The 72,089-nt window shown below is 46.2% G+C and overlaps 2 protein-coding genes, 1 long non-coding RNA gene, 1 other non-coding gene and 1 pseudogene across 4 annotated transcripts; 1 reads left to right on the top strand and 4 right to left on the bottom strand.

Moving 5' to 3' along the window:
- Nucleotides 1-27,822: 27,822 nt before the first annotated feature.
- On the bottom strand, nt 27,823-27,916 carry LOC123081162 (uncharacterized; annotated as a pseudogene).
- Nucleotides 27,917-30,300: 2,384 nt separating this feature from the next.
- On the bottom strand, nt 30,301-32,713 carry LOC123073720 (uncharacterized). The gene is made up of 3 exons (XR_006435729.1): nt 32,623-32,713; nt 32,434-32,517; nt 30,301-30,534 (listed from the first exon to the last, which is right to left on the bottom strand). It is a non-coding gene; the product is annotated as an uncharacterized lncRNA (long non-coding RNA).
- Nucleotides 30,856-30,955, bottom strand: LOC123081161 (small nucleolar RNA Z103). The gene has a single exon (XR_006438669.1). It is a non-coding gene; the product is annotated as a small nucleolar RNA Z103 (small nucleolar RNA).
- Nucleotides 32,714-33,431: 718 nt separating the features above from the next.
- LOC123073719 (F-box protein At1g11270-like) lies at nt 33,432-35,315 on the bottom strand. The gene has a single exon (XM_044496769.1). It carries the CDS (start codon nt 35,251-35,253, stop codon nt 34,849-34,851), a length of 405 nt encoding a protein of 134 aa, XP_044352704.1. The 5' UTR covers nt 35,254-35,315; the 3' UTR covers nt 33,432-34,848.
- Nucleotides 35,316-43,803: 8,488 nt separating this feature from the next.
- On the top strand, nt 43,804-45,537 carry LOC123073717 (E3 ubiquitin-protein ligase SINA-like 10). Its single transcript, XM_044496768.1, has 2 exons — nt 43,804-44,409; nt 44,515-45,537. The coding sequence occupies exons 1-2, from the start codon at nt 44,167-44,169 to the stop codon at nt 45,244-45,246; spliced, it is 975 nt and encodes a 324-aa protein (XP_044352703.1). The 5' UTR covers nt 43,804-44,166; the 3' UTR covers nt 45,247-45,537.
- Nucleotides 45,538-72,089: the final 26,552 nt, after the last annotated feature.

The following is a 72,089-nucleotide window of genomic DNA, read 5'->3' as shown; positions in this document are numbered from 1 at the left end:
GCGACGACACATTCATGCACCATTTCCCTGGTGAAGGCGTCACTGTTGGGGAACCTTCTCATTGTCTGGGTGTTGTCAGTGACAAGGATAGTAGATGATGCCTTGTTACGGTGGGCACTCGCCTCTCCTTGACCCCTATGGGTCTTTTATTTTGTTATTTTTCTTGTTGGCTATGTGCATACTAGTTATGGTTTTGTTACTTTTCTTGTTGGCTATGTGCATACTAGTTATGGTGTATACTCTTTGTGTGTTTGTTCACTTAGTGCAACATTATGAGTCAATAAAGAATACCCTTTCTAAAAAAAACCTTAACTTTCTATAGCATCATCAAGGCTTCTGATCGGCCGTAGGATTTAAGTGACTCGGGTGATGGTCCACGTAGACCAGACGCTCCCAGACACGTCCTTCACGTCAGCCCAAATCCCACCAAATTCACCTTGGATCCACGTACAACCACACTTATTTATTTTCTTTCTCTCCTATCTCTCATTCTGGCCCGACCGAGAGCACCTCATGCCGTTGCCGCCTCGAAGTACACCGCTGCCACCTTGCCCACCGCTCCATCGGCAGGCCCGTCCCCGCAGGCCAGTGAGCCATCGGATCGCTCACCCAGCGTGCTAGCTAGCTGGAACATGCGTGCGTGTGTGCTAGCTAGCCTGTGGCCGTCATGTTCGTTGTGTGTGCGCATGCTAGCTAGCTGCCGCGTGAGTGAGGGCCACCGAACTCATGCAACTTCGCGTGTATGTTGTCCGTATGGTCATGGTGCTCGGGTGTACTACGACACTGTTACACACAACTTGTTTGTTGAAATGTTTAAAAGGTGGGGAGGATAATTTGAGGGGTCCAAAGGAGATACCCCCAGATGCTGAGGCATCTGCGGACGTTTCGGGGGCAGATTTGACAATTGTAGTTGGAGATGCTCTAATCCACTCCCTTAAATCCGTATGTTATTACACTACTTCCAATGCGTCTGATACTAAATGATAGTATTTTTTCGTGAGTTATTTAGTCAGAATTCGGTTGCTGGTCAACAAACAAATGGAACTTGATTACCAGATTGTTTACAGTGATTCTGAAATTGGAAAATTACAATTTGAGATTGAAAAATCTGGAAAATTAGAATGGAATCAAGTACAAATAGTAGCCCAATTGCCTAAGAAAACAAATCGGTGCATTTTCTACAATATGTGTTGCCTTTCATACATATGAGTTGTAAATATCTAGAGTCTTGAAGTCCATTATTGTATGCATGGAAAACCCAGTCAGAGAGAGCTATGCTATATATATATGTTTGGTATCATTGACTACTTTGTAAAATAATCAAAGGGGATGTGAAATTTTAGCATGAGGCTTATCAATGAAGTAGCATGGATTTAGATGGTAACTAAAATTGAACATACACACAGTCTAAAAGAAGTTTGACGTGTTCTCTTCAATGTTCTCTACTCCCTTCCCACACTCTACATCATTGCCACAAGGCAAAACATATCCTTGAATCACGAAATCGGTTGCAATTCTTGAGTGGACCAATCGCGATACTCTTGGAGCATTTTCCAGGCAAGCACAAGAGGCGCAACTTCTTCAACTTTAGTTTGATTTAGTGACTGAATTCGGATTCCATGCCTTTTCTGAAAAGTGAGAATTAGAGTCTTAACCATACATGAATTATCAACATGTAAGAATTACAAGCATTAGCGACATCTAAGAATATTAGTATGTATGAAGACATCATCTCAATGAACATGATATACACAAATAGTATGTACCTTAATAATTGCTTAGAAAGTAAATCATTTGGAGTTTAAGTTGAGCTATTACTTGTTTGCTAATATCAGTTTATGTTTACCCAGTACTTTGACTTTGCTTGCATTATATTTTCAATAAGTTGGCAAATTTTTGACATGTAAACTGATTTTAGTTGCACTACACACAAAAAAGGGTTAGATGTGTGCTTTGAAAAAAAAAATGCCGCCAACTATTGACTCTTGTTTGTTTGTGTGCTACCATCCCAAGCCCTGATACTCTGGAATGACCTTCTCAAATACAAACATTCAATAAACCAATCAATATGTTACATTGATTTCCTTAACCTATTGATTGGCAGCGATCAGTAAGGCGGGATGGGTAGGCTACTTAAGATCATGAGGGGTATATGTACATATATTGGTTATGAACGTATTATATGAGAGATTGTGGACTTGGGCGAATGATTAATAATGTGTATCATTGTGTATATGTGTAGGTGAGTGCTTTATATGATATAAATTTGTAGGGTTGGGTGCCTAATGAAAATAAACTTTCACGATCGAATATCAAATGGAAGCCGTTCTGAACTATAAACCTCTTTGAATGACATAGTATTCCATGCAGTCCAATATGGAAAACCGCTCGGATTGTAAAGCACTAGAAGCGGTTCTTCTTAGTAACCGCCGGGGCTGAAAGCATTTTAAGCACTTTGGGAACCGCCTTTCCATGGTTTGAGAGAGAATGGCAAAGCACCTCAGCTCATGTATCAATAGCGCCACCAAAACCCACTTATGTTGTAGTGGGGCCAATCTTGAAATGGGCGTCACGAGTCTCTTCATATGTAAAAGGCTTTGTTAATTCTTCATTTATGTTTGCAGTGACCTTTATGACGCTCGGGTTCAGATCATTATATCACTTATATAGCTCCTTAAAAACCTTCTCGCTTTGCCTACCATCTCTTCTAGACATACCATACAACTGACATCATCCCTTTTAGTATGTTTTTTTAACTTCATTCTATTCTCTTGCACGCGCCTTTTGGTGAAAGTAGAGAGTATTATGACCATGTTCTTTTTGTCATGTGATTCTCGACCTTTGCATCCAAAAACTTTCCTCCCAATGGGATAGGTCCTCAAGTTTGCTCTTACCATCTTTACTTCCTGAATGGAATCAAGTAGCCCATGCATGACCTATCTATTTCTTTCTTCACATACAAATGCTAACAACACTCCTTTCAAATGTTTCTTCACTGTGTCCTTCAACTTCACATAGAAGTCTCCTAAATTGTTCTCAGTGGGTCCTTGATCCCACGTCTCCTGAATCACTCTTTCCAGGGTTGCCTACCTCACCTAGTGTGCCTCATATGTTGTCCTTGGCCCCTTTTTATATCTTCTTTCGATGCCTCTAGCTCTAGTAGCACTGACACAATCTGAGCTAGGAGTAACTAAGTATGTCACGTAGCTTTCTGGAAACAATGTGACCATTCTGGGTTGGCCACCTCTCATTTGACGCAAACTCTCACATTATTTTCCTTGACTTGCTTATTATCATATTTTTCTTTTCGACAAAGCAGTGCAATGCCTTGAATCCAAATGGCGGAGATACAATGTGAGAGCAGTTCTCTAAATTTCATCATTAGTCTTTTTTATCTCCTAGAGCATGAGCGGCATTCTGACTATCACATGGACTCCATCATGTTTGGCTTGTTTTGTCTCAACAAAGTCCACATTTCATGCCTTTCTTGCACTCTCAGTTCTTGCATACACCAATGTCCCACGCCGTTTCACACTCGAATGTCTTGAGTTGCACTTTAGTGCTTTCGTCCCACAGGGAAATACCCCTCTCATTTCTCCCTTCGATTCATCACAAAGTAATGGAAAAGCCCTAGCATTCACCTTAGATTTCATACCCACTCCTTCTCCTTCCTCTTCTTTGAGAGAGAATACATGTTTCAGGTGATGCAACTGCACCATGCAGACCAAATCTTTAACTGTTCGGTGTCTCCTGAGCTCATGACAGTTCCAACATAAGATACACATTTGGCCTAGTTGTGCTCCAGAGGGGAGCCCACCAATTTGGCCAAGTCATATTCAATTGGTTTCTCATCTCTTTTCTTCAATCTCTTTGACTCTTGCAAGGAAGTATCCTCTCCATCTCCATGATCGGTCACCTACAGGTCTAATTCTACATCCTTGGCTTATCCATGAGCATCTATACCTCATTATTCCTCACATTCCTCTCATACAACTCTAATATCATCACACGCTCCAAATCAGAAAGGTATCATAATCTTACTGAGAATAGATTATCCTCCATAGCCCTAAACTCTACTACCTGTGCCTAGTTCCAAGTGTATATGATCTCTCCGGAGAACACGCCATGGCAGAACGTTCTGGTAGGAACCTTATCAAGCGCCATAATTCAACATCTTTCTATAACTCCTCTAGATCTTCCTCAAGGATGGCGTCCTCATCTTCATCTTCCCTCATATTCACAAACCGGAAATTCTCCGTAATCTTACCCGGAAGAGAGGTGTTTCATCCTTCCCATGACTCTGATCTCCCACTGCTGTGCAAATCCTCTAGAATTCCTTCCTTACCCAGTCCCTCGACCACCGCCACCCGTCGAGTTTCATTACCACCATATATCAAAGCTTGGTTGCATGACTTCTTTTCGTGTATACAATCCTAAATATTGATATCTTCATGAGACAATATCAGTTGAATAGCTATTGTAGGTGTTTCTACCTTAACCTCCAAAAGAAGTATTATTCTCACAAAAGTTACAAATTAAGTATTTAGCATGTTTTCTTTAAGGAGAAGTATTTAGCAGGTGTTATGTCTTTTTTGTTTGTTGAGAAAACAGCAGTTTTTTTTTCAAGAAATAACAGCAGGTGTTATGTGCGCGTAGACATGTAGTAGTGTGTACGCATCTTCTAATTGGGCCATTGCTCGGCCCAGCTTCTCACCTATTTCCCCTTTCCTTCTTCTTTCGGCTCCCACCTACAACGCCAGGCAGAAGACCGAATAAAGGGGGACAAGATCCCAAGACAGAGAGAGGCGGCTCGCTTCCAGCAAGAGCAACCATAAATCTGCGGTCCGGCGGCTGGCCTCGCCCCCGCCACTGCTTTCAGCGGAAGGAAGGGAGGAAGCGATGGGAAAGCGGGAGGAGAGGGAGAAAGATGAGGGCGGTGTCAGACAGTCAGCCAGAGGATGAAGGTCGGGGCGGCGCCCCCGTCTTCACCATAGACGACCTCGACGTCCTTGACTGCTCCGTCTGCTGCCACCCCCTGCGCCCTCCCATTTTCCAGGTAATATCCCTTGTGTTTGATTCGATCTCTGCTGATACAACTCAAGCCCTAGGAGCTTCTCAGAGGCGATAGCATATCAATAGATCTGGGGAACTATCTGGCTGTCTTATAATATTTCGAATTTCGTTAATTATTAGATTCGATTACTATTATATTACTTCCAGTTCGTCTGACTTTGTCCGCAAACTGCAAGATTTTCCCGAAATTATTTAGTTAGTTAGAATCGGATAGGCTGATTACAAGATTGTATGTTTTTGGATTGTAGTTGCAAAATTGCAAGTTAAGGTTGAAAATTCTGAATAATCAGAACAACATCACATCCGATGCACACATTATTAGTCCAAATGGCTAACAAAACAGATCGTTGCATTTTTGTCATTAGCATAATTACTGACCCATATCATATGCACTGATTTGTTGTTTCTGTTTCATCAGTGTCAGTACACTGTGGGTCGTAGCATATGTTCGTCTTGCCATGACAAGCTCCCAGGCAAATGCTGGTTCTGCTCCCTTCCCACAGTCTACAACCGCTGCAACAGGCTAGAATATGTGGTAGAATCCCTCAAAGTTGCTTGCCCCAATGGATGCACTGCGAGTATAAAATACTACAAAAAAGAAGAGCATGAGAAAGAATGTCCGCAAGCACCATGCTTCTGTCCCATAGCCAACTGTGGTTAAGCGGACCAACTGCAATGCTCCTGGAGCATTTCTCAGCCAAGCATAACTTGCGCGCCTTGGAAGTTCCATACAGCGAGTTGTTCGGGATATATATGCACGTCAATGCTGATCCTCCGACATCAGAAAACCGCTCTTGTGGGTCAGGATGGACACCTTTCCTGGTCTACATGAAGCTGGAGTCCTTCGGTGGTGTCGTCAAGGTCTGCTGTGTCCAGCCTCACAATACTGGGATTAAGTTCAAGTGCGGGCTGGCATTGTCATGTACTAAAACGGGCTACTCCTTGGCTACGGAGTTCCAAACGAGGAACACTAATCTGTATGATGGGCTTCCCGATGATGGCTTCCCGTTCCTTGTGCCGAAGGTGTTACTTCCAGCTGCCGGTACAAGTGCCACAATCGTAGTGCATATGGAACTCACGCCACAATAGGCCCCATTTGCGGGTGATGGGGCACTTGGGGATCATTGGGTTTGACTAGTGACTATATCTGAATCTTTCAGCTTTGGAGAGGGCAATATTGTTCTTTTGGTCTTTATTAGACATCCATCATATCGCATGCTGTCGGTGTCAAAACTGGCGGATCTCGGGTAGGGGGTCCCGAACTGTGCGTCTAAGGTCGATGGTTACAGGAGACGGAGGACACGATGTTTACCCAGGTTCAGGCCCTCTCTATGGAGGTAATACCCTACTTCCTGCTTGATTGATCTTGATGAATATGAGTGTTACAAGAGTTGATCTATCACGAGATCGTAATGGCTAAACCCTAGAAGCCTAGCCTGTATGACTATGGCAATGAGTATATCCTTTCCGGACTACACCCTTCGGTTTATATAGACACCGGAGGATCTAGGGTTACATCGAGTCGGTTACATAAGAAGGAATCTTCATAGTTGGTCGCCAAGCTTGCCTTCCACGCCAAGGAGAGTCTAATCCGGACACGGGTACAGTCTTCGGCCTTCATGTCTTCACAGCCCACCAGTCCGGCCCATGGATAACAGGCCGGACGCCCGAGGACCCCTTAGTCCAGGACTCCCTCAGTAGCCCCTGAACCTGGCTTCAATGACGAGGAGTCCGGCGCGTAGATTGTCTTCGACATTGCAAGCCCTTTTTTCCGAACTCCAAGATAGTCTTCGGACGCGATGATAGTATCCGGACCTGTCACACACACCATACACAACCACAGAGAGAATATAATTTTACACGAGTCTAATCCGCTAACAAACTATTGCAGCAGGACATCACGCCCGACCGGTCATAATTCCGAACCGTTTTGTGCCCGACGCTCCACGTCCCGAGACGCGGTTGCCATTGGCACGTCTTGTCAAAGCAGAGATCGTGTCCCTTTATCGTGGGATTCTCATCAATGCGGACATGGGAAACCCAACCGTGCCATTTATACAGGCCTTGGGAAGAGGCGAGCCTTTAGGGCGAGTGGGGAGGCGCTTGATATTTGCAGCCTTTATAAGGGGATAAGGATTTCTTTCTTCACCCACACCCTTTCTCTTCTTCAGCCCTTCCGTCCTTGAGCTCCAGCGCCCAAGCTTTTCCTCGTTCGAGAAAGTACTCCAAACATGTCCGGATCCGGAGCTGGAGGCAAGTGGATGGCCTCCTCCGTGAAGAAGAAGGACATCAAGGAGCTCCGGGAGGCCAGATACCTGGCCAAGGAGATCGCTCACCGACTCCCGGCCAAAGGACAGATCGTCCCTACTCCAGAGCCCCATGAGAAGGTTGTGTTTCTCACACATTTTGTCCGCGGGCTGGGATTCCTTCTCCACCCGTTCGTCCGCAGACTAATGTTTTACTACGGGCTAGACTTCCATGACCTAGCCCCTAACTTCATTCTCAACATCGCGGCATTCATTGTCGTGTGCGAGGCCTTTCTCCGCATCCCACCTCATTTCGGTCTATGGCTGAAGACCTTCAATGTGAAGACGAAGGTGGTGAGTGGTCAACAAGCAGAGTGCGGAGGCGCCATGGTGGGCAAGATGCCCAATGTTACCTGGCCCGAAGGCTCCTTCGCGGAGACGGTGAAGGGGTGGCAATCGGGGTGGTTCTACATCACCGAGCCGCGCGACACTGACTAGGCGGCGGCCCCCGAATTCCGATCCGGAATCCCGATGCGGCTCACCTCCTGGCAAGAGAGGGGCCTAAGCTGGGGTCCCTCAGACGAGCTGACTGGGCTCCAAACGTGCGTCCAGAACATGATAGACAGGAAAATCAAGCTTGTCAATGTGATCCAGGTCATGCTCGTTCGTCGGGTCCTTCCGTGCCAATGCCGGACTTGCTGTCTATGGGAGTACGATCCGGCCAAGCACCAGACGCTACAAGAGCTCTTCGGCACGACGCACGAAGACATCTTGAAAGTGCCCTTCAAGGCCGGTGAGACACCACCGCCCACGACCGAGGATCGCGGGCTCAGCTTAAAACGCCAGGCTAATTCGGTAAGTTCTTTCATGTTTTCAAGGTATGCCCTTTACTAGCGTATTTTGAGGAAAAAGTCTAAGCCTCCCTATCCATGTTTTCAGGCCTGGATCGAGGTAGCAGAGGGGATTAACTGTCCGGCTCCGCTGCCCGAAGACCTAGAATTCCCCTTACTGACGAAAATGTTGTTTCCAGCACCTTATGAGGTGCCGGAGAAGATGGCCAAGAAAGCGGCCAGAGGGGCCTGGGGGGGCCCTCGCCGAAAAGGCGCTTCGGACGTGATGTCCGAAGACGAGACTCACTCTTCGTCCGCCGAAGACGATGACGAGGAGGAGGAAGAAGAAGATGACTCCCCACCTGAGGCGGGGAGGAAGAAGAGAGCGGCCTCCACTAACCTGGAGGCGAAGGCGTCCAAGAGGGGGAAAGGCTCCCTCGCGGATAACTCCGCGTGGGACATCAATAGCAATCCGGAGCGACCTCCTCGGACCAAGCCTCGGGCCGCATTGTAAGTATCAAAATCTTTATGCACGCCCAAACGTCTGGCCTTTCCGCCTTGTAATATTGATATGTTTGAATCATGTTATTGCAGTCCGGCCCGGGACAGTTCTCCGCGATCTTCATCGGAATATTCGCTAGACCCAAAAGAGAGGGCCAGCCCATCGCCGCCGCCTGCTTACTCTCCCACGGCCAAGGGTGATGATGAGGAGGTGCCTCGAAGGACCTCCTCAGACCGGGGGAAAGTTCCGGAGATCATCAGGGTGGCGCCCCAGGATGACTCCCGGGCCGCCGGACATATGGAGGAAAAGCCAATGTAGAGACGGATGACGCGGGTCGAGTTCTATTCGACCCTCAGCCGAACTCTATTCCGGAGACCTATACGGCTCCAGAGTCAGGCGAATGGCCTTCCCTGAAAAGAGGGGGTGTGCCACCAGTGACCTCTGTCCAACCAGAGGTGCCGGATTATCTACTAGAAGCGCTGCAAGGTGCCTCCATTGTGGATGAGCACCGTGCCCATATGGGTATGGTGATCAAAAAGGTTCAGTCTGCCAAAAACGGCTGACCGAAGCCTGCGCTAGCCTTCTAACAGGCTTTGAGGTGAGTAGTGTAATTGTAGGAAGAATATCACAGTATAGACAGTAGCCCCTGATGCTCTGTTCGGTGTCCGGAAAGAAAAAGCCGAACAGAGGATCAAAAATAATTTCCGCAGGAATCTAACATAAGGTGTCTATGTGAATAAGCAGGCCTCGTTGTGGGCTGCTACCGCTCAAACCGCGGAGGTCTCCGGACTGAAGCAGAAACTGGAGCGGGCCGAGGAAGATCTCGGCCTCGTGAAGAAGCAGCTGGAGGATAACCAAGGTATGCAGTAACCTGCGTGTATATTGAAGAATAAATGGTTCAAGCTGACTAAAGTGTCATGAACTTTAATAGGGGCCACGACCGAGGTGGCGGCCCTAAAAAAGGTGTTAGCCGAGGCCGAAGAAAAAGCGGCCAGGGAACATGCCGCACGCGAGAAGCACGAGGCTAGGGTCAGCAAGATTCAGCAAGAGCTCCAGGACGCCGTCAAGAAGTATGAGTCCTTGGAGCGTGATTCTAGGACACAAGAATCCGAACTTGCTAAGGCCCGCAAGAGCGCGCAAGATGCCCAAGCCGAAGCCTAGAGCGCCATCCAGGAAATCCAACGGCCAAGAAGATTGCGGCGGGTAAGGCTTTTCACTATGCAAGGCAAGTATGCAAAGGAAGCGGTCCTTGTACTTACCCGAACTTGTGTTTTCCAAGGATGTTTACCGATCTGCCGCGCAGCGTATCAGATGCTGCCGAGTTCTAACGGGCCGAAGAAGGGATGTCTACAGAGAAGCTGTTCTGGTCCCAATATCTTGGACCAGAACATCCGGTGCCTTTAGCGACCACTTGAAACAATTGGTCGAGCTGCACAAGTTGGCCGAGTTAGCCATGAAGGACCTGATAGTCTGGCTGTGGCCTGCCGAGCCCGTGCCCGGCAGCTACTTTGGACTTGTGAATCGGCTTGTGAGTGCCTGCCCACGGCTTGAAGTCGTGAAGCGGTCGGTCTGCATTGAGGGTGCATGGATGGCGTTCGCGCGCGTCAAGACGCACTGGGCGAAGATGGATGCCAAGAAGTTGATGACCGAGGGGCCACCTGAGGGCAAGGAGCATCGTCGACCCGAGCTGTATTTCGACGATGTCCTTGAGGGATCCCGCCTTGTGGCGGAGCAATGTGCGAAGGACGTGATATTCCCATGAAAACATTCGGGTTGTCCTGTAATCTGAAACAAGATCAGTATGTAATATGATGCTTGTGATTAAATTTTACCTCCTGTGCGGCCGTTTATGAAAATCTGAGGCTTGACCAGTCATCGGCTTCTGCCCCACGTAGATAGTACGGGGGTGTTCGGGATAAATCTAAACACTCTTTACTCCACATTCTGGTCCTTAAAGGAGGTGTTTAGCGCAACGAACAAGGCAATCAGACTATACGGCCTTTATTACCCTCACTTAGCCATAGGAGTTTGACCATGAAAATTTCGGTGAACCCCCTGGTGTTTGGAAGGCCGAACTAGGGGCGTTATACACGCCTAATCGGAAAAACCCGATTCCTCGCATAAAGCGGAAAAAATCTCTAGGGATTTGCGACCTCTCGAACAGCTGACCAGCTCTCGCCACATCATGACAGTCAGTTTTCGGCTTTCTCTACTGAGGTGCTCATCCGGAAGAACTGGGACACAATCGCAGTAGTTCTCCCTTTACTACCCTAGCCGATATAGCGGAACGTAAGGTAGCAAACACAGGAGCCGGGCAACCCAACTATTGACCAAAGACAATTCAGAGCCGATGCATATAATGCTATAAGTTCAGGGTGCCGAACTGTACTGCAAAAGTGTTCGGACTTTTGTTGCCGTAATGCGGGGCATGATGAAGCCCCTGGCGCAGTAATACGTACCAGAATGTACGCGTGCAACGAGTAATAAATACAAAGGAAAAAAGGGGAAGATTAAGTAATAAACTGACGCTGCCCTTTATTTTTGTAATGTGATTAATACGTCGAGGCATGTTTGTACATGTAATATGATAAGCAAGAAAGGTTATTTAACATGCCAAGACCAAGTGCAAGCTGCGTGTAGGTATGTAAAACAGGTATAGCAATCGTTAACGGAGGCCACCTGGGGTTCCCTTGTGCGCCAAAGTTCCTTGCCTCCTTGGTGTGTCCGACAAACGGGTTGTCAGAAGAAATCTCGAAGAGAGAGCAAGGACCTGAAATTGAAAAGAAAAGGTACGCGAATCCTGGGGTCGGTCGAGCCGCACTGTGGATCGCGAGCTAGCTATGCCTCCATCCATATCCATGGGTTTTTGGGCGTGTAGTTATGTACGCGTGGTGCGAGTGCCACTCCCTTATCGGGGCTGGGGCGGAGGCCGAATTGCTAATCAAGCTCTTGACGAGCCGAGCTGTCCTGCTGCAATGTAGTCCGGACCCTCTTAACGATGTCCAGGGGCTCGGCAGCCGGATTATAGTTCTGCTTGAGAAGGCCGTTCTGTACCTCTGCTGCTAGGGTGGCTGTGTGCTCCTCAGTACGGAGGGAGCGTTCCGTGTTTCCATTGACTGTTATGACGCCGCGTGGACCGGGCATCTTGAGCTTGAGATAAGCATAGTGTGGTACCGCGTTGAATCTAGCAAACGCGGTTCGTCCGAGCAGTGCGTGGTAGCCGCTGCGAAAGGGGACGATATCGAAGATTAGCTCTTCGCTTCGGAAGTTGTCCGGGGAACCGAAGACCACCTCCAGCGTGATTGAGCCCGTACAACGGGCCTCTACGCCTCGTATGACTCCTTTAAAGGTAGTCTTCGTGGGCTTGATTCATGAGAGATTAATGCCCATTTTGCGCATTGTATCCTGATAGAGCAGGTTGAGGCTGCTACCACCGTCCATTAGGACTCGTGTTAGGTGAAATCCGTCAATGGTTGGGTCGAGGACCAGTGCAGCCGAACCGCCATGACGGATACTAGTTGGGTGATCTCGACGATCAAAGGTGATCGGGAATGACGACTACGGATTGAATTTTGGGGCGGTTGGCTCTACCGCATAGATGTCCCTGAGTGCGCGCTTGCGCTCCCTTTTGGGGATGTGTGTAGCATATATCATGTTCACCATTTTGACTTGAGGGGGAAATTTCTTCTTCCCCCTGGTGTTCGGCTGCCGGGGCTCTGCATCGTCGTCCTCACTTTGCGATCCCATTTCCTTGCTCTCGGTATTTGACTTGCTGGCGTGCTTGAAAACCCGGCAATCTCTGTTGGTATGATTGGCTTGTTTGTCTGGGGTGCCGTGTATCTGGAACGGACGATTGAGTATGCGGTCCAAGCTGGATGGTCCCTCGCTGTTCCTTTTATAAGGTTTCTTTCGCAGGCCGAACTTGGAGTCACTGAATCCGGCGTGAACTGCAGTGTCATCGGTGTTATTGCCATTTCTTCGGCGTTTGTGTCTATTGCGCCGGGTCTTGTCGGTGCTGTTTTTGGCCTCGGAGGGGCCTGCCTCGTTGGCTGTGTTTTTACTATGAGCCAGCCAACTATCTTCACCCGCGCAAAAGCGGGTCATGAGTGCCGTGAGGACTGCCATAGACTTCGGCTTTTCTTGGCCGAGGTGGCGAGCGAGCCATTCGTCACGGATGCTATGTTTAAAGGACGCTAGTGCCTCGGCATCCGGACAGTCAACTATTTGGTTCTTCTTGGTTAGGAACCTAGTCCAGAATTTTCTGGCTGATTCTCCAGGCTGTTGGACTATGTGACTTAGGTCATCGGGGTCTGGTGGCCGGACATAGGTACCTTGGAAATTGTCAAGAAAAGCTTCTTCTAAGTCCTCCCAGCTGCCGATGGAACTTTCAGGCGGGCTGTTTAACCAGTGTCTAGCTGGCCCTTTGAGTTTTAGTGGGAGGTATTTGATGGCGTGGAGATCGTCTCCTCGGGCCATATGGATGTGGAGAACAAAATCCTCGATCCATACTACGGGATCGGTTGTTCCGTCGTATGATTCAATATTGACGGGCTTGAACCCCTCGGGGAATTCATGATCCAATACTTCATCTGTGAAGCAGAGAGGGTGTGCGGCGCCTCTATATCGGGTCGCGTCACGGCGCACCTCGGATGAAGTCCGCCTGCGGTTATCGGCCCGGACGTGACTAGGTTTGTCACGTCCGAATAGGTAGCCATTGTCGCAAGTCGAAAGGCGTCCTCGCGATCCGTAGATTGATCTCGTGTGTCCTACTCTACTATCCAGGTCCTGCCGAAGGTCGTGTGTATAGTCCCGAACTGTTTTGTCTCCGTTTTTACGAGGCGGTGGGGCGGCTGCTGTTCGTCCTGAGTTGCCGTTTTATCCCGATCGCGGGGTGGTCGGTCCGCCGCACTATCCCGACCACGTGGTGGTCGTTCCGCATTGCGCGAGGGAGGTACGGGCTCCGGCGCCTCCTCATCGAACTGAGGTACCAGTCTGCGTTTCGGGTAACTCTTGGCTGGACGCTTGAGGCCGTATTCTTCGGCTGCCAGGACATCAGTCCATCTGTCAATGAGTAGGTCTTGATCAGCTTGAAGCTGCTGCTGCTTTTTCTTCAGGCTTCTTGCAGTAGCTATTAGTTGGCGATTGAGGCGCTCCTGCTCGAGGGGTGCCTCAGGCACGATGAAATCCTCGTTGCCGAGGCTCTCCTCATCCTCGGAGGGTGGACGGTAACTATCATCATCCGGGTCGTTGGGCATGGCCTATTTATCAGGATTAACTTGCCAGTTGTCTCGTTCCTCCTGTTCAGATGTTGCTCCCAGGGTCTTCATTGTTTTTGGCGTCGTCCGGAGTACTATTTTCTCCGGTGCCAGTGTTGCTATCTTTTGAGCGACGTGACTTAGAACGGCGTTTAGGGCGCCGGCGCTTGGACTGTGTCTCGGAAGGTTTATTCGCAGCTGGGTCTTCTTTGTCATCGCCGCTAGCTTTTTTAGGTGTGTCAACCATGTACACATCGTACGAAGAGGTGGTCGTCCAACGTCCAGTGAATGGCGGGTCTTGGCCTTGCTCCTTGTCGGCATTGTCATCCATACCGTCGATGTCTTCGGAGCCATAATCAAGCACGTCGGTTAAGTCCTCGACAGTGGCTATGAAGTGGGTGGCGGGTGGGAAGCGAAATTCTCCATCATCAGCCTCTAGTTCGAACCAGACATAGTTCGCTGTGAGTCCCCCTCCAAGGACAAGTTTTTTTAATGAATCTAGAACATCGCCCAAGGGCGAGTGTTGGAAGACGTCTGTGGCACTGAACTCGAAGATCGATGACTGATCCAGGTCGGTGTCCGCAGGCGTACGAGGTTCGGAACCTATAGCCGGAAACGAGTCCGGAATTCCGTTGACGCAAATATTCCCAGGTGTTGAGTCTGTGTGCGGCTCCAACGTCGCGGACACCGTGGCTTCGGATGGCGCTATCTGCTCCGGATCTAAGGCCGTGGCAGTTACAGGAACCATCTCCTGAATATGGTTCGATGACAGATTTAAGTCATGTTCATCAGAGCGAGGGGGAGCGATCGTCGTGGTCTCAAATTCGTTGAAGATCAACTCTCCATGGATACCCGCGATGTAGTTCAAGCTTCCTAATCTGACCTGGTGGCCAGGGGCGTAGCTATCGATCTGCTCCAGATGGCCAAGCGAGTTGGCCCGCAGTACGAAGCCGCCGAATACGAAAATTTGTCCGGGGAGGAAGGTTTCTCCTTGGACAGCGTCACTATCGACGATTGAAGGGGCCATCGAACCTTTCGTTGACGGCACAGCGGAACTCTCAATGAAAGCACCAATGCCGGTGTCAAAACCGGCGGATCTCGGGTAGGGGGTCCCGAACTGTGCGTCTAAGGTCGATGGTTACAGGAGACGGGGGACACGATGTTTACCCAGGTTCGGGCCCTCTCTATGGAGGTAATACCCTACTTCCTGCTTGATTGATCTTGATGAATATGAGTGTTACAAGAGTTGATCTACCACGAGATCGTAATGGCTAAACCCTAGAAGCCTAGCCTGTATGACTATGATAATGAGTATATCCTTTCCGGACTACACCCTCCGGTTTATATAGACACCGGGGAGATCTAGGGTTACATAGAGTCGGTTACATAAGAAGGAATCTTCATAGTTGGTCGCCAAGCTTGCCTTCCACGCCAAGGAGAGTCCAATCCGGACATGGGTACAGTCTTCGGCCTTCATGTCTTCACAGCCCACCAGTCCGGCCCATGGATAACATGCCGGACGCCCGAGGACCCCTTAGTCCAGGACTCCCTCACATGCTTAGCACTATGTTTGTAATTTTGGCTAATTTTTGCTTCAAATCATCGAGAATCAGCACAAACATACATTGCTGAACTCGATTTTTCAGCAACATGCATGATATGTGCACCATGTTTTGTTTTATCAGCACTTGAACTTGTATCGAACCATCATTATGAATGATCTACAAAAAGATTTGATAGCGAAAATTGCCTAAGGCTTCCAACAGTAATTACATGGCCATGTTGCAAAAGCCTAAACACTGCATCACTAGTAGGAAAAGGGCCATTTATCCCGGTTCGTAAGGCCCATCTGTCCCTGTTGGGGAATCGGGACTAAAGGGTCGGTACTAAAGCCCTATACCTTTAGTCCCGGTTCTTACACCAACCGGGACAGATGGGCCTCCACGTGGCCGCTGCGGCGAGCCCATGCAGGGGGGCCTTTTGTCCCGGTTGGTAGCACCAACCGGGACCAATAAGCGTCCACGCGTTAGCATTTCAGGGGCTGGGGGTTTTGTTTTTTTAGGGGGGGGGGGGTTGGGGGTTTTGGGGGTTTTGTAGGGTTAATTTAGGGTTTCATATATTGTGTTAGCTAGCTAATAGAGAGAAGTGTCCTCTCATATCTCCGTGCTTGGTCGACGCTACGTACTATACGTATAGAGAGGACTCAATCGACACGCTAGCTAGTAAGCAAATGAAGGGAACCATTAAGTACAAAAGATCATCATGAACATATATATACAGAGAGAAGTGATCGACCTCTCCTTCTCCGAGAGATTGGTCGAACAACAAGTTTCCGTGGTCAAGATACAATATTAAGATCTCTTACAATATAATCCCCTAATTATATATGAACTCAGCTTCCACATGGTATTCTCCGGCTTTACTGATGACGTGGTCAAGAAAGAATCCCGCCGATTCCTCTTGAATTGCTTTCATGCGATCTTGTGGTAGGAGTTCATTCCGCATCTGCCACCTCTAATTTGAAGAAGGGGGGTTAATACATATATATATGAATGAAACTCAACAGAAATGATGGTGTAATAAAAATAAATTGTGAATATTATTTCTTACGCACATCATATTGTCTTTTAGAGTAGCCCCGCTTATTCTTGGTCGTCGCGTTGTAGATGAACTCGCAGACGTAGTATCCACAGTAATCATTCCCTTGTTCCTGCCACAAGCACTTTACGAGAAATAGAGGTCAATCAAACTGAAAATGAAGCATTATAAATGGCATTGATGAAAGTAGCTAGAATCAACGGGAGATGCACGGAACTAGCTAGCTAGTAGTGCTTACTTTCGGGTATGTAAATTGCAGCTCCCCCGGCAGTCCTGGAGCTTGTGCAGTGAATACTTTCCAAACCCTGCGAGACAAAGAAAACAATTACTTGATATCAGGAAATGAACAAAAAGTTGCCAATATGGTGCGATAATGATCGATTGAACTTACTTCTTGAGAATTTTAGTCATGTCCGCATAGGTCTCAGGATCTTTTCGTCTCGAGTCTAAGACGGTTACTAGTCCCTGCTCAAGCTTAATCTCCAGGAGAATATAGTGGAAGCTGCGCACGCATGCATAACTCATCAATTACATTACTATATATAACCTCGAGTAATAAGGGAAACCGAATATGCACAAGACAGTAACACCCACTCGAAGTTGTAAGGAAAGAGTATTTTATCTTTGTTTTGATTTATTACCAACGATTTGAGCAAGATGGCCTCGGTTTCTTTGGCTTGAAATTTAACCGAAAATTCATCTATGAGATTTGTGTTAATGAACCCAATATCATAGATTTTTGCTTTTCTACATTCGACGATCTTCAATCTGCATAATATAGTGAGGATAAATATAAATACGTGCACTGAAAGAGCTGAGCTATATATAGAGACTTAATGACAGAAGTAGTACTTACAGGCAGTAGCAAGTGACCATTAATTTATCGAGGGCCTTTTGATTGAAAAACTGGAAGAACTCCTCAAATGGAATAGATAACAGATCAATTCCAACGAGGTCGTGCTCCTCTTTAACTCTCAGTGTCAAAGTATCCGTCCCCCAGACTCTCTGCAGGTTTTCATGACCCAATCATGGAATCTTCGCATCATCGTTCTTAGAGTTTTTTCATCATTGACGAGAGGCTTTCCGTAATGGTATTTGTGTTCGTCCACCTCCAAGAAATCATAATGTACATCGTTGGGCAGGTAATCTCCAAGATTGGTATTGCGCACAATCTTCGGATGATTAGCGACGATATCACTAGACACCTTGAGCGGGGGGCACGATTGATTCGCTTGTTCGCCGAGCTGGGCAATTTTTTTCCCAGCTCGTCGTTCTGCTAACCTTCGATCACTGATAGTACTTCCTGACCGCTCCGCTTCGATATATACCTTTTCAGTAATGCGCTCATAGTTGTTTTTCGGCGGAGACTTTGGTGGTTTCTTCAGGGCATCGATAGTGCGCTTTGCTTTCACCGGATCTATCTTCTCCTCCGGAGGTGGATGTTTCTTTGCTTTCACCCCTTCAAAGAAGTCCCTCACTTCGTCTTCCACGATCTTCGCGTTTTCCTCCACGCTCCTCTCGTATGGTAACTTCTCTAGAGGCTTGAGAGATGGACCAAATCTGTATTGCCTCCCGCCTCAGGCTGTACTGCTAGACGCCGGAGCAGACGGAGCGGCTGCAGCTGTCTTCTTTCCTTGCTTACGAGGCGGAGGAGAAGGACTACGACGCGCCGGAGCAGCCGGATCGGCGGCGGGTCTCTTCCGCCCTTGCTGACGAGGCGGAGAAGGAGGAGGCTGGCTGCTCGGGCGCGCCAGTGCAGCCGGAGAAGGAGGCGGAGTGCCGCCACATGCCGGAGAAGGAGGCTGAGTGCCCTGATCACTTGCCGTAGGAGGAGGCGGAGGAGGAGGCGGAGTGCCCTGACTCGCCGGAGGATGAGGAGGAGGCGGAGGCGTCCAGTTCGGAAGGTTGATGAGCTCCTTCCGCCATAGGCATGGAGTCTTCAGAGCAGAACCCAGCCGAGTCTCCCCTTCAACGGTAGGGTGGTCAAGCTCGAGGTCCTCAAATCCCTCCGTTATTTCGTCCACCGTCACCCTAGCATATCCTTCTGGAATTGGACGACAGTGAAAAGTTGCGCCGGGTTCAGGAGGTCAAACAGAGCCGACAGCCGCCTTGACTTTGAAGTTCTGCCATTGCGTCATAAGGTGGCAATGTTGAGACTCCGTGATAGCATCCACGGGTTAGCTAGCAGGAGCCGCGAAGACAGGCTCCAGCTGAAGCAGCTCGGTGGAAGCCACGCTGCTTCTCCGCTGAGATGGTGGGGTAGCTTCGGCAGGTCGCTTGCTGTGAACTGCTTCTCGTTCCTCTAGCGCTTGTACCCTTGCGCGCAGCTTCTGCGTTTTGTTATGATCCACTTTCCTCCTCCTCTCCTGGCATTTGTAACCGCCTGCGTCCGGAAACCCAGCCCTCCACGGAACGGAGCCTGGCGTTCATCGTGTCCGTCCAGGGTGCTCAGGATTCCCGAGTGCCATTGTGAGCTCATCGTTCTCTCTGTCTGGAATGAACGTCCCTTGCTGCGCTGCGGCGATATAGTCCTGAAGCTTCATGACGGGTATTCGCAGTTGCTCGTTCGTCCAAACGCACTTCCCTGATACAGGGTCCAAGGTCCCGCCAACCCCGGAGAACCAAGTCCAGCAACGGTCTGACCAGTTCAATGTCTCTGGTTCGACCCCTTTATCAAGCAGGTCATTCTCAGCCATGGCCCACAATGGCCGGGCTTTGAGGTAGCCACCTGACCCCGTGCGATGGTGATGCTCCTTCTTCGCAGCATTTATCTTGTTTGTCGCTGAAAACTTCTTACTCTTGTCCGATGTCTTGTGGGCCACAAATGCGTCCCAGTGATCTCTGATCTTCTCATACCAGCCGGTGAATTCTGGTGTCTTTTCTTTGTCGACAAACGTTGTTTTCAGCTCATTCTTCCACCTCCTGAATAGATCCGCCATCTTCTTAAGCGCATGAGACTTGATCAATTGCTCTTTAACTGGCTTCTCCGGATCCTCCTCTGGCGGTAGGGTGAAATTTATCTTCAGCGTGGTCCAAACATCATCTTTCTGCATATCGTTGACATAAGACACCTCAGGGTCTTCCTTCTTAGGCTTAAACCATTGGTGGATGCTGATCGGGATCTTGTCCCTAACAATAACCCCGCACTGAGCAGAAAATGCTTCCTTGGTCCAGATGGGTTCAATCGGTTGGCCATCGCGCGCGATTGCTGTGATCGTGAACCTTTCATCCGAGCACAACTTTTTCTTCGGGCCTCGTTTCTTTACCGAAGTTGTGCTCGATCCGGAGGGCTAGAAAAAAGAAGAAAGACGAGAGTTAATATGTGTACATAACAAAACAATGAATGCATCAATTAGCTAGTCAGCACAGGCTTAATTAATATATATACCTGGCCGGACTCTGTTCGGTCACCGGAGCCGTCATCACGGTGTCCTTCTTCCACCAGGATTCGGTCACCGGAGCCATCATAATCATGTCCTTCCTCCTCCATTGTTCGATCACCGTAGCCTGCTTCTTCACCCTGTCCTTCCAGACCATCGGTGTCATTGAGATACGATAAGACATCAGCTCCGGCTGCGATTATGTCCCCCAACACCTGTTCTGCTTCCTCGTCTCGGCCGTGCTCCATAGTTTCTGCAAATATTACAACATGGCAATTATTATACAAACATGACAGATGGATATATTAGTGGCAACCGTAGACCTAGCTAGGTATTTAGAATAAGGAATCATATTAGTGGCCTCGACGCTTCTCTAGGGTTTGGGGTGGCCTCGGCAACGCTTCAAGGGTTCGGGGTGGCCTCGACGACAACGCTCTTTTAACATGGTAAATTTGGGTGGCCTTGGCAGCGCTTCTAGAGTTTGGGCCGGACCGCCTCTCTCATGATTGTCCGACGTCCGGACCAACAAGGGATTTAACAAAATGGCGCCATTCTGGATGTGCAGAAAATTGTCTAGTGTCAAAGGATTCAACAAAACCATGTCTTCATCATTAGGTGAAAGTAACAGGCGCATGATGGTACGAAGCTCTCCAAAGTTATTTTGGAACGGAGTCCCAGATAGGATAATTCGCTTCTTGGTACAAAGTTCAGCAAGAGCCTTCCGAATACCGCTATTTGGAAGGCCTTTGCTGAAATTCGTACCAAAAAACGAATTATCCCATCCGGGACTCCCTTCCAAAATAACTTTGGACAACTTCGTACCATCATGCCCCGGTTACTTCCGGCTAATGATGAAGCCATGGATTTCTTCAATACTTTGACACTAGGCAACCTCTCGACCCTAAACCCTGGACGACCCTCGAACCCTCGGCCCCTCGACGACCCTCGAACCCTCGACCCTAGACCCTCGACCCTAGACCGCTCGGCGATCCTCGACCCTCGACCCCTCGACGACCCTCGAACCCTCGTCTACTTGACGACCCTCGACCCCTCGAACCCTCGACGACCCTCGACCCTTGGTGACCTCTACCCTAGTTCCTGACCCTCGCCCCTCGAACCCGCGGCGACCCTCGACCCCCCCTCATGTCGAAGTTATCGGGGAGGGGGTATATCGACTCCCCCCTCATGTCGAAGTTATCGGGGAGGGGGTATATCGACAACGACATACCCGATAAAAAATAAGAAGAGGAAGAAGAAGAAAAAAAAGAAGAGAAGAAGAAAGGAATAGAGGAGGAGATCGAAGAAGAAAAAGAAGAAGAAAAAGAGGAGAAGAAGAAATGAATAGAGGAGGAGAAGAAAAAATAGAATCTTTTTTTCTTCTTTTTTCCTCTTCTTATTTTTTTCTCCTCTTCTTCCTCTCCTCTTCTTCTCCTTCTTCTTCTCTTTCTTCCTCTTCTAGTTTTCCTTTTTCCTCTAGTCTTCTTTTTCTTCTTCTTCCTTCTTCCTTCTTCCTACATAAAACTTTTCTAAAAATGTAACATTTGCATATATAAAAGTTTTTCTTTTTCTTCCTTCTTCCTTCTTCCTAGCTAGATATATAAAAGTTTTTCTAAAAATTTAACTTTTGAATTTATAAAACTTTTTCTTCTTCTTCCTTCCTTCTCTTCCTTCTTCCTAAATATATATAACTTTTCTAAAAATGAAACTAACCTAAAATGCACTAAATCAGAGGACATACATAGATAAAACTTTTCTAAAAATCTATCTTTTGCATACATGAATATATATACACAGAGAACATACATACATATATACATTTTATAAAAATGCAAAAAACAAATCATCATATATATGAACAAAAAATCTAGAAAAAAGGACATATAATCAGATATACACACATACATATACTCACACATATACATATAATCTGGAAATAAAACATCATATATATGTAAAAAAAACAGGGAGAGGACAGGGGAAGGGGGCGGCGCCGGCCTGACCAAGGAGAGGTGCGGCATGGTCGGGGCAGGGGCAGAGGCACGGCGTCGGTGTAGAGGGCGGCGACGGCGGCGTGGTCGTGGCAGGGGCGACGGCGGCGTGGTCGATCGGGCCAGGCAGGGCGAGGCAGAGGCATGGCGAGGCAGAGGCACGACGAGGGCGCGCGGAGTGGTCAGGGCAGGGGCGGCGGCGGCGTGGTCGGGGCGGGGGGCGGCGGCGTGGTCGGGGCGGGGCAACGGCGGCATGGTCGGGGCGGGCCGACGGCGGCGTGGTCGGGGCAGGGGCGGCGGCGTCGACGGGGCAGAGGGCGGCGACGGCGTCGACGGGGCGAGCTCGGGCAGCCTGGCGGCGTCGTCGGAGGGATCGAAGAATTGAAACGAATTTTTCACAAGTGCTGGCTTATATAACAAAGGTTTTAGTCCCGGTTCATGGCAGCAACCGAGACCAATGCTCCCCTTTAGTCCCGGTTGGTGCCACCAACCGGGACCAAAGGTCTCTTTTCAGCAGCCCAAAGGGTGGGAAGCAGAGGCCTTTGGTCCCGGTTGGTGGCACCAACCGGGACTAAAGGGGGGCGTTGGTCCCGGTTTGTGCCACGAACGGGGACCAAAGGTATGCATTGGTCCCGGTTCGTGGCACCAACCGGGTCCAATGTCCTGCGCCTGCCAAAGCCGCGGTGCGGTGGGATGTTTAGTCCCACCTCGCTAGCTGAGGAGCGACCGCACCTGTTTATAAGCGATGCCCCGCCATCTCCATTGAACTCCTCAGAACTGCAGGCCTATGGGCCTAATCTCACACCGCTATGCCTGTGGGCCTGCTGGGCCTTCTGCAGGCCTGAATCCTGGCCCATGGATAGGTTTCTAGTCGTATTCAGGCCGTGGTGTCCCAGTAGGTGGCATTTTTTATATTTTTTATATTTTTTCCCAGTTTTTTTGTTTTCTTTTTTTCTTTATTTATTTTATTTTGTTTCTACTTACAACAAAATACTCACTGTTGCTATTTTATTTATTTGATGAAAATTCTTTTTGCTTATAATGTTTTGAACAGAAAATACTTTAATAATATTAGTTCCATAAATTTTATTTATTTTATTAAAGTTTAGTTTATTTTATTTTATTTTATTTTATTAAAGTTTATTTTATTTTATTTATTTTGTTTGTCCTTATATATGTTATTAAAGTTTATATTATTTTATTTTGTTTCTACTTACTTATTTTATTAAACTTTATTTTATTTTATTTTGTTTCTACTTATTTATTAAAGTTTTTTTTTGTTTCTACTTATTTATTTTATTTTGTTTCTACTTATTTATTTTATTTTATGATAATTATTTTTGCTATTAAAGTTTCTAACAAAAAAAGTTATTTTCTAAAATTCTTTTTGCTTTTCATGTTTTGAACAGAAAATATTTTGATAATTATTTTATGATAATGAACTCTGAAAAGGTTGAAAGTTGGCATGGTATCATCATTTCACCCACATAGCATGTGCAAAAAAGTTGAGAGGATTACGAAAAAAACTATATGCACTTCATGTAGAAAACGGACAATCTCTTTCGAAGTATCAGGGTTTCATACGGAAACTCATCTGTTACAAAGGGATTTCATTTTTTGAACTTATTTCAACTACAGACTTTTTGTGTGTTCAAAATGCACCATTCAAAGCTACATCATCAATTTTCAACCCTTTCTGACTTCATTTGTTATTTTCCATGCATTTACTGATTTTTTTAGCTATAAGACCCTGAAATTCAAAAGCATTTCAAATGAACTCTGAAAAGGTTGAAAGTTGGCATGGTATCATCATTTCACCCACATAGCATGTGCAAAAAAGTTGAGAGGGTTACGGCAAAAACTAGATGCACTTCGTGTACAAAACGGACAATCTCTTTCGAAGTATCAGGGTTTCATATGGAAACTCATCTGTTACAAAGGGATTTCATTTTTTTGAACTTATTTGAACTCAGACTTTTTGTGTGTTCAAAATGCACCATTCAAAGCCACATCATCAATTTTCAACCCTTTCTGACTTCATTTGTTATTTTTCATGCATTTACTGATTTTTTGAGCTATAAGACCCTGAAATTCAAAAGCATTTCAAATGAACTCTGAAAAGGTTGAAAGTTGGCATGGTATCATCATTTCACCCACATAGCATGTGCAAAAAAGTTGAGAGGGTTACGGCAAAAACTAGATGCACTTCATGCACAAAACAGATAATATCTTTCGAAGTATTAGGGTTGCATACGGAAACTCATATGTTACAAAGGGATTTCATTTTTTTGAACTTATTTGAACTCCAGACTTTTTGTGTGTTCAAAATGCACCATTCAAAGCCGCATCATCAATTTTCAACCCTTTCTGATTTCATTTGTTATTTTTCATGCATTTACTGATTTTTTGAGCTAAATGACCCTGAAATTGAAAAACGCTACAAATGAACTCTGAAAAGGTTGAAAGTTGGCATGGTATCATCATTTCACCCACATAGCATGTGGTAAAAAGTTGAGAGGGTTAGGGAAAAACTGGATGCACTTCGTGTACAAAATGGACAATCTCTTTCGAAGTATCAGGGTTTCGGACGAAAACTCATCATCATCGGGCACATCGTCTGGTTCCTCTTGATCTTCAGCAGCTTCCCCCATTGCAGCATCACCGTATTCAGGGGACACATAGTTGTCATCGTCCTCTTCTTCTTTGTTGTCTTCCATCATAACCCCTATTTCTCCGTGCTTCGTCCAAACATTATAGTGTGGCATGAAACCCTTATAAAGCAGCTGGGTGTGAAGGATTTTCCGGTCAGAGTCAGACTTCGTATTCCCACAATTAAGGCATGGACAACACATAAAACCATTCTGCTTGTTTGCCTCAGCCACTTCGAGAAAATTATGCAGGCCCTTAATGTACTCGGAGGTGTGTCTGTCACCGTACATTCATTGCCGGTTCATCTACGTGCATTATATATAATTATGTGTGCCAAAACCATTACAGATTCACATGGATAGATAAGTGACCAAATTAATAGAAGTTCGTCATCACATTAAAAATAAAGTACATACATAGTTCTCATTGAACAACATATAGCTCTCCAGAGCATCTAGTTAAACCATACATTGAAACTATGTAAAACCTTTCAATGCAACAACAAATGCGATCATAATCACAACCAAGGTAACAATTGATCCAACAGCATAATAATACCAAGCCTCGGTATGAATGGCATATTTTCTAATCTTTCTAATCTTCAACCGCATTGCATCCATCTTGATCTGATTATCGACGACATCCGCAACATCCAACTCCAATATCATCTTCTCCTCCTCAATTTTTTTTATTTTTTCCTTCAAGTAATTGTTTTCTTCTTCAACTAAATTTAATCTCTCGACAATAGGGTCGGTTGGAATTTCCGGTTCAACTACCTCCTACATAAATAAAATCTATGTCAAATGGTCGGTATAATTGTCATAAACAATAAATGAACCAAATAGTTATAAAAAGATAATATATACCACATCCGAATCATAGACAGGACGAGGGCCGACGGGGGCGGATACCAAAACCATCGCACTATATAATAACAAGCAATAATAAAAGTAAGAAAATTAGACAAGTATCTATCTAAAGTAAGAATATTTTTTCTTTCAGAAAGAAGATAAGAACAAGAGGCTCACCACGGTGGTGCCGGCGACGAGATCGGCGCGGGCGATCGACGGCGGTGAAGACGGGGACGGGACATGACGGACCGCTAAACCTAGACAAATCTCGGGAAAAATGGAGCTCGGAGGTCGAGTTTCGAGATGAGAGAGCTTAACTAGTGGCTCGGGCATTTCGTCGAACGCCTCATGTGCATAGGAGGTGAGCTAGAGCACCACAAAGCTCTCCCCTCGCCGGCCATAAAAAACAAAGCAGTGTGGAGTGTTCTGCTCGCCGGCGAGGGGGTATATATAGCCACCTCATTGGTCCCAGTTCGTGGCTCGAACCAGGTCTATAGGCTACCCTTCTGTCCCGGTTCTTGGCACGAACCGGGACCAATGGCTGTGGGCCAGGAGCGAGGACCATTGGTCCCGGTTCATACCTAGAACAATGAGCGCTAGCAACTCACCGTTGGCCGCGGATTGGCCATGTTGTAGGGCTCCACAACCACCTGTAAGTGGAACTCATTGAATGGGAGGCTGGTCAGCAGGTGCACACCTCCCGCAGTACTCATACATCTTCAGAAGGCCACCCTTATTCTTCAATGTCTCAGAGTTGTCCAGGCTCGGATGTTCTGTTGTTTTCTCGTGCTGGAAGGGGCATTACCAGCTCTCGTCATTGGACGCGATCACAAACTCCTCGCTCTGAGATGGGCTGCCTAAGAGCAGCTTTTTCAGCTTTGTGCCCAAGTCATCTACCGTGCTCACAATCACCACAGATACCGAGTTGATGCGTGATGACAACGATGATGAGCTGGAAGAGGAAACGACTGATGACAACGACGGCGGTGAGGGGCTGATTGATGGATCGTCTCCTGGTAGGATGCGGAAGATTTCGGTTTATTTTGGTGCTTCTTATCGCACTTTGTTGCAGGATGTGTTGAGAGTTGAAACTCTACAATCGACGAAGTAGGTTCTGTTTTACTGTCATTAATCTGAACTGGAGTAAGGGTAGCAGTAGAAGTGTAGATGAGTGTTCGAATTAGTATTTCATCGCACCAATTCAATCAGCCTATCTTCAGTCCGTATGCTACAATATTCTTTTTTTTTTTTGCGAAAAAAGAACTTCCAATCTATTCATCTTCAATCACGGCAGTACAACGAACACCAGAAATAAAATTACATCCAGATCCGTAGACCACCCAGCGACGACTACAAGCACTGAAGTGAGCCGAAGGCGCGCCGCCGTCATCACCCCTCCAGAGCCGGAGTCGGGCACAACTTATTGTAGTAGACAGTTGGAAAGTCGTCGTGCTAAGGCCCCATAGGATATGATTACTCTGAGAATCACTTGCTCTGTCCAATAAAAATATTACGGAAACTAAAATTGCTATCTTGTGAAAACATTATAAACAACACATTTCTTTTCAAAACTAGTAACTCTCGCATAATTAAAACACACCACAGATCATTTATCTTCATGCAAACAGTAGTAATACCAAAAGAGAGAAAAAGAATCTGAACCCAACAATAGGACAGGCTCAAACCTCCAGTTTCGACACTGAAACTAGCATCCATCCGTATTTGATTGATTGTAAGAAACTGCCAGCCAAACAAACAATCCTCTGCTTGCTCCAGTTCGTTTTTCTAATGGTAAATGTTTACCATTAGGACACCCAACCCAATGGGAAAGAAAAGTAAATATAAACACGAAAATGCCAATCTGCAATCTTCAAGATTCGCTTGCCTGAGTCTTCTTCTTGTATTTCAACATGTATCACCATTCCGCGCAGACACTTGAGCCATAATATTGGGATCTCTACAGACCCCTCTCGGTCCATCCAGTGGCCTGCCTGTGCCTGTTGATTGCTGAGATACATCCAGCGGATCCCCCTGCCTTCAGCCTATAGGTCCACCGTCCACTTCCAAGGACTTCTCTAGACCGGCATGGCGTATTCAACCGGATCCATTGTGGTCGCCCACCATCCTCCGTCCATTCCATGGCACGTAACCAGACGGCCATAGGAACAGAACTTCCAAATCGGAGCTTCAAATACACATGCAACAAGTTCAAGAATCGGTGACCAGACAAACTTCACAAACTAAATGTTCTATAGCTAGTGATCAAAAAGGAGACTAGAAAGTCAACCAGCAAGGTGCATCAGTTCTCTGGTTTGTAATCCTCTGACAAAGGATTCCATTTGCGCACAGTATTAGTAAGAAATGATCCTCGAATCCATTCAGTTTCCGAGTACTGGAAACAAAAAAAAGTTAAAAAAACAAGGTGGCAAGGAGAACGCAATATAATTATAGTCGACCAGATTTCTGGTTTGGAATCCTCTGATAAAGGATTACATTTGAGCACAGTATAATTATAGTCGATCAGCTGGAGAACGCAATCTCAATTAGCAGGGAGAAAGAAGGATCCTGTAATCATACTGATGATGTCCCTCGGATATCACAGGCGATTCTAAAAAATGCCTTTAGCCCCAAGCCATCAACTCTCAGAATTGAAGGGATAGCTTGAAGCTTAAACCAGTCATCAACAATCTTCGGACCTGAGTTTTATCTTCACTAGGACATCAATTACGTACAGTGTATAACTGAAAATTCTGGACATGCCTGAGAGAATACAATATAGATATCCACAATATCCACAAGTGCAAATAAAAGACTAAAATGACTTGAAGCTAAAACTAGTCGACCGTTGCAATTTGATCTTCATGGGGACACTGCTACTTGAGCCGATACCACGGGCAAAGCTACTCAACAGGACAATAATACACTCGGATGCAAAGTAGAAACCAAAGGAGAAGAAATGATTCGGTAATCATATTGATAGAGTCCCTCAGATCTCATAGCTAATATGGCCATCACGGACGAAGCTAAACAATGTTTTTAGCCCCAAGCCATCAGCTTGTCAAAACTGCAAGACAAGATGGCTTGAGGCTAAAACCAGTTATCGATCGTCTTTGGACCTAAAGTTTATCTTCACCGGGACGTCAAGCAACTACATAACTGAAGAATTCATGGCCAACTCGACATGTAGAAATTTTGGCAAATGTGGCTATGCGCAGCAAAGCAACAACAAAAACATGCATTCGAAGTAAAAGATCGGATCCCAATCTAGATCGTTCCGGGATCAATACAGACCGGAGGGAGCTCACTCCCCAACTCGCTGATATCAGTGGAACCGCAACGGCCGCTAATACAAGTTGGTCGGCCGTGGCTCCGTTGCCCGTCTACCATAGATGGCGGCAGAGACACATAGATAGATGCATATACAAAGCCTCCTTAAAGCAGAAAGATAGCATTAAAGCAAAGGAAACCCAAGACGGATGGTGGTTTGGTTTCACAACAAAGAAGAAGAGTAACTAGTATTTGGGTAAATAAACCATTTTAACAAAATAACTGCAGGCATAGTCAATGGCATTATTTGACAAACACATGTATCTAATTCGCTTTAAGCATTATTAGGCATAATTTTTGTGAATCTGTATGCATCTAACTCACATGTAATCTGCTCCACATCTAATAAGTGAGAATGATCTGATAATAAGCAAACAATCCGATTTTATTTATGTACAAAAACCGAAGTGCATTGGGTCAGATCAAAAATTAAAACAGAAGTGCTACAAGTAAATATGCTCAAGCAATGATCATCTGAAAAATCTCTTGTCTTAAGCAGAAGCATTTTATATATGTTGGCAACGTGACACTAAGAAAACCAGGGAATGTATAGCTGCCATAGAAGTGGCAATTCCTTAACTTAACCGTAGGCAACAATTGACAATAAAAAAAGCAAGATTATAAGCTTTTAGTTTCTTAGCACACCTCAGATTAACAAGCGTTGGCTTATACTACAAAGTGACGACAGAAAAAAGGGAATGCTTTGCTCAAACCCAAAAAGGAGAGAGGGAACCAAGATACCCGGGCCGCTGAGCTAGTGCAAATAAGAACGTATGGTCACGGACACCCAAGTGTTGGCGCTTCACAGTGCCACTATTTGGACTCGCTCGTCCAAGCAAGCAACATCGAAAAAACCTTGTTGTCAAGTTAGGATTAGTAGCCTAGCTCGTTTGGTTGGCATCACAAATTAACTAGACAGGTAGACGTCACATCCATCACAAATTAGAGTTAGATGCCTGGACTTCCAGCAATGCAGAGTTCATTGAACTGCTTAGTTAGGCAACAATTTTTTTTTTTTGAAGAGCTATACAGTATGGTGTTTGAAACTACCAGACATGCAATTAAATAATAGATCCAAACACTAAATCAACGGGCACGGTGGCCAGACCATCTCAGAGCAATAGAGAGAGGGGGGGGGGGGGGGGAGATAAGGACTGACCTGAACCAAGAAAATGTGTAGGACTTCCCTCCCAAAGCCTGCGACTTCCAGGGTGGTTTTCCTCCCTTTCATATTCAATGAAAACCGGCATGTCAGGTCTCTCTCTAAGAACACAACCCAAAAAAGACAACATATACACAAGAAAGTTTCAGGGTTGATAAACACTATGCACCACTCATTTCCAAGAGAGCGAACATACAGAACGCATACTCCACTGCATCAAATTCATCACAGAGAGCAATCAACTACCTAAACACTTTATCCATGATTAGTGGTTCAGGTGCCAAGTGTAAACTACTGAGCATTAACTCAGTTCCATGTGTTGCGGTAATCAGTGTGCAGTGTGAAACTTCTATGGTCGCAGAACTCAACCAATGACAAACCACTACCATGGATCGATGGACGTGTAGAGGAACCAAAGTGGCTTACCTATGGCAGAGTGGATGAAGAAGCGGCCAACCGAGGCGCTGGGCAGGAGTGAGCGATGACAAAGGCAGAGCAGCTTCGCTGACAACCAAACTCATGCCGAACGGTGTTGTCTCCACAACATGGTCGCCAAAGGTACACCCAGCAAAAACACTGCTCGACGGCCCAACCATTGTGGTTCTGTACTACTTGTAGAGATGAGGATGCAGAGCTCCACTCTAGTCGACGCCGAGCTTCTCGACCATAGAATCTGAGACATATAGAAACAACAAGAGAGTGCATCAACAGCAGACATAGAAAATCCAGCTATTCATCTCTCACAGCAAACTAACTGATACTAGTAAAGATATTTAGTAGAACGAGCAAAGGTTGGTCTATGTAGACTTCTAAAGTTCACGCACCAAGCTTACGAAAACAATTGCACAGATGTTCAGAGGACAACAGTATATAGACAATCGCAAGAAAAGAATGTAGAAGTTACATTCCAAGCATTCAAGACCACACACTCCTTCAGTTTCTGAGTACTGAAAACAAAACAAAATAAAAAATCAAGGTGGCAAAGATAACAAAGATGGATCAAAATTTCTGGCTTGGAATCCTCCGATAAAGGATTACATTTGAGCACAATATAATTATAGTCGATCAGCTTGAAAAAGGATCCTCACTTCCATCTAACACAATCTCAGAAACCAAGTAGAAGGAAGGATCCTGTAATCATATTGATGATGTCCCTCAGATCTAATAGCTCGTATGGCCATCACCAGCGATTCTAAAACAATGGATTTGCCCCAAGCCATCAACTCTCAAATTGTAGGACAGATGGCTTGAAGATAAATCCAGTCATCAACCATCTTCGGACCTGAATTATATCTTCACTAGGACATCCATTACATAGACAGTGTATAGCTGGAAAGTCTGGACATGCTTGAGATAATACACAAATCTGACGATGAACACGTTTCTAGCATTGCATAGATGAGTGATGAGCGATGCTGCTGCCACAAGAAATTTCACATTTTGGTGCAAGGAGTAAAGATTTCATGAATACTGGTTCACAGGGATCGCACCAATGCTACAATCAGCTTTTCATCAAGTTCACAAATGTTACTGTCAAATTTGGTAGAACACAACAGGCAGTCTATGCAAGAAAGCGGCTGAAAAATAGCCTCATGTAGTGTGGTGAAACATATATATTTTGCACACTGGCTGATAGGTCTAATTACTTATGGTTCAAAGCTTCAAGAGAAAATAGAAGAGCGTAAGTCCACCTAACAAGAAAAGAAGCTAGGCTATTTCGTGAGACAACTTGGGGCAGTCCAACCGGAACAACTGAAATTCTTCAGACACAGGTTTTATATTGCACCTTGCAAAGCAAATGAGGGTGACCTAAGCTGAAATAGAAAACTTGTCTCGAATGCTCATCTCATATCTATGGGCCATCACAGATGAACTTAAAAGTAAACCAGTTTTAACCACAAGCCACAAGTGGAAATAAAAGACTAAAAATGGCTTGAAGCTATAACTAGTCGACCATTCATCTTTGGTAGTGCAATTTGTTCTTCATGGGGACCCGGCTACTTAAGCTGATACCAGACAAAGCTACTCAACAGGACAACAATACACTTGGATGCAAAGTAGAAACCAAAGGAGAAGAAAGGATTCAGTAATCATATTGATGGAGTCGCTCGGACCTCATAGCTAATATGGTCATCGCCGACGAAGCTAAACAAGGTTTTTAGCCCCAAGCGACCAGCTTGTCAAAACTGCGGGACAAGATGGTTTGATGCTAAAACCAATCATCAATCGACTTTGGACCTAAGGTTTATCTTCACTGGGATGTCAATCAACTACATAACTCAACAATTCGAAGCTAACTTGACATATAGAAAATTTGGCAGACATAGATATGCAGAGCAAAGCACACATTCAAAGTAAAGATTGGATCCCAATCTAGATCAACTGGGATCGCTATAGACCTGTAGGAGCTCGCTCCCCAACTCGCTAATCTCAGTTGAACCCAGAAAGTGGAACCGCCGCGGCGGCTAATACAAGTTAGGCGGCCGTGGGCTCTCCCCTGTTGCCCGTCTACCCAGGTCAGAGTATCCGGGAGATGACGACGGTGGACATTTGTGTTGAGGTGATTTTTTACCTTAGTACTGCAAGAGATGGCATCCTCCCACTTTGCTTGTTGTATGCACCACTGATGTTTGGCGTCGTCTCATTGTAATCCATCCTGAAAATTCACATCATGACAGTGCTCATTTACAGAGTAATAACTCACTGGTTTCAAGAGTCGATATCATGAAATAGAAGAGTTCGATTAACCATTGTTGCATACCCGACGGCAAAGAATGAAAAACCATCCAGATGGAGATGGGTAGGTCTGGACATGGGTTTCATTGTTCTGGAAGAATCATTCAGCAGAGAACCCTGTAAGGTTATGAAGATCAACAATGGCGACTCGTTCTTTCTTCAATAGAAGTGGGCATGAGAGGGACAGGGCGAAGGGGAACAAATGAGCTTACCGATGCCGGGGTCGATTATGTCCACCAGACACAAAGGGAGAGCAGAGCCGCATGTTGGGGTGAGCAGCAGGGGCACGGCTCTCGACCCGATGCGGCTTAGGGTTCGCCGCTGCGTGCCTCCGTCGCCATGGATCCACGACATAAATTAGCAAGACCCCTGTGATCCATATCAGTAAACAGGTGAAGACACTACAAAAAAACAGAGTAGAAACATTTGTTAGCTCTTGCGTACCAAGTTTTCAGAAATCACAAACAAAACATTCAACAAGGTTAACAACAAAAATGTTTGTTGAGCAGTGATTGATATGAGTATTTCTCGAGATGCTCAAGCCATACTACTGAATACGGCAGAAATACCAACATCTATGAAATTCACCAGGTTCTTGTTAACAAGACCGGAGAATAGAACAACTTAATACAACAGGGCAATATCTATGAAATACCAACATCCGAAATCAGTGGCCTTTGGAAATAACGCATCCAGCCAGCTCACAAGGACAAAAAAATGAATATTTTTAAGCCATGAACATCAAATCAGTATTAGGAGGGAGATAAAGCCATCCACATCAGCATGTCCAAAACTAATATCGGAACAAGCACAGCAAGAAATAGCTAGGGTTGTTCGTATAGGGACTCCAGTCTCCAGCACAGGGCCATGGCATAGCTTTACAGGAGATACAAGAGCGCTAGGAATAAAACAAGCATGCATTTGCGTTGAGGTGATTTTTTACCTGAGTAGTAGTGCGAGAGATGGCCTCCTCCCACTTCTCTTGTTGTATGCACCCCCTGCTGTAGCCCATCCTGAAATTCACAACATGATATTGTGCTTAATTGCATGAGTAACTCGCTGGTTTCAAGACTGGATATCATGGAACTAAAGAGTTCACGCACCTATTTATTTAAAGCGTCAATTTTGAGTAGAATAATATGGTATGGTATATTTCCTAGCTACTTTCACTCAGACCTTGCACAATTGCTAATGATATTACAGTGGGAGAGATTCAGAGTAACCCAGTTCGATTGGCTTCTCTCAACCCGCCGTAGAGTGTACAATTGATTATTTGGTCAATTACTGACATTTTATCTTCACAACATGGTAAACGTCCTACAGGATGGTGTCAAGGAAATGATTGCGAGATAGCACGAATACTTGATTCAATTCCATCATCCATGTGCAACAACTTGAACATCCATTCGGGATGATCCAGAAAACAAGCACACATCATCACTACCAAAGATCCACTTGTACAGGTAATAAAGTTTCTACTCGATTGCAATGATCTAGGAAATATAGACAAGATGCGCATACTGAAGATATCTCCCACACATGCAGTGCATACTAAGCCAGCCGGCTTTTCAACTAGACCGGAACTAGGGATGGAATGTAGGGGATCACCGAGTCATGGGGGTGATATATCAAGCGATCTAGTCCAACTATATCCTTGAGAACTTGTAGGATAAACATATCTTTGCATAGATGGTACATGGCGATGTCGAGCCCTTCAGCCGGCTGGGGACAATAGTTGTTGAAGATGTAACACAGCGTCCATTCTGGTGGGTTGGTGTCCACATCGTTGCACGTCCAAATCTCAATCGACTCATAGTTGGGCCCAGGATGAGCCACGCTCAACTCCCCATGCAGCTCAGACAAGTAGGACATCTCGTATACGAGCCCTTCGCAACAAGGAGGCGGCAGCGTGACGCTGAACGATTCGTCCTCTAGCCTGAAGCGGAGAAACCCTGATGGGGATTCTCCACCCGCAGGTTCGGTATGGTCGATGGTCCAAAACAATGAGCCCCTCGAGAAGGCCGAGGTTCCTGTAATGTCAACGGCGTAGGGTGGCTTCTCCACCGTCTCACGCCAATGCTCGTCTACCCGATGGTGTAAACCTCCATGCCAAAGTTGTGGTGGTAGCCGCCCGTCGGGGCGGGTTCTTTAGGGCGGAAGAAGAAGCGGGCAACCTTGTAGGTGTCGCCGCGAAGGTCGTATCCGATGCCAAACAATTGGTGGAAAACGCTGTACAAGCCCTCGGTCGGTGCTAGTGATACACCGTTGGGGCTCCAAGGCAGTGGAAGTAGGCGCCGTGTGGCAGGGTTGAGCACGCGGACCACGGCATCAGCACCAGCCCGTTGCAGTGCGAGAAGTAATACGTATGGTCTTCAGGAAAGTCTATGGTGTCTGCGAGGGCAGCACTCTCCTCCGACACGTACAAGCCGATGGTGGTGACCTTGTTCATCCGGTCTTCCTCCGTGCAGGTCGAGATGAGCAAGCGTGGAGGCTGAGCACGGAGGTGGGCGCGGTGGAAAGCTGCATCGTCGGAGATTGTGTCGCGCCACGCCTTGCAGACGCACCTGAACCGGAGCAGCGACTTCACGGGCAGCCAGGCCACGATCTCCAGCACGAGCTCGGAGGGCATGTGCGGCGGGGTTGTGTCGCCGTTCATGCCGACCAGATAGATGGATCTGTCGCAACTTGCCTGGCCAGATACGTGCCTCGATCGTATGAGCAAATGATTTTCCTTTGATGATTTGTGTCAGGCCTTCAACGTTTTATAGATACGAGATGGAGCAAATAAAAGTCAATCGGAGTCGGATTCAGCATCCTCATCAACATATAACGACGAGGCGTGGGCGATAGTTCTACGCCGGAAACGGCCTTGTCGGCCTCCTACACGAGTCAGACTCAAACATCATACAACTATTCCTAGAACATGCAGTAAACCATGATTTTCAAAATAAAAAATGAACATGAACTAACCCTATCTGACTCGAACAGGGACTGCACGTATGCTACTAGGAGACGGACAAGTTCGGCCCATCATGAACTAGAATAGTAGAATCATAGTGGTTAGTTTGAATGGTAAAGTCGTAGAATCGTATAACAGAATCGCGATTCTGACAACCTTGCGCGCATGTATCATCTACTCCTACGATGTTCACCATGCCCGGCAACTGTTCGGTGAATTGCCCGAGCTAAATTTGGCATCGAGCAACTCACGAGCAACTGAAAAAAGATCTGATTGATGAGCATCTGCGAGCGCTTAAGAGGAACAACAATGTTGGGGTGTACTATCTGAACTTTTTAAAATTAGAACCACTACTGCATTTGAGCTATTTTAGAATATATATGCGGCTAATGAGCGTGCATAGTTAAAAAAAATGGGATCGAATGCATGCGGGTAGCCTTGGATGGCCGGCTTCCGCATGCGTGTCCGCGGACTGGTTCCCCCTTATCGGCAAACGGATGCGGGAGAGAATTTGCGGGTCACCGTTGGAGATGTCCTTGTTAAGAATGTGTGCCATAGCTTTCGAGTGTACCCATATGTACGGTCATTTGTATGTGTGAGCATGGATTGTACGATTATATTTTGAACAAGAACTCTTAAAGAAAATGAGTGAGAGAGAGAGAGAACCTTAACTGTAATTTGATTTTTTATGTTCATGATTTTTTTGGGCAGGTCCTTTAAAAAAAATCTTATTAGATTATAACCTTTTTTTGCGGACATATTAGATTATAACTTGTACTAGCTTTTTTAAACGCGACATGCGGTTTACTGCAGGCTATCAGCCCCACCGCGTAACACAAATCATAGAATCTTCACTATCAGGATCGTAAAAACGTATATTCTATGAACTAGAATCGTAGAATCATAGTGGTCAGTTTGGAGGGTAAGGTGGTAGAATCGTATAACAGAATCGCGATTCTGACAACCTTGCGCGCAGGTATCATCTGCTCCTACGCTGCTCACCATGCCCGGCAACTGTTCGGTGAATTGCCCGAGCTAAATTTGGCATCGAGCAACTCACGAGCAACTGAAGATCTGATTGATGAGCATCTGTGAGCGGTTAAGAGGGACAACAATGTTGGAGTGTACTATTTAAACTTTTTAAAATTAGAACCACTACTGCATTTGAGCTATTTTAGAATATATATGCGGCTAATTGAGCGTGTGTAGTTAAAAAAATGGGATCGAATGTATGCGGGTAGCCTTGGATGGCCGGCTTCCGCATGTGTACATATGTCAAGTAGTTACCAAATAAAAAAAAATTGGGGAAAATATTTTTATGTGTAGAATTTTTCTAAAAATACTGTCTTGGAATAATTACAAGTTTATCAAATACATGGTTGAATAAAGTGCCAAGGGTAAAATAAGTAGATAAATACATATGCGAGCAAACCATACAATAATAAATGTTGCAACCTTGACGACTACTGATGGCTGATGCAAACCCTACAATACTAAATGTTGCACCCTTGACGACTACTGATGACTGATGCAAACCATACAGATGTAAATGTTACACTCTTGACGACTACTGATGGCTGATGCAAAACTTACAGTAGTAAATGTTGCGCCCTTGATGATTGGAATAGAAAACAGATTGGGAAGATGAACAGCGATGCCACAAAAATGTCCACAAAATTTTGACTAACATATTAATACCAAAAGCACCGCACTTCCATATTCCGCAAAAGAAACGTAGTTGTGTCAAGATCAAAGGAACATAGATACTTCACTCGAGGGTTAAAACATTTCCACAACAAAAGTTGAGCATCAGACAAAACATCCGGTGACAGCATAATCAGTCAGCCTAACACATTGTGCAACTCAATTTAAAAAGGAACACATTGTGCAACTCAACACCACGAAACACCGTAACAACCAAATTTCCGAAGATCTAACATCTAGCGGATTCACCATGGACATTGAGACAGTGCCGTCGATGCCTATACATCAATAGTAATCGTTGCGGCTCACCCTCCTCCCAACTTTCATCATCCTCGTCGCTAGACTCATTATCCTCGTGGTTATCACTATCCTCCTCCTCCTCCTCCTTGTTGTAGCTCTCATCATCCTCGTCTTCATCGCTGTCCTCGTCCTCATCTTCCTCCTCTTTGTAGCTCTCATCATCCTTGTCCTCCTCCTCCAGCTTGTCATCATCTGCATACACCATCTCTGTATCAATGGTCACGCTAAGCATGACACGGGCGCCACCTCCACGGCAGGCCTCGGGAACAGTGAGGAAGTATAGACATAAGCAAAAAGCCAAATAGAAAACGAAAAAAAACTCAGAGAATACAGGCTGCAGCCTCACGCTCGCGTGGGCTGGCCCATCTGGCTCACTCCCTTCAGCGAGTTGGATGGTCGCCTCGCGTGAGGCGAGAAATAGGGCACCCTGCCCCGCCAACCCCTTCCCGAATGGTTGTTCCAGCCAGCGTTGGCTTCCTCTTCTTCGATTCCAGACTCGACGGCTAGGGGATTGCTCAGCTTCAGGCCAGGGAGAGATCCCTGCTCGGCTTGCCGGTGCTGGCAACGACGGCGCTCGTGGGTGTCGTTTCCTTCTTGGAGGCGCTGCCAAGGCCTTCAGCTACGCCCCTCTTCGATCTCAGGAGAAACCCTAGGTCTGGTTCCCCGGACCGGATAGCGATGGCGTCTCGGCTTCGTCTTCCTTCGCAAAAAAAAAACAAAGAGCTGTGGCGAGACGAGGCTTTGTGTTATTAGTCACATCTCTTCTCCAAGGCTTGATAGTCTTTCGAATGCGATTTGATTGGCCTTTGATTTCTGGGTAGCGGTTGGGCCTGAGCAGCTTGGGCTTTCGGGCCTTTGGATCGAGCCGGAGCAAGGATAGTGTCGCATTCACGTCCACAACCTCACCGCCGCCCTCGTCTCCTCAAGCGCCGGCAGACAGACACGGAGCAGCACGAGCAAACCCCCAGCGCCGCAATCCCTGCCTCCCAACCCGGTGAGTCGAGCTCCGCTTTCGCCGTTTCGGATCGGTTTCTTCCAGCGCCTGGCCGACGCACCGTTCATCTTTTACTTTTGCACCTTCGCCATCGTTGGCGCGCCCGACCTCTTCGTGCCTGTGGTGATATTCCCGAGCCCCATTTTCTATATATGTGCGGTTTGGTTTCCACGAAATCGCATTGTTAATTGTTCGTCGCAGATCGCCGCCATATATATTATAAACCCCCCATAAATCTGCAGTACTGTAAATTAAACTGTCCGAATTGAGCAGTGAGGTTCTCTAATCTGCAGTGTTACAGGAGGAACTGACTGCGATGGAGATGGAGGGGAACAGCAACGGCGTGACCAAGGTGGTCAAGGAAGGAGGAGATGATCGGCATGAGGGAGAGGGCATCGTCGCCAAGAGCAAGAAGCAGGATTGCACCAGGTGGATGGACGTCTTGGACTGCCCCAACCGTCTCATTTCTCCCATCTTGCAGGTAACTCTCTTTGCGTCAACTGTTTCCGATCGAGGCTTGTGTGATCTCTCGGCAATCCTGCATGGATTCGCCCTCTGATCACGGTTAAAATAAACTTAGTTGTTTTCTGTCAGATTTTTTCAGTTTCAGTTTCAGTTTCTAGCTCCTGGTTTAGATACAGTTTCAGTAGCAGCAATGTCTTTGTAATAGGCTGACACATGGATTTTTTTCCAAAACTATCACGTTTTTTTATAGCAAATTAGGAAACTATAGCACCTAATGCAAAAAAAAAAAAAAACTATGACCCCGTCAGCCTCGTGTGGGCCGAAGAGGGTGTTTTCGGTCGGCGGTTGGCTGAAAAGGACTCTTCAGTCACGCATTAGCCGAAGAGATCTGTAGCTGGGCCGAAAAGACCTTTTTGGTCAGTAGTAGGCCGAAAAGTACTCTTTGATCAGCAGTAGGCCGAAAAGTCTCTGGGGCCCACCTTTTCGCGTGAACGGGAGGCCGAAGCTGCATGGCTGCGCTCTTCGGCTTATGTTAGGCCGAAATGTTTTTTTTTATTTTGACTTATGAATTTGATCAGGAGACATATATTGTTTTATGTATGTGAGAGACATATTACTACTAATCCGCATTGTTATTTGAGTTACATTTTCAAAGAAACTGCAACCGATAATTAAGATACAGGTACATTTGAATTAAACGGTAGGGGTGAACTTAGAAAATACAACTTATATACTACATGAAGGCATCATCGTCATCCTCCGTCGATGCAGCACTCTTGCCCTTTGACGATGTGGTACTCTTGCCCTCCGTCGACGCAGCACTCTTGCCCTTCGACGATGCGGTACTCTTGCCCTTCAACGGTGCGGTACTCTTGGCCTTGGTGCTCGGCATGAAGATATCGTCTTCGTCTTCGCTGTCGGCAGTCCATAAATATGTTGCTCTGTTGCAGTCCTTATGAAATTTTCACTCTTCGTCTGCACTACCTTCTTCCACCTTCCATGCAACCTAAGAAGTTCTTTACGTACCTCCTCATAGGTCCTTTCAGGCCACTCAGACCTACGTAATGCTTGAGCCAACTCATTTAGTATGGTGTCACTACCGATGAATTCGCCTCATGAAACTATCCTTGGCTGATTTAGCTAGAATTGTGAATGAATAACTAGATCTTCTCCAATCACGTGAATACAAAGTTCGAACTAATGCGGAACTTGGAGCATAGATTAAACCTGCATTTGGAGACGCCATCAAGTCGTTGTCGATGAGCAAATACACGTAGTTGTGCAGTCATTCCGGCCTCCGGCACCTTGCCGGATGATGGTTGGATCTTCACGTCAATCAGCTACACGTCCAGATTGGTTTTGGAGTACTTTTCAGTAGGCAGGTGACAAATGCGATAGGTGCCTCATATGTGTCCTGCCCCCTTATTTATAACTAGATGATACCCCGCACGTTGTTGCGGGAACTGTAGCGAGAAAAAGGGGTATATTAGGCAAATCGACAAATGAAATACTCTTGATAACCATGTCGTCTCTTATCTAAAATATAACTGTTTCATGAGATTGAACAATATACATAACATATCCTTTAAAAAACATATGAACATTAGTGGTTTCAGTTCCCATTGACAAAATATAGTGACCCCCAAGCATTCGTGCATCAGAAACATCTCGCCCACAAAGAACAAATAAATAGACCACAAATCAAATAGGCATTAATGATTTTCTTGGGAGGTGGTAATGATTCTTAGTTGCTCGTATCATAGCTCACTGATTATTTCATCTGGCAAAGACAACAAACAATCTTCTATATTAATAGGAATAGAACGGTGACACTTGAAAAGTGGAAAAGGAATGATGTGCAAGAAGAGTTCATGACGCTGAGAGCAAGAATTACCAATTCAGTTTGCACCATAAGTTCTGCACACACACAAAATCAACCTCTACTACATTTAGTTAAGGCAATATTATAAAACATTTAGCATGAAAAATAAGTTTCATATTGAAAGAAAATGGTGATACAATTTTGACTTAATAATGCAAGACCAGTCAAGGGAGAATGCTTTTAAACTTAGCATGGTGATGAACTTTGGGTCAATAATTAAACATGACAATCCATAAGCATATTATGCATTCTATCTGTTTTGTTCCAATTAAAATTGGAAGTCTGTAATAGTAATGATTTGGGAAGTCAGGATAGCCTGTTCCAAAACAACGACATGTACGTAAACCTAACAGCTATGCCAATGAAGAGAGAACAGTGAAGTAAATCTTACTGATTCCGCAAATCCGAATATATTAGACTAAAGATGTAGAACTGAAATAATTCTATAGGAATCAAAGAATAACACAATCTATAAGGATAACTAAAGGAGGGTATATTCTTACTACTATAGATAGGGAAACGGAAATTAGCAGTTGAGGGCACAGCCACCAAAGTTTCATCGTAGATAACAAATAAAAACTCACAAGGGAAAATATTGAAGAGAGAGGTTAGCAAGCAAAATGAGCGATGAGTCCTGATGCTTATCCACCCTAATTTTGGCAACTTAAACAATATGCATCTTGTTTCATAGTACTATTTTTTGATTGATGAAAGACTAATGGGAATGGATGGAAAAATAGGTTGACCTTCCTTCAACTATTTTTGTATCATCTTACTTCAACTGTTCAGGCCTATACTTGTCAACAATCTCGTGTGTGCATATATGCTGATGTAACTCACATGATTAAAATTTGAGAATGATTGGAAGAGAATTGTGCCTTTTTTGTAGGGTAATTTATTCAAATTTCTTATTTAGCGATGGCCAATACAGTCTGCAAATTAATGCAATCATACCAACAAAATGGTGCAGCAAGAGTTACCTCTAGTGGATGGTAGCATCGTACTATATCACAAAGAAATTTAGTTAACATGAGTGATGCATCCTGTTAGAGCAAATATCAGGTCAATAACAAATCTGAAACTTCAAAGTGTTAACTGGTATCTTGGGTGTACAACTGTACATATGCTCTTGGCTCTTGACTGCTAGTGTCTCTTCTCATCGCAACGTATCATGATGCAGTTGTCCCAAAAAAAGTATCTGAGGCAGCAGCTCTCCTCCTTTTGACCAAGCCAACAATTCCATCGGCTGATGCTACTGCTTGCGGCAGTGCACTCTAGTCGATTAGGTGGATCTGTGGGTGGTGATGGTAGTACGTGGGACAGAGCGCTGCAGAGCTCTGCATCAAAGGAGAATAAGAGGACGGATGCATGGATGAGTTAAGCAGCGAATGTGCAGGAAATGGTAAGCATCCATCAGAAGCAGGCAGCGGCCGGTTGTGAACTGAGGTGGTTGACCGGCCGGTGGGATTAGGAGGCCACGGCTCCGAGCAACAACGCCAACAGCTGGAGCACGACCACCAAGAAAGCCGCCTCGCCGGCGAGCCGTCGGTCCGAGTCTACCGCCAGTCTGAACCTTTACCTGAACCACGACCACTGAGGAGGCCACCGCGTCGGAGAGCCGTCGTTCCGCCTCTGCCGCCGGCCTGAACCTTTACCTGAACCACGACTGCCGAGGAAGGAGGCCGCCGCGCCGGGGAGCCATCGCTCCGCCTCCGCCGCCGGTCTGAATCTTGACTTGAATCTCGACCTCGACGTCTCATCTTGTTGGCTCTGATGTGATCGATCGATGCCCCTGTGTAAATATAGAGCTGGATCCTTTCCACTCGCGATTTCAAGGAAAAGATGAAGGGGGGAGGCCGGGATGGGTAGCGATTGGGAAGCAGAGGCGGCGCTGCCATGGAAAAAAGAGAGCGATGGAAAACCGTGCGGGAGCAGGATTAGTGCTAACGTGCCAGCATGGGAATGGATGCTGACGTGGATAGGCTGCATGGGTAGAGAAATATGATAATGGGGATGAACTATTTAAGTATTATAGATGTGTAGCCTTTGACCATGGGACCTCACCATAATTTGAGTAATTGAGCCCCCCAATCATGGGCGCGATTGGTTATAAATAGTACACTTTCATATTACTTCATCAGTTTTTATTTACTCCGTGTATTAGCTTTGACCGAAGTCAAACTTTATAAAGTTTGACCAGGTTTGTAGAAAACATTCTTCACTATGTTATTTCTAGGATAATAGGTGAAGCTTAGCACTATTGTAATTTTGGATGTATGTTCTAATCTCTATGTTTTGTGGCGTGGTGGTTAGCATAGGTTGGTTGGGAGCCGATACTTGATTTTGCACATCATCCTTGGTGTTAGCTTTTCGTGCTCCGGTAACGTTGTTCAAGCCTTTCTCATGCACCGATGCGATGATGATCTTGGTTGGTATCCTCTCTGGTTATCCCCTTGTGTCGATAACCTCCAGCTACGGATACCTGCTTAGAAGTCTCTGGACTAGGTGGTTGCGTGGTGTGGTGGCTGATGGATTGCTCATTGTTTCTTGATGGCATCTGCCGAATCAAGGGTTTATTTCTCCTACTCCATGCAAACAGCTAATCAAGATTTTTGGCATCGGGGGTCTCCAAAATCTAGTACCCTTTCCAGGGATCTTTTGCAGGCTTGTGGTCATGTTGTTGTTATTTGCTGGTGGTAGCCAGCACATCAGCCATGGCGTATGTGTCGGTCGATAACAGTGAGAAAGGTGGGATGTGTCGTGACGTGGGTGAGAAGTTGTGACGCGTTGTGTGCTCCTTTGTAGTATTTGGTTACGTGTGTCCCTTGTGCTTACACATGTATTCTTTTCTTTTTATGGGCTCCCACGTGTTTGACGGTGTTATAATCTGGCGATGGAGTCAAAAGTACTCCGCCGTGTATCAATTAAGCAGGAAACTACGGAAAGAAAATGCGCTTACATTTATGTTCTTCAATTTTTCTAGAACAACATGGTTCTGCAATAGTCAACCTTTTATCGCACACTTGTAGGTACTTAAAAGAAAGACAACATTAATATATAGATAAACTAGCAATAATGAAATTGATTAAGAGCACAGCTTATATCTATTCCATATAAGTTTGGGAATGGAAACCACATTGAGGAAGCATTTATAGTGTAGTTTGGCTGCCTCGGCACCATTTGTTCTTCTCCTCTCCCACCTCCTGGAAAAAGTTTGGCCCGAGACACACAGACAGCGGTTTTCTTTCCCCAAAGGCCAACCAGGATGCAAGGCGCCGCCGTCGAGGGGAGGATTAGGGATTCGCCGGACAAGGCCGGCGAGAGCGCCAAGAAGGCGCGGCTGGACCTGCCCGAAGGCCATGTGAGGCAAGAGGCGGCCGGAGGAGGAGACGGAGGCGCCATCGTCGCGGCGGCGTACAGCCCGCGAGTGGAGCTCGCCGTGAGGATCGACAAGCAAGTGCTCCACTGCCCCCTCTGCACCGTCCCCTTCAAGCCTCCCGTATTCCAGGTTCCTCTCTTTCTTCCTCGATTAGTGCCGGTGAAATATCGATTATTTCGTTCCTCAAGATTTGCTGATTTACCGGCCATCTCCGATTTGTGTGCCTGCGTGCAGTGCAAAGCGGGGCACCTGGCCTGTGGTAGCTGCGTGGTCCAGCTGCCCTTTGGGCAGTGCAAGCCATGCGTGAACGGCGGCGGCTTCTTCAACCCCTGCCCTGCGCTGGATGCCGTGGTGTCCTCTACCAGGATCGGGTGCCCCAACGCCGGCTGCCAAAGGTACGTGACCTACCACGAGGTCGCCGAGCACCAGAAAGCGTGCCCGCACGCGCCCTGCCACTGCATGGAGCCCGGCTGCGGCTACGCCGGCGCGCCGCAGGCGCTCGCCGGCCACCTCTACACCATCCACTCGGTGCCGGTGCGCGCCGTGCAGTACGGCAAGGTCAGCAAGTTCCAGCTACCGGTGTCGGCACCGCGGCTGGTACTCCTCGGCGACGATAACAACCACGTGTTCGTCCTGACCGTGGGCGCGCTCGGCGCCGGCGCGGCCGCCGTGTCGGTGGTGTGCGCCAGGGCGAGGGCGGCGACGCGGCCCCGATTCACGTGCAAGATGTGGGTCAACCTGGAGCGGCCCCCGGCGGCGGCGGCGAACTGCAGCAAGCAGGACATGGTGCTGGTGGACATGCATATAAGGAGCAGCTCGTCGCCCGGGGCGGTGGCCGCCGCCGACGAGCCGACATTCCTGCCGGTGCCGCGGATGTACCTGGTTCCAGCAGCAGCAGGGGAGGGGGTGCCCATGGAAGTTCCCCTGCACATCCGCATCGACAAGGTCTCCCCTTGGTCCGTGTGATCAGGTCCACCGCTTCTGTGTTGATGGGAAACAAACGATGCATTCAAGGCAGTTCGTGCTTTCTTATTTTGGAGTTGCAGCTGAAACTATTCGGGTGATGTTAATTATAGTAGATACAGTTCATCTTTAATGTTATTGTAGGGTACTGTATTTAAGTCGGAGGATATTATGCTTGGTGCTAATCCTGTCGTGAAATGCATCGTCTTCCGTTGTCATGTCATTCCAACTTGCAAGCATTTCGTTTGCATCTGTTGCAATCTATGTATCTCAAGTCAGGAGTAGAGCTCAATCTCATGTCAAGAAATGTTATCCATGCTACGGAACCGATGCTTAATGTGGGTTTACTGGAGGATAGTGAGGAAGAAAGGAGGCCTTCTGTCAAACAAATCTCCCAAGCAGGATACGTAGCCAATGTTGATGCAGCATATAACCCTGCAGTAATTGCTCATGAAGCTTCTCTCAGAGTCTTCCTAAGGAATGAATCAAATCCATCTCCTTTCTAAGGGGGAAACTTATCTCTGTACACTGCTTAAACTGCTAATACTATAGTGTTAAGACCTTTTTGAGGGCTGCAGTAAAAAAAGCTAGTAACTTCTACTACACGTGGCCATAATTCTTTTCTAGATGAATGAGCTTTCTGAGCAAAAAAATAATCTGTTTTCTAACAAAATAATCTTTTGATATTAAAATGAAAACAAGCCATCGATACTATAAGGGTAAACATCTATTTACAAATGGAATGGCGGCCGAGAGTTACCCTACAAAACCATTGGTGTTTACTGATGGGCATGACATGCGTTTGGATAACTCCCAAAATTTAGATCTCACTCACTAACATTTGATTTATTTTTTGCTTTTATTGATAGTAGAAGACTACGCTAGTTAGTGGAGCGTGAAAAAACTTTCTTTTTTAGTTGACCCTCTTGATTTTGAGGACGAACCATGTCGGCATATTTAAAACCGGGGTACCCAGAGGCCAGGGTATAACTATTGATGGACCAGCCCAAAAAGCCATGTCGGTAAGGTTTTTTAATTACGGACATGGAAAAATTTCGGACGTCACCGAAATATGCAAAAATTCAGAAACTGGGAACTTAATTCGGATTTTGAGTTTCAAAAATCGATAATATTTCATGTTTTTTAACATAATTTAAATTTTAGTTTGAATTTGGCGCAAAATTTCATGGTTGCAATTATTTTGAACCCCACCGAAATATGTGAAATTTCGTTGAAATTTTGAACCCTCAGTACATGAAGAAACTACGCTGGAATTCCTCTTGACAATTAGTACTACAACATCCTGAAGGAGCCAATTACACGGCGGCATGCAGACCTTTGTGTAGATTTACTTCCAAGTAAATCTACCCTCATTAAACCATATCTGCAAAAAACGTCAGAAGTGACGTTTTGGGACGGTGCTAGGTGTCCCGAACACGCGCCTCCTCAGCACAAGTGCCTCATATGCTGAAAACTTTCACAGAGGCCGTGTGAGGTCACGTTCCCGACCACGCATTCAATGTGTGTGCAGGCTACGGTGCATAGCCTACCGCTGTCAGGGGTGACAAGTGTCAAGAAGTCCGCCTCGATCATCAAATGCGACTTCCACACACCGCCGACTCTCTTGGTCAAGGCTATCAACGCCACATGCTCCCGCATGAACTTCATGGAGTTGCTCTTTCTTGCGGACATCAGGCAACATATATCTTTTTATATTATAGAGTGCGACTTAAAAATTTTCAATTTGTCTCACGCAAGCGTTTGATTGCTAATATATGGCTATGTTTTTCTCATGGCTTTTCAGCAATATTATTGATGCGTAATGGTATGATGCATCAAGCATGCCATGTTCTAGGTATTAGCGATTTATCTTTTTCTTGAATCTCGGTAGGATTTATTTTGGCAGCAAACTGATTTTTTTATCCCCAATTAAGACTTTCACTTACTATCTTTGTTACAGGTTATGCTGCATTATACTTGCTGAGATGCAATTCCTTTCCTCTGACTTTGGACTTGTGATGTTTCTGACAACATTACATAAAATTTTGCAATTTGGTCCATCCAACAGGTTATGTAAAAGCGCCCTTCCCAATAGGTCATTATATATCAGCTGAAAATTGAAGACATCGACTGATAATGTATTTGCAGAGTCTATGATATATATACCCATCTTTAAATATGTTCCCTAGTATTTTTCTTTCCTATTAACTGATTCATGAAATGATTCCATGAGATGGCCAAATACATTACTTACGTATAATGCATATATGTGCTCCAATTTTCTCTGTTAACACCTTGACAAATTGATATTAATTGCAATAATTAGTCTTAATATTTTTATTTGTCGGTGCATGTTTCTTGCCTGCTGGATCATGCCCATTTGAAGAAGGCACGGTCAATTATTATTAGACCTTATTTTGTTAGGTGCTTTTGTATCGCTTATTTATTCCTACCAGAATGTAGGAACATATATCAATAGATATATTTGTTTTCTTGATTTTCCAAGAAGAACCGGCACAGGAAGCTGAGGTCACTGCTTTGATTCTTAAATAATTGTTTCCTATTAGTACATATTTTTATCCTCCATTGGTTCCAGAACTAAATTATGTATTAGTTTGCATCCATGCAGTAGGGGAAATATTTTGAGAGTTGTTCACATCCAGTTAACATTGATTGTCACAGATAGCGATCATGTCCAATGTGGGAAAGGTGATACTCTCATTATTTGTTTGTGAGACTCGATAATAGATGAGTCCTTTTTCCACTTATCTGTTGGAGATGATGTTTGTGGATTTAGTGTTCAATGCAGCGGCTTGTTGCTTTAGGATAGGTTGTGCCTCACACCCGAAATACGCTTCGATTAGTTTTATAGTTGAAATATTGCATCACTTAGTATAATATGATGTACTCACTACTAGGGAAAACCTTATACACAGAGGTATAGCAGTAGCTCTCGTCAGAAAAAATTCGCCACTGCTACTTAGCAGTAGCGCGCGTCAACAAATGGCGCTACAACTATGATGGTAGCAGTAGCGCATTTGCACGTAAAAGCGCTACTACTATAATTCCCACACAGTTGCCGGTAGGCTAGGAATAGTAGTAGCGATCCTGCGGAAAGCACGATTCCGCTAAGTTCCTTGTAGTAGCGCGTTTATGATGCAGAGCGCTACTGCTAAGAAAAAGAAAATAAAATAAAAAAGAAATAGAAAAGTAAATGAAAATGAAAGAAATAGAAAAGGGAGAAACGAAAAAAAGAAAATGTAAAGAAAAAAAAAGAAAAAGAAAAATATAGGAGAAAGGCATAGCAGTAGCGCTTGTCCTCACAAAGCGCTATAGCTACTCTAGCAGTAGCGCTTTTTATAGGCCGCGTTATTGCTGAGTTCCTTAACTAAAGGAAAAGAAAAAGGAAAATAAATAGCTACTTCCTATAGCAGTAGCGCGTTTTGGCAGAAAGCACTATAGCTAACTTAGCTATAGTGTTTTTTTTTTCTACAAGCGCTACTGCTATTTTGAGTTAACCCCGCGCGGGCTCAAAATTTTACTAAGTCCTTCCCCCCCTCTCCTCCTATCCCCTCACTCCTCTATCGCCGCCGTCGATCGTCCTGCCCGAGCACGCCCTCGATGCCGGCCGTCGCCCGAGCCCGCCCTCGACCTCACCACCTCCGCCCTCGACCTCGCCGCCGCCGCCCGAGCCCGAGCCCACCCTCGCCGCCGATCGTAAGTCTCTCCCTCTCCTCTCCCCTGATCTCCTCTCTCTCTCTCTCTGCTAGGGCAAATTTCATATGTTGCTGCTGTGATGATGTTCATATGAACCGTAGGTGTCAATATGAATCCTAGATTTGTTTCGGACTATAGGATTTTTTTAGCATTTAGGAAAAAAATAGCAATTTTTTTAGGAAATTAGCTAGGGCAATTTTTTATGAAAATGCCTAAACAGTAATTCCATTTAGCTTTAAATTAACAGAGGGTACATAAATAATAGCATTTAGCTAGGGCATTAACAGAGGGTATATAAATTAGCTATAAATAACAAACAGTAGCATTTAGCTATAAACAAGAAACAATATCATTTAGCTATAAATAAAAAACAGTAGCATTTAGCTATAAATTAGTTTTAAACAAAAAACAAAAGCATTTAGCTATAAATAAAAAACAGTAGCTATGGCACTTAGTTATAAACAAAAAACAGAATTGTTTTTCTTTTCAAAAACTTAGTTAAAGTAATTGTTGCTATATAAACAAAAAACAAGATTAATGTTATATGATATATGTCATTGATGTTCATTTGCATATTCCATTATTGTTGATTATATCTTTTCATTGAAGTGGTCATGTTATATGCAAATTCCTCAATAGTGTTTGCTCATGTATATCTACTGTTGTAGTTGCTCATGTACAGGTTCTTAAGTGGTCCTGTTATATGCAACATTGAAGTGGTTCGATTGTGCCCAAGTGGCCTTTTGTTGTTTGCAGGGAACGAAGCCGAGTGGCCTATATTTTGCCGGAAAGTTGATTCATTTCCGTTTCAGCAAATTTCAGGTGCTCGATTTGTCCACTTTGTAGCAAAGGTCATGCCGAAATTTTCCATGAATTTCAGCATGACTTGTGCTACAAACTACGACATATCGAGTGCCTGGGATTTACCGTAACAAGAATGAATCAACATTCATGCAAAACATAGGCCTTTTTTATGTTATTATTCATTTTATTAGGTCTAGAATTAATTGACTAGACTTAATCATAGGAAACATGGCTAGCAACGATGAAGGACAGGGTTCTGGTGATTGCTACGTCTACAAGGCGGCAGACACCTATTTGAACCTTCTTGAGGAGCAACGGTTGTTGCAGTGCCCACCTGTCACATCCGAGACTGAGACCGACATTGAGACCGGCGCCGAGACCAGCGTTGAGACCGACACCGGCGCCGAGACTGGCGAAGCCGGTGTAGAACCGAAATCGAAAAGAATACGGCGCCCAAACCAGCTCAACACTACTAAAATGGTGGTCATGGAGGTGGACTCCGACAATTTTGAGCCAAAAGAGCCCGCGGAAGCGCGTGCGTGCTACTGCAATCAAATGGGTTGCATCCTACAGGCAACCACCACCATCAACGATCAGAAACTAAAGAAGATACCAAATATGGAGCACTCCCTCCTAAGGAAGCTGCACCAGGTATTCTTGTTCCCGGGCCGGGATGAAATCAAATATACTCGACCATGGCAAGACCCGACAATGAAGAAGATAAACAAACGCGCCATGGGCAAGTTTAGTGGCGCGTTGTCCGCCTGGAAAGTAAGGGTGAAACATCGGATCATGTCAAAAAGGAACCATACTCCAAGATTGTAAAGGATAATCCGACAATTACAGAAGAGCAGTTCCAAATATTCAAGGCGGCTTGCATTGCCGAAGCTGCCAAAGAAAAGTCGAAGTACATGAAGGGGCTTCAAGAGAGGAACCTGGGGTGCCACCACCTCAGAAGTCGTGGTTACGTGGGGAAGATGCCCATATGGGTTAAGGAGGACGCGAAACGTGAAAGTTTGGGGATCAGAGACCCCTTGGCGGAGTTCACCGTCCCATAGGAGCGTGACGTCATCAGGGCCCGGTACCATTGGGACCAAGTCAACAAGGTTTTCGGAACGGACGCGGTCACGACGGAGTCCATGAAACTACTGGTAATATTTAATTTACCCCCTAATTTTAGCTTCTGATCAATTCTACTGCACGTTTATTCACATTTGTAAATGATCCTTGTTCCTTTTGCAGAAAGAGCAGCACAGGATTGCGGTCGAAAGTGACTCACTGTCTGAGGCGTTGGCGAGGCCCAAGTGGGACACCCCGTTCAACCGGGCCTTGGACATATTGAAAGGACTCATTGTGGACACTCGGCCATCATATGGACGCGTGCATGGCGTCGGAGACGTACGGCGCCACGTGGAAGAAGTACTACCATGAGACCACCGAGGAGAGAAAGGAAAGACGGAGGTTAAACGAAGAAAACATCGACAACAAGATTGAGATTGCGGTTGATAAGAAATCAGTTGAGACAGTCAAAGCAGCGGTAGCGGCCGCAAGAGAGGAAATGGTAGCTTCGTATGGTGTGTTGATTCCGGCTATCGTTAGTTGGAGCAAGCAAAATCCAGATAAAGACGCAGCGGACTTTCCCCTTTCCAACTTCTTCGGGAGCAGCTCGTTTAGTGTTGCACCAGCACCTGCTCACGCAACCGCACCTGCTCCCACACCTGCTCCCGCACCTGCTCCTGCATCTGCTCCCGCACCTGCTCATAGCAGCCCGTCCTCCGTCTCTGGCGTGCTCGGCAAGGCATCGTCTTTGGATGAGCTCGATGCCCTCACGGTATAGCTATCACATCAGCCCTCTTCAATATATGTATAATTCCCATTTCCGTTGCCTTTCAGATGTCTTACATCGCAGACATGTCTTTGCAGACCGACGTAACCCCATGAACCATACTATACACCATCAGCGGCCAGAAGGTGGACGTCGGAAAGGAGACGATAGTGAAGCCGAAGGAAGATTTGTTCCACAGCCAGCCGATCCCCCTGACGTCTTCAAGGTTTCCGTGGCCAGTGTCAAACCGGCCCACGAGAATATCACTCCTCCGGTAGCACTAGGGGGAGATGACGACGAGACCCCGCGGCGGTTTGGCGATTGCAAGAGTTGGGTCCTGTTGTGACCGAAGAGTCTGCTTCGTCCGGAGGCGGCCGGGAGCACACCCACGACCACGCAGACTCAGCAAGGTATGAACACCAACACCCCAACTACTCAATTAGTGTCGTCTGTCGTGCCGGGTGATTGCAGATGGCGTGAGGAAGAGGCTCCATTAGTCGCAGATGACGTTGCCGGCGTCGAAGAAGCAATGCGTGATATCAATGCCATCGATGAGAATGACGATGACCCTCTACAGTATCTCAATACTGGCGCCTATGACGATGGAGGATTGATGGCTCAGCAATATGAGTACTCAGGGTTTGAGCGTGATGAGGCGGTGCCTGAATTGCCAGAGGATGAACGTATTATAGCTCACTTCCAGTAGCAAAGAAGCATAGGAAGAGACCGAGGAAAGGCAAAGCTGCTTCTATGAGCTAGCCGCCTCCGCAGCCTCGGGTTCAAGACCGTATACCTATCATAGGTGCGGCGAAATACCATATCCCTGGTGATCCGATCCTACCTAAGGCAGCGGTAGAGGCCATATACGGTGATCTAAGGAGACTTCGTGACGATGTGCTGCAGAGAGAGAAAAGCCTGATTGCCTCGGAAAATCCAGGATACCCGCTCTACGTGGTTAACGTGTCGCAACAAAGGTTGTACGTCGACACATTCCCCGTGAAAAAGTTCTTCCTTCTATTCGATTACATCTTCGACATGTTTCACTTGAAAATGCTCGATTTTACATTGTCCGCCTTTTTGCCTTGTACATGAACTACATCATCAGGATTGAGCAGATACCTTATATTTGTGTTGCCGACCCGTACTTCATGCAAGAGGGCTTCTTGGCAGGCCCAAAGCACCGTGAATATGCGAGTAACTACATCGCTGATTTCATTGTCGGCAATAAGGACAAGGAGACGATTCTCGTGCCTTATCATCCCATGTAAGTCATCAGCGGATATCCTTCTTTCGATTTCAATCATTCATTTGCACGCGTAGAGGCTAATTTGACGTGTACTTATTTTCCGCAGCAATGGGCGCGCCGTCCTCATCATCCTTTACCCCCGATTCTCCCACACTCTTTACTTAGACTCGTCGAAGAACATGAAGAAAAAGGATTACACCCACATCAAGTCTGTTCTTGACAGTGCTATCTTTAGCTACGGCCTATGGGGTGGAGAGATTACGCTCAATAAGACAAGGAACCGCGCGCCCGCCTTCGGCCATAAGACCGACTTCTGCTGCATCCAGCAACCGAGTGGTACTCTCAGTGATGGATTCTATGTCCTCCACCACATGCTGGAGTACAGACCGGATCAGCAGAACCTTCGCATGTCACCTAGATCCGGCGATGCCAATATTCTACAATGGGCAAAGAAACTAGGATATATCCCGGATCATCGACTCCGAGCTGAGTTCTATCACATCCAGCGTGAACTTGCCCAAATCATCATGAAGGAGGTCCTCGAAAAAACAGGGGTGATCTACGAAGAAGGGCAAATATCGCGGGAAGACGTCCAAACACGCGTACCCGCTTGGCATCTCGACCTGAAGCCTTTCACTGCGCTCGGGGACTATCTCCCTGACTTGGATGGTGGCACAACATGTTGGAGTGATTGACGATATATGACAATGTGTCCGTTTAGTCGATACTTTCTATATGTCAAAACTTTAAGTTATGCACGACGAAACTTTATTTATGATGTAATTAAACCATCCTCCTCAACCAGAGGCCAGGGCATAACTATTGATGGACCAGCCCAAAAAGCCATGTCGGTAAGGTTTTTTAATTTCGGACATGGAAAAATTTCGGACGTCACCGAAATATGCAAAAATTCAGAAACTAGGAACTTAATTCGGATTTTGAGTTTCAAAAATCGATAATATTTAATTTTTTTAACATAATTTAAATTTAAATTTGAATTTGGCGCAAAATTTCATGGTTGCAATTATTTCGAACCCCACCGAAATATGTGTAATTTCGTTGAAATTTTGAACCCTCAGTACATGAAGAAACTACGCTGGAATTCCTCTTGACAATTAGTACTACAACATCCTGAAGGAGCCAATTACATGGCGGCATGCAGACCTTTGTGTAGATTTACTTCCAAATCTACCCTCGTTAAACCATATCTGCAAAAAACGTCAGAAGTGACGTTTTGGGACGGTGCTAGGTGTCCCGAACACGCGCCTCCTCAGCACAAGTGCCTCATATGCTGAAAACTTTCACAGAGGCCGTGTGGGGTCACGTTCCCGACCACGCATTCAATGTGTGTGCAGGCTATGGTGCATAGCCTACCGCTGTCAGGGGTGACAAGTGTCGAGAAGTCCGCCTCGATCATCAAATGCGACTTCCACACACCGCCGACTCTCTTGGTCAAGGCTATCAACGCCACATGCTCCTGCATGGACTTCATGGAGTTGCTCTTTCTTGCGGACATCAGGCAACATATATCTTTTTATATTATAGAGTGCGACTTAAAATTTTTCAATTTGTCTCACGCAAGCGTTTGATTGCTAATATATGGCTATGTTTTTCTCATGGCTTTTCAGCAATATTATTGATGCGTAATGGTATGATGCATCAAGCATGCCATGTTCTAGGTATTAGCGATTTATCTTTTTCTTGAATCTCGGTAGGATTTATTTTGGCAGCAAACTGATTTTTTTATCCCCAATTAAGCGTTTCACTTACTATCTTTGTTACAGGTTATGCTGCATTATACTTGCTGAGATGCAATTCCTTTCCTCTGACTTTGGACTTGTGATGTTTCTGACAACATTACATAAAATTTTGCAATTTGGTCCATCCAACAGGTTATGTAAAAGCGCCCTTCCCAATAGGTCATTATATATCAGCTGAAAATTGAAGACATCGACTGATAATGTATTTGCAGAGTCTATGATATATATACCCATCTTTAAATATGTTCCCTAGTATTTTTCTTTCCTATTAACTGATTCATGAAATGATTCCATGAGATGGCCAAATACATTACTTACGTATAATGCATATATGTGCTCCAATTTTCTCTGTTAACACGTTGACATATTGATATTAATTGTAATAATTAGTCTTAATTTTTTTATTTGTCGGTGCATGTTTCTTGCCTGCTGGATCATGCCCATTTGAAGAAGGCACGGTCAATTATTATTAGACCTTATTTTGTTAGGTGCTTTTGTATCGCTTATTTATTCCTACCAGAATGTAGGAACATATATCAATAGATATATTTGTTTTCTTGATTTTCCAAGAAGAACCGGCACAGGAAGCTGAGGTCACTGCTTTGATTCTTAAATAATTGTTTCCTATTATTACATATTTTTATCCTCCATTGGTTCCAGAACTAAATTATGTCGTTTGCATCCATGCAGTAGGGGAAATATTTTGAAAGTTGTTCACATCCAGTTAACATAGATTGCCACAGATAGCGATCATGTCCAATGTGGGAAAGGTGATACACTCATTATTTGTTTGTGAGACTCGATAATAGAGGTGAGTCCTTTTTCCACTTATCTGTTGGAGATGATGTTTGTGGATTTAGTGTTCAATGCAGCGGCTTGTTGCTTTAGGATAGGTTGTGCCTCACACCCGAAATACGCTTCGATTAGTTTTATAGTTGAAATATTGCATCACTTAGTATATTATGATGTACTCACTACTAGGGAAAACCTTATACACAGAGGTATAGCAGTAGTGCTCGTCAGAAAAAATTCGCTACTGCTACTTAGCAGTAGCGCGCGTCAACAAATGGCGCTACAACTATGATGGTAGCAGTAGCGCATTTGCACGTAAAAGCGCTACTACTATAATTCCCACACAGTTGCCGGTAGGCTAGGAATAGTAGTAGCGATCCTGCGGAAAGCACGATGCCGCTAAGTTCCTTGTAGTAGCGTGTTTACGATGCAGAGCGCTACTGCTAAGAAAAATAAAATAAAATAAAAAAGAAATAGAAAAGTAAATGAAAATGAAAGAAATAGAAAAGGGAGAAACGAAAAAAAGAAAATGTAAAGAAAAAAAAGAAAAAGAAAAATATAGGAGAAAGGCATAGCAGTAGCGCTTGTCCTCACAAAGCGCTATAGCTACTCTAGCAGTAGCGCTTTTTATAGGCCGCGTTATTGCTAAGTTCCTTAATTAAAGGAAAAGAAAAAGGAAAATAAATAGCTACTTCCTATAGCAGCAGCGCGTTTTGGCAGAAAGCACTATAGCTAACTTAGCTATAGTTTTTTTTTCTACAAGCGCTACTGTTATTTTGAGTTAACCCCGCGCGGGCTTAAAATTTTGCTAAGTCCTTTCCCCCCCTCTCCTCCTATCCCCTCACTCCTCTGTCGCCGCCGTCGATCGTCCTGCCCGAGCACGCCCTCGATGCCGGCTGTCGCCCGAGCACTAGTAGGAAAAGGGGCTTTTACCCCGGTTCATAAGGGCCTTTAGTCCCGGTTCTGGCCGGGACTAAAGGGTCGTTACTAATGCCCTAGCCCTTTAGTCCCGGTTCTTACACGAACCGGGACTAAAGGCCGTCCACGTGGCCGGTGCGGGGAGCCCAGGCAGGAGGGCCTTTGGTCCCGGTTGGTGCCACCAACCGGGACCAATAGGCAGGGCCTTTTGTCCCGGTTGGTGTCACCAACCGGGACCAATAGGCATCCACGCGTCAGCAGCTGGCAGGAGCTGAGGTTTTTGTTTTTTTTGAAAGGGGGTGGTTTAGGGGTTTTGGGGGGTTAATTTAGGTGTTTCATATATTGTGTTAGCTAGCTAATTAATAGAGAGAAGTGTCCTCTCTTATCTCCGTGCTTGGTCGACGCTACGTACTATATACGTATGGAGAGGAGTAGACACGCTAGCTAGTAATCAAATGAAGGAAACAGAAGATCGTCATGAACATATGCATACAGAGAGAAGTGATATCGACCACCTCTCCTTCTCCGAGATATTGGTCGAACAACAAGTTCTCGTATATCTATCCGACACTACCGGCTACATATATACAATAATTATCTCTTACAATACAATCTCCTAATTAAATTGTAGGAACACAGGGTCCACATAGTATTCTCCGTTTTCAGCGGTCACGTGGTCAAGGAAGAATGCCGCCAATTCCTCTTGAATTCCTCGCATACGATCTTCTAGGAGTTCATCCCGCTTCCGAAACATCTAATTTGAAGAAGGGGGTCAATACACACACACACACACACACACACACATATATATATATATATATATATATATATATATATATATATATATATATATGAATAAATGAAACTCAACACAAATGATGGTAATAAAATAAAATTATGAATATTATTGCTTACGCACTTCATATTGTTCTTCAGTGTAGCCCCGCTCACAGGTCGTGTAGCGGATGGACTCGCAAACGTAGTATCCACAGTAATTATTCCCGGGTTCCTTCCACAACCACTTTACAAGAAATAGAGGTCAATCAAACTGATAAGCAAGCATGCTAAATGGTATTAATGAAACTAGCGCTTGAATCACTAGGAGATGCGCGGAACATGCTACTATAGTACTTACTTTCGGGTGATTAAATTGCAGCTTCTTCGGCAGTCCCGGAGCTTTTGAGGTGAATTTTCTCCAAACCCTGCGAGACAAAGAAAACAATTACTTGATATTAGGAAATGAACAAAGTTGCTGATATGGTGGATAATGATCGATTTAACTTACTTCTCGAGCATTTGAGTCATGTTCGCATAGTCCTGGGGATCTTTTCGTCTCGAGTCTAAGACGGTTACTACTACCTGCTCAAGCTTAATTTCTAGGAGAATATAGTGGAAGCTGCGCATGCATGCATAAGTCATCAATTACATTACCATAACCTGGACTAATAAGGGAAACCGAATATGCACAAGACAGTAACACTCACTTGAAGTTGTAAGGAAAGAGTATTATATCTTTGTTTTGATTTAATACCAACGATTGTAGCAAGTTGGCCTCGGCTTCTTTGGGATGTTTTTCAACCGTATATGCATCTATGAGATTTGTGTTAATGAACCCAATATCACCGATTTGTTTTTTCTTCAATTCGGCGATCTTCAATCTGCATAATATAGTGAGGATAAGTATAAATACATGCAATGAAAGAGCTGACCTATATAGAGAGACTTAATGACAGAAGTAGTACTACTTACAGACAGTAGCAAGTGATCGTTGTTTTATCGAGGGCCTTTTGATTGTAAAACTGGAAGAAATCCTCAAATGGAACAATCAGCAGATCAATTCCAACGAGGTCATGCTCCGGTTTAACTCTCAGCGTCAAAGTATCCATCCCATCAGACTCTCTGCAGGTTTTCATGTACCAATCATGTAGTCTTCGGATCATCGTGCTTAGAGATCTTTCATCTTTGACGAGAGGCTTCCCGTAATGGTATTTGTGTTCGTCCACCTCCATGATTTCATAATGTACATCGTCGGGCAGGTAATCTCCAAGATTGCTATAACCGGGCACCATACTCGGATCATTAGCGATGATGTCTTTTGACACCTTGAGCGGGGGGCACGATTGGTTCGCTTGTTCGCCGAGCTGGGCAATTTTTTCCCAGCTCGTCGTTCTTTCATCCTTTTATCACTGACAGTACTTCCCGACCGCTCCGCTTCGGCATATGTCTTTGCAAGAACGCGCTCATAGTTGCCTCTCGGCGGAGACTTTGGTGGTTTTGTCAGGGCAGCCAGAGTGCGCTTTGCTTTCACCGGATCTACCTTCTCCTCCGAAGGTGGATGTTTCTTTGCTTTCACCCCTTCAAAGAAGTTCTTCACTTCGGCTCGCACGATCTTCACGTTCTCCTCCTCGGTCCTCTCGTATGGTAACTTCTCTGGAGTCTTCAGAGAAGGACCGAATCTGTATTGCCTCCCGCCTCTGGCAGCTGTACTGCTAGACGCCGGCAGAGCAGACGGAGCGGCTGCGGCTGTCTTCTTTCCTTGCTTACGAGGCAGAGGAGAAGGACTATGACGCGCCGGAGCAGCCGCAGCGGTGGCGGGTCTCTTCCGCCCTTGCTGACGAGGCGGAGAAGGAGGAGGCTGGCTGCTCTGGCGCGCCGGCGCTGGCGGAGAGGGAGGCGGAGTGCCGCCACGCGCCAGAGAAGGAGGCTGAGTGCCCTCATCACTCACCGGAGGAGGAGGCGGAGTGCCCTTACTCGCCGGAGCCGTCCAGTTCGGAAGCTTGATGAGCTCCTTCCGCCATAGGCACAGAGTCTTCAGAGCTAAACCCAGCCGAGTCATCCCTTCATCGGTAGGGTGGTCAAGCTGGAGGTCCTCAAATCCCTCCGTTATTTCATCCACCATCACCCTAGCATATCCTTCTGGAATCGGCCGACAGTGGTAGGTTGCGCCGGGTTCTGTAGGTAAAACAGAGCCAACAGCCGCCTTGACTTTGAAGTTCTGCCATTCCGCCATAAGGTGGCAATGTTGGGACTCCGTGATAGCATCCACGGGGTAGCTAGCAGGAGCCGCATGCTCCAGCTGAAGCAGCTCGGTGGACGCCACGCTGCTTCTCCGCTGAGATGGCGGTGTAGCTTCGGGGGCAGTTTCGGCATCTCGATTGCCGTCTCGTTCCTCTAGCGCTTGAACCCTTTCGTGCAACTTCTGAATTTGGATCTGCTCCACTTTTTTCCTCCTCTCCTGGGTTTTGTAACCGCCCGCGTCCGGAAAACCAGCCTTCCACGGAACAGAGCCTGGCGTGCCTCGTGTCCGTCCAGGGTGCTCAGGATTCCCAAGGGCCATTATGAGCTCGTCGTTCTCTTTGTCTGGAACGAACGTCCCTTGCTGCGCTGCATCGATATAGTGCTTCAGCATCTTGACGGGTATTGCAAGTTCCTCGTCCGTCCAACGACACCTCCCTGATACAGGGTCCAAGGTTCCGCCAGCCCCGAAGAACCAAGTCCGGCAACGGTCTGGCCAGTTCATTGTCTCTGGTTCGATCCCTTTATCAAGCAGATCCCTCTCAGACTTGGCCCACTTAGGCCGGGCTTTTAGGTAGCCACCTAACCCGGTGCGATGGTGAAGCTTCTTCTTCGCAGCATTCTTCTTGTTTGTCGCTGACATCTTCTTACTCTTTTCCGATGTCTTGTGGGCCACAAATGCGGGCCAGTGATCTCTGATCTTCTCATACCGGCCGACGAATTCTGGTGTCTCTTCTTTGTCGACAAACGTTTTCAGCTCATTCTTCCACCTCCTGAATAGGTCTGCCATCTTCTTAAGAGCATGAGACTTGATTAATTGCTCTATAACTGGCTTCTCCGGATCCTCCTCTGGCGGTAGGGTGAAATTTGCCTTCAGCTCAGTCCAAAGATCATCTTTCTGCATATCATTGACATAAGACACCTCAGGGTCTTCCTTCTTAGGCTTATACCATTGGTGGATGCTGATCGGGATCTTGTCCCTAACTAGAACCCCGCACTGAGCAGCAAAAGCATCCTTTGTCCGGAGGGGTTCAATCGGTTGGCCGTCGCGCGCGATTGCTGTGATCTCAAACCTTTCATCCGAGCGCAACTTTCTCTTCGGGCCTCGTCTCTTTACCGAAGTTGTGCTCGATCCGGAGGGCTAGAAAAAAGAAGAAAGACGAGTGTTAATTAATATGTGTACATACCAAAACAATGAATGCATCAATTAGCTAGTCAGCACAGGCTTAACTAATATATTTACCTGGCCGGACTCTGTTCGGTCACCGGAGCCGTCACCACGGGCTCCTTCTTGCACCAGCATTGGGTCACCGGAGCCATCATAATCATGTCTTTCCTCCTCCACTCTTCGATCACCGTAGCCTGCTTCTTCACCCTGTTCTTCCAGACCATCATTGTCGTTAAGATACGACAAGATATCACCTCCGGCTAAGATTATGTCCCCCAACACCTCTTCTGCTTGCTCATCTCGTCCGTGCTCCATTGTTTCTGCAAATATTACAACATGGCAATTATTACACAAACATGACAGCAGGTGGATATATTAGTGCAAACGTAGACCTAGCTTATTCCGGGTTTGGGGTGGCCTAGGCAACGCTTCAAGGGTAGGGGCGCGGCGGGAGGGGGTAGGAGACCGACATCGTTTTTTTCTAGGGTTTGGGTGTCCTCGAGAGTTTTGGTCGAGCGAGAGGGCCGGGGGGTGCTCCCGTGGTATAAGTTATCACGGTCGAGAGGGGGTATACATATCGACCGTCCATCATGTCGAAGTTATCTGGGAGGGAGTTATATATATCGACAACGACGACATACATACACGGGAAAATAATGTTATCGGGGAGGGGGTATATCGACCCCCCCCCCACGTGTTGAAGTTATCGGGAGGGGGTTATATCGACAACGACGACATACATACACGGGAAAATAATGTTATCGAGGAGGGGGTATATCGACCCCCCCTCGTGTTGAAGTTATCGGAGGGGGTAATATCGACAACGACGACATACATACACGGGAAAATAATGTTATCGGGGAGGGGGTATATCGACCCCCCCCACGTGTTGAAGTTATCAGGAGGGGGTTATATCGACAACGACGACATATATACACGGGAAAATAATGTTATCGGGGAGGGGGTATATCGACCCCCCTCGTGTTGAAGTTATCCCCCTCGTGTTGAAGTTATCGGGAGGGGTATATATCGACGACGACAGACCCGATAAAACATAAGAAAACGAAGAAGAAATAAAAAGAGGAGAAGAAGAAAGGAATAGAGGAGAGGATTGAAGAAAAAAAAGAAGAAAAAAAAGAGGAGAAGAAGAAAGGAATAGAGGAGAAGAAGAAAAATAGAATATTTTCTATTTTTTCTTCTTCTCCTCTATTCCTTTCTTCTTCTCCTCTTCTTTTTCTTCTTTTTCCTCTTCTTATTTATTTCTCCTCTTCTTCCTCTCCTCTTCTTCTTTCTTTCCTCTTCTTATTTTCTTCTTTCCTATCCTTCTTTTTCTTCTTCTTCCCTTCCTAGCTAGATATATAAAACTTTTCTAAAATTGTAACTTTTGCATATATAAAACTTTTCCATGGATCATCATTTCTCATATATATCGAATATATATCCATTGTCATATATAAAAACTTTCTATATATGAACAAAAAACTTTCTATGAACAAAAAACATTTTTGACATATATATTCATACATTTTGAACATCTACATACATACAAATTTTTTTTGTTCACATATACATTATAGCCACATACACATATACATCACATATGAACAAAAAAATTAAACTAATAAAAAAAAAAACATATAGCCACATATGAACAAAAACATATAGCCACATACATACACATATACATTATATATATATGATCAAAAAACAATTAAACTAATAAAAAAACAGAGCCGGGGCGGCGGCTCTCACAGCGGGGGCGGCTAGGACGATGGCGACGGCGGGGGCGGCGAGGGCGCCGGCGCGCGGGGGCGGGACGGGGCGGGGGCGGCGAGGGCGCCGGCGAGCACGCGCGGGCCGGGCAGGGGGCTCGGGGCGCCGAGGCGGCGCGCGCGAGCAGGGGAGCACGAGGCGGGGCGGCGCGTGGGGGCAGGGCGACGGCGACGAGCACCGGGCGGCGACCCGTCGAGGCAAGGGCGCGGGGCGACGGCGACGAGGAGCGGGCGGCGACGGCGAGCACGGGCAGCCTGGCGGCGTCGGGGGCAACTGGCGAGGGATCTGAAAATTTCCCAAGTGTTGGCTTATATAGGCACACCTTTGGTCCCGGTTGGTGGCACCAACCGGGACCAATGCCACCCTTTAGTCCCGGTTGGTGCCACCAACCGGGACCAAAGGTCCCTTTTCAGCAGCGCAAAGGGCGGGAAGCGGCGGCCTTTGGTCCCGGTTGGTGGCACCAACCGGGACTAAAGGGGGGCATTGGTCCCGGTTGGTGCCACCAACCGGGACCAAAGGCCTTGCGCTGCCCGCGGCCAAAAGTTTAGTCCCACCTCGCTAGTTGAGAGGGGCTCGGAGTGGTTTATAAGCCCCACTGCGGCTGCCCTCTCGAGCTCCTCTCAAATGCAGGCTTACGGGCCTAATGTCACACTGTGCTGTCTGTGGGCCTATTGGGCCTTCTGCAGGCCTGAATCCTAGCCCAGGTTGGGTTTCTAGTCGTATTCAGGCCGTGGTGGCCCAATAGGTGGCAATTTTTTTTAAAAAATTCCAGTTTTTTGGTTCTGTTTTTTGCATTATTTATTTTCTTTTGTTTTTTGCTTTATTTTTTAATTCTTTTTGCTTTTAGGTCAGCAAAATTATAAACTGTCTGTTAGTGCCATTAGTTTTAGAAAAAATATAAACTTTCTATTAGTGCCATTAGTTCTTTATGAAAATTCTTTTTGCTGTATTTAGTTTTTTTGTTTTCTTTTTTGCTATATTTATTTTGTTTTGTTTCTACTTACAACAAAAAACTTATTTATTTTATTTTATTTTGTTTCTAATTACTTATTTATTTTACTTTATGATAATTCTTTTTGCTATTAAAGTTTCTATCAAAAAAAGTTCTTTATGAAAATTCTTTTTGCTTTTAATGATTAAAAATAAAAAAGAGGCGCAATGCTCGTTGATTTGCTTCAAGCCTTTCGGAATAGTGTAGACTGCACTGCACATAGCTCGATGCAGTCTACCTTATTCCTCAAGGCTTGAAGCTAAGCAACGTGAGCATTGCGCCTCTTCTTCATCGTCTCTGCACTCAGGGCTTATAAACCGCTCCTAGTGCCTCTCAGCTAGCGAGGTGGGACTAAAAAACTGCTTAGTAAGAAACTCTAGTACCGGTTCGTGCCACGAACAGGTACTAAAGGTGCTCGTGGGGCCACAGCCTCATTAGTACCGGTTCGTGGCACCAACAGGGACCAAAGGGTGGAATTGGTCCCGGTTCGTGCCACCAACCGGGACCAATGGCCTTGCACAGCGGCGTGGTGGTGAGTTTAGTCCCACCTCGCTAGCTAAGAGAGAGCCGCACCTGTTTATAAGGTGCGGTGCGCCTGAGCTGTCGAGCTCCTCTCTAAAGCAGGCTTACGGGCCTAACCTCTCTGTACATGCCTGTGGGCCTACTGGGCCTTCTGCGGGCCTGAATCCTGGCCCATGGATGGGTTTCTAATCGTATTCAGGCCGTGGTGGCCCAGTAGGTGGCATAATTTTTAATTTTTGGCCTGTTATTTTTCATGCATTTACTAATTATTTTGAGCTATAAGACCCTAAAATTGAAAAGCATTTCAAATGAACTCTGAAAAGGTTGAAAGTTGGCATGGTATCATCATTTCATCCACATAGCATGTGCAAGAAAGTTGAGAGGGTTACGGCAAAAACTAGATGCACTTCTTGTACAAAACGGACAATGGTATCATACTCGTCTATTACAAAGTTGGCATGGTATCATCATAATAGTTGCGGGAGAAAGTCTTCACTTTTTCTTCGCTTGTGTCATTTGCTTATTGCGCCGTAACCATGGATAATCTTCATCGTTTATCAGGATGCTTGGGTCAGCCTTGACTTTGAAGGGAGGAATTTCATGAAACTTTTCATAATCTTCAGACATGTCTGTCTTGCCCTCCACTCCCACAATGTCCCTTTTTCCTGAAAGAACTATGTGGCGCTTTGGCTCATCGTATGATGTATTCGCTTCCTTATCTTTTCTTTTCCTCGGTCTGGTAGACATGTCCTTCACATAGATAACCTGTGCCACATCATTGGCTAGGACGAACGGTTCGTCAGTGTACCCAAGATTGTTCAGATCCACTGTTGTCATTCCGTACTGTGGGTCTACCTGTACCCCGCCTCCTGACAGATTGACCCATTTGCACTTAAACAAAGGGACCTTAAAATCATGTCCGTAGTCAAGTTCCCATATGTCCATTATGTAACCATAATATGTGTCCTTTCCCCTCTCGGTTGCTGCATCAAAGCGGACACCGCTGTTTTGGTTGGTGCTCTTTTGATCTTGGGCGATCGTGTAAAATGTATTCCCATTTATCTCGTATCCTTTGTAAGTCAATACAGTCGAAGATGGTCCCCTGGACAACGAGTACAACTCATCACAAACAGTGGTGTCACCTCTGAGACGTGTTTCCAACCAACTGCTGAAAGTCCTGATGTGTTCACATGTAATCCAGTCGTCACACTGCTCCGGGTGTTTGGAGCGCAGACTGTTCTTGTGTTCATCGACATACGGGGTCACCAAGGTAGAGTTCTGTAGAACTGTGTAGTGTGCTTGAGACCAAGAATATCCGTCCCTGCATATTATTGAGTCCCCCCTCCAAGCGTGCCTTTTCCAGTCAGTCTCCCCTCATACCGCGATTTAGGGAGACCTATCTTCTTAAGGCCAGGAATGAAGTCAACACAAAACCCAATGACATCCTCTGTTTGATGGCCCATGGAGATGCTTCCTTCTGGCCTAGCGCGGTTACGGACATATTTCTTTAGGACTCCCATGAACCTCTCAAAGGGGAACATATTGTGTAGAAATACGGGCCCCAGAATGACAATCTCGTCGACTAGATGAACTAGGACGTGCGTCATGATATTGAAGAAGGATGGTGGGAACACCAGCTCGAAACTGACAAGACATTGCGCCACATCACTCCTTAGCCTTGGTATGATTTCTGGATCGATCACCTTCTGAGAGATTGCATTGAGGAATGCACATAGCTTCACAATGGCTAATCGGACGTTTTCCGGTAGAAGCCCCCTCAATGCAACCGGAAGCAGTTGCGTCATAATCACGTGGCAGTCATGAGACTTTAGGTTCTGGAACTTTTTCTCTGGCATATTTATTATTCCCTTTATATTCGACGAGAAGCCAGTCGGGACCTTCATACTGAGCAGGCATTCAAAGAAGATTTCTTTCTCTTCTTTCGTAAGAGCGTAGCTGGCAGGACCTTCATACTGCTTCGGAGGCATGCCGTCTTTTTCGTGCAAACGTTGCAGGTCCTCCCGTGCCTCAGGTGTATCTTTTGTCTTCCCATACACGCCCAAGAAGCCTAGCAGGTTCACGCAAAGGTTCTTCGTCACGTGCATCACGTCGATTGAAGAGCGGACCTCTAGCTCTTTCCAGTAGGGTAGGTCCCAAAATATAGATTTCTTCTTCCACATGGGTGCGTGTCCCTCAGCGTCATTCGGAACAGCTAGTCCGCCGGGACCCTTTCCAAAGATTACGTGTAAATCATTGACCATAGCAAGTACGTGATCACCGGTACGCATGGCGGGCTTCTTCCGGTGATCTGCCTCGCCTTTGAAATGCTTGCCTTTCTTTCGACATTGATGGTTGGTCGGAAGAAATCGACGATGGCCCAGGTACACATTCTTCCTGCTTTTGTCCAGGTATATACTTTCAGTGTCATCTAAACAGTGCGTGCATGCGTGGTATCCCTTGTTTGTCTGTCCTGAAAGGTTACTGAGAGCGGGCCAATCGTTGATGGTTACAAACAGCAACGCGTGCAGGTTAAATTCCTCCTGTTTGTGCTCATCCCACGTACGTACACCGTTTCCATTCCACAGCTGTAAAAGTTCTTCAACTAATGGCCTTAGGTACACATCAATGTCGTTGCCGGGTTGCTTAGGGCCTTGGATGAGAACTGGCATCATAATGAACTTCCGCTTCATGCACATCCAAGGAGGAAGGTTATACATACATAGAGTCACGGGCCAGGTGCTGTGATTGCTGCTCTGCTCCCCGAAAGGATTAATGCCATCCGCGCTTAAACCAAACCATACGTTCCTTGGGTCAGCTGCAAACTCAGCCCAGTACTTTCTCTCGATTTTTCTCCACTGCGACCCGTCAGCGGGTGCTCTCAACTTCCCGTCTTTCTTACGGTCCTCACTGTGCCATCGCATCAACTTGGCATGCTCTTCGTTTCTGAACAGACGTTTCAACCGTGGTATTATAGGAGCATACCACATCACCTTCGCAGGAACCCTCTTCCTGGGGGGCTCGCCGTCAACATCACCAGGGTCATCTCGTCTGATCTTATACCGCAATGCACCGCATACCGGGCATGCGTTCAGATCCTTGTACGCACCGCGGTAGAGGATGCAGTCATTAGGGCATGCATGTATCTTCTGCACCTCCAATCCTAGAGGGCATACGACCTTCTTTGCTGCGTATGTACTGTCGGGCAATTCGTTATCCTTTGGAAGCTTCTTCTTCAATATTTTCAATAGCTTCTCAAATCCTTTGTCAGGCACAGCATTCTCTGCCTTCCACTGCAGCAATTCCAGTACGGTACCGAGCTTTGTGTTGCCATCTTCGCAATTGGGGTACAACCCTTTTTTGTGATCCTCTAACATGCGATCGAACTTCAGCTTCTCCTTTTGACTTTCGCATTGCGTCCTTGCATCGACTATGACCCGGCGGAGATCATCATCATCGGGCACTGGTTCCTCTTGATCTTCAGCAGCTTCCCCCCTTGCAGCATCATTGGGCACATCGTCTGGTTCCTCTTGATCTTCAGCAGCTTCCCCCGTTGCAGCATCACCGTATTCAGGGGGCACATAGTTGTCATCGTCCTCTTCTTCTTCGCCGTCTTCCATCATAACCCCTATTTCTCCGTGCCTCGTCCAAACATTATAGTGTGGCATGAAACCCTTGTAAAGCAGGTGGGTGTGAAGGATTTTCCGGTCAGAGTAAGACTTCGTATTCCCACATATAGGGCATGGACAACACATAAAACCATTCTGCTTGTTTGCCTCAGCCACTTCGAGAAAATCATGCAAGCCCTTAATGTACTCGGAGGTGTGTCTGTCACCGTACATCCATTGCCGGTTCATCTGCGTGCATTATATATAATTAAGTGTGTCAAAAACCATTACAGAACATCATGAATAGATAATTAAGTGACCAAATTAATAGAAGTTCATCATCACATTAGAACCAAAGTACATACATAGTTCTCATCTAACAACATATATATAGCTCTCCAGAGCATCTAATTAATTAAACCATACATTGAAACTATGTAAAACATTTCAATGCGAAAACAAATGCGATCATAATCGCAACCAAGGTAACAATTGATCCAACGGCATAATGATACCAAGCCTCGGTATGAATGGCATATTTTCTAATCTTTCTAATCTTCAAGCGCATTGCATCCATCTTGATCTTGTGATCATCGACGACATCCGCAACATGCAACTCCAATATCATCTTCTCCTCCTCAATTTTTTTATTTTTTCCTTCAAGTAATTGTTTTCTTCTTCAACTAAATTTAACCTCTCGACAATAGGGTCGGTTAGAATTTCCGGTTCAACCACCTCCTAGATAAATAAAATCTATGTCACGTTGGTCGGTATATTTGTCATAAACAATAAATGAACCAAATAGTTATAAAAGATAATATATACCACATCCGAATCATAGACAGGACGAGGGCCGACGGGGCGGATACCAAAACCATCGCACTATGTAATAAGAAGGAATAATAAAAGTAACAAAATTAGACAAGTAACTATCTAAAGTAAGAATTTTTTCCTTTCAGAAAGAAGATAAGAACAAGAGGCTCACCACGGTGGTGCTGGCGACGAGATCGGCGCGGGCGATCGACGGCGGTGAAGACGGGGACGGGACGTGACGGACCGCTAAACCTAGACAAATCTCGGGGAAAATGGAGCTCGGAGGTCGAGTTTCGAGAGGACAAAGATTAACTAGTGTGGCTCAGACATTTCATCGAACACCTCATGTGCATAGGAGGTGAGCTAGAGCACCCAAATGCCCTCCCCTCGCCGGCCAGAAAAAACAGAGCACTCTGGAGTGCTCTGCTGTGGCGATGGGGTATATATAGGGAACTCATTGGTCCCGGTTGGTGGCACCAACCGGGACTAAAGGCCTTTGGTCCCGGTTGGTGCCACGAACCGGGACCAATGCCCCCTTTAGTCCCGGTTGGTGGCACCAACCGGGACCAAAGGCCTTGTGCTGGAACTGGCGCGGTGCGGTGGGATGTTTAGTCCCACCTCGCTAGCCGAGAGGCTTCGACAGTGGTTTATAAGCGCAGCTGCGCTGACCACTTCGAGCTCCTCTCAAATGCAGGCTTACGGGCCTATTCTGTCACTATTTGCCTGTGGGCCTACTGGGCCTTCTGCGGGCCTGAATCCTGGCCCATGGATGGGTTTCTAGTCGTATTCAGGCCGTGGTGGCCCAGTAGGTGGCATAATTTTTTTCCTCTGTTTTTTTCTCTTTTGCTTTATTTGTTTTGTTTTGTTTCTACTTACAACAAAAAACTTATTTATTTTATTTCTAATTACTTATGTATTTTACTTTAATTATTTTATTTTTATTTATTTTACTGCTGCTATTTTTATTTATTTTACTGCTGCTATTTTTACTTAATTTATTAAGGTTTATTTATTGTAGTTACTATAGTTTATTTTATTTTATTTTATTAAGGTTTACGAGCTGTGGGAGGGACGAGGGGTGGCGACGTGCTGTGGGACACGATGCAGGGGCCGAGGAGGGAATTTAGGGTTAAGTTTTTATACGGGAACGGTTAGACGGGCTTTAGCGGGCTTTCACCGGGCTTGTGGGGTTTTACCAGGTCATCGATGAGAGTTTCCAAAAATGTCATTAGAAATCCGTCATGGATTAACAGGTTTCTTGTAGTGATATGTCGAGCACAATGAGTGGTGATCCTCCGGCCTCCCACTCGCACGCAGCCGCCGCCACCCTCCCGCTCGCTCGCCGCCGCCGTCGTCACCAGTCCCGGCCATGGCGCCGCCGCTGCCGTCGTGCCCCTGAAGACCTATTCATCTTGCCTGAAGGTGATCCTGTGTCAGATCCTCCACTTAACCCGCGTGGACCGGCTCGTGGGTCACTGACAGTGGGTCCCTTGGGCCCACTGGTCAGGTTTGACCAGTCGCCCCCGCCTCCTTCCTCCTCTGGCCGAACAGAGGCGGGGCTCCGGCGATCAACGCCGGCGAACGGCGGCTCCTCGCGGGGTCCTGAGGGCGGGGATGGATCCGCCAGGCCGGGGCGGTCCTCCCGGTGGTCGAGGAGGTGGCGGGGATGGAGGGAGTCGCCGGCGGCGAGCTCCGCGGCGGACGGCAGCTTCGGGAGGTTTGGGGCTTTGGCCTACGGTGGTTCCCCGACGCAGCTGAGGGTTTGGGCGGCTCCGCACGGTCGAGGGGAGGAGGATGGTGGTGCTATACGGACGGGGGGGGGGGGCTCTGGTTGCGACTGAATGGACCGGAGGCGGCGGCGGCTGTACTGGCCGGAGATGGGGAAGAAGACCCTCCCTGGTCGATTGCCTGCTATGGGGGTGCTAGGTGGGGTGGCTTGAGGTCGCCTGAGGGACTGGACGGACTCGGGGGCTCCTTATATAGGCGGCCGGAGTCGGTTCCAACGGCGGCCGTGGATAAGAACGGCGAACCGCCGTTCTCTAGCCTGCAGGACGTCGTGGCGGCGACGGGCACTAGTGGACGAGCTCGCGGATAAGCTTGGACTGCTCCAGAGGCGAGCTGGCGAGCGGCTGTGGCTCGGGCGGCGCCGTCCATGGCAGGGGCCTGCTGTGGCCGGCCGTCGTGCCCCTGAAGACCTATTCATCTTGCCTGAAGGTGATCCTGTGTCAGATCCTGCACGATACCTCATCACTACAACACGTCGGCGGCGGTGTATGAGGCGTCCATGGCCCTGGTGGCGCCTTCAAGGGAGGACGCATGATCTTCAAGGGAGGACAGGCCATCAGATTCATCCACTTGGTAGCGTCTTTGTTCATCCAGGTTTGACGATTCATCTTTTCATTATCTAGTCTCTCAGGGATGTCAAACGTACCCTCAACAACTAACGTCAGCATTTATTTTGTTCTGTAGTGAACCCCCTCGATGAATGCATGTCTGTTGCCGTGGCTAGAGAAAATTCTACATATCCACATCCTGATAACCAACAAGATAAGTAGCAGCTTTGATATGGAGGTATTTTCCTTCACTGCGTGCTTTTTCTTTGTGCCCTTTACTGCACTGTGGTAGCATTTGCTAAATTGCATTGAGAGAATAGGACGGCACAACAAGCTAGGGCTTCAAGAAAACCAACCAAATTCCTTTTTTTTGGGATCAACCAACCAAATTGCTGTAATAGCACGATCCGCAAGACCTAGAAGGGATCTACACATGACATCGGTGGCTTCTCCTCCGCCTGCTATTTGCCGCTTTGACACTGCTGAAAGATCCGAGTTCCACCTGCTAGGCTCGAATGGTAGATGTTACGGGCAACTGTATGTGAATCCCACCCCAAGGGATCGCCCTTCTCTTTCCCAGATATGGCGGTTATGGAGTTGATGGCTCGTGTTTTTTTTCTCTTTTGCTTTATTTTTTTTGTTTTGTTTCTACTTACAACAAAAAACTTATTTATTTTATTTCTAATTACTTATGTATTTTACTTTAATTATTTTATTTTTATTTATTTTACTGCTGCTATTTTATTTTACTGCTTTTTACTTAATTTATTAAGGTTTATTTATTGTAGTTACTATAGTTTATTTTATTTTATTTTATTAAGGTTTATTTAGTTTTATTTATTTTATTAAGGTTTATTTATTTTATAAATATAAAAAATGAACATAGATGCGCTTATAGAGAAAATTAAACCTAAATTCACAGTAAATTCAATTTACTGTGAATTTAGGTGAAATTCCCTGTATAAGGGCATCTATTTTCACTTTAAGAGAAGCTCAACAAGGCATAGAGGGACGGGCTTATAAACTGGTGTGAGCACCCATCGGTTGGCGAGGTGGGACTAAACACTGGCCGCAACTAGGACCAGCCCTTTAGTCCCGGTTTGTGGTATGAACCGGGACTAAAGGGTGGTGGGCCAGGAGCGTGGCCCATTGGTCCCGGTTTGTCCCATCAACCGGGACCAAAGGGTCCGGACGAACCGGGACCAATGCCCCCACGAGGCCCGGCAGCCCCTGGCCGCACGAACCGGGACCAATGCTCACATTAGTCCCGGTTCGTGACTGAACCGGGACTAATGTGAATATTGCCCTGTGACCAAAGCCCAGTTTTCTACTAGTGGAGCACGCCTTCGACGTCACCACCGCCACCCTCGACCTCGCCGCCGCCGCCCGAGCCCGAGCCCACCCTCGCCGCCGATCGTAAGTCTCTCCCTCTCCTCTCCCCTGATCTCCTCTCTCTCTCTCTCTCTCTCTCTCTCTCTGCTAGGGCAAATTTCATATGTTGCTGCTGTGATGATGTTCATATGAACCGTAGGTGTCAATATGAACCCTAGATTTGTTTCGGACT

The sequence above is a fragment of the Triticum aestivum genome, chromosome 3D (genome assembly GCF_018294505.1).
Source record: "Triticum aestivum cultivar Chinese Spring chromosome 3D, IWGSC CS RefSeq v2.1, whole genome shotgun sequence".
NCBI classification, from domain to species: domain Eukaryota; kingdom Viridiplantae; phylum Streptophyta; class Magnoliopsida; order Poales; family Poaceae; genus Triticum; species Triticum aestivum.
This window is presented reverse-complemented; position numbering and strand designations above follow the sequence as displayed.

Excerpts from the sequence above, each read along its gene's own strand:
- LOC123073719 (XM_044496769.1), bottom strand. The coding sequence starts at position 35,253 with ATGAACGGCGACACAACCCCGCCGCACATGCCCTCCGAGCTCGTGCTG.
- LOC123073717 (XM_044496768.1), top strand. The coding sequence starts at position 44,167 with ATGCAAGGCGCCGCCGTCGAGGGGAGGATTAGGGATTCGCCGGACAAG. Across the intron at positions 44,410-44,514 it reads TCAAGCCTCCCGTATTCCAG|TGCAAAGCGGGGCACCTGGC; the intron begins GTTCCTCTCTTT and ends GCCTGCGTGCAG.